Source organism: Budorcas taxicolor, chromosome 22 (genome assembly GCF_023091745.1).
Source record: "Budorcas taxicolor isolate Tak-1 chromosome 22, Takin1.1, whole genome shotgun sequence".
Taxonomy (NCBI): domain Eukaryota; kingdom Metazoa; phylum Chordata; class Mammalia; order Artiodactyla; family Bovidae; genus Budorcas; species Budorcas taxicolor.
The window spans coordinates 26580854-26646112 of NC_068931.1; the positions used below are offsets into that span (position 1 = coordinate 26580854).

At 38.1% G+C, this 65259-nt stretch overlaps 1 protein-coding gene across 1 annotated transcript; it reads left to right on the plus strand.

Annotated features, from left to right (window-relative positions):
- The first annotated feature begins 16907 nt into the window (after nt 1-16907).
- Nucleotides 16908-49670, plus strand: DSC1 (desmocollin 1). Its single transcript, XM_052660456.1, has 16 exons — nt 16908-16970; nt 20049-20133; nt 22011-22213; nt 23486-23602; nt 25290-25445; nt 27878-28022; nt 29768-29934; nt 30329-30463; nt 32467-32652; nt 34718-34980; nt 35388-35530; nt 43622-43837; nt 44166-44408; nt 45708-45829; nt 48355-48597; nt 49473-49670. The coding sequence occupies exons 1-16, from the start codon at nt 16908-16910 to the stop codon at nt 49668-49670; spliced, it is 2685 nt and encodes an 894-aa protein (XP_052516416.1).
- Nucleotides 49671-65259: the final 15589 nt, after the last annotated feature.

Consider the following 65259-nt stretch of genomic DNA (forward strand, 5'->3'; position numbering starts at 1 on the left):
CTAAACTGGAAATTTTAAAGAAATATTTTTTTTTTTAAAAGAAAGTTTTCTCCAATAATATTGATCTTAGCCATGAGCCACTTTTTATTTATTTTAATGTTCATTGGACCTTATTAAAATTAAAGAAGAAAATTTTATCTATAAGACCGAGTAATGAAAATAAAGAGAAAATTCTTAAATAGCAAGCAGATATTTGTATACATAGGGTAGCATGTGTGTGTGAATGGAGCTTCCTTCCCAACCCCAGTTAGTGATGAAAGTGTTAGTCGATTCCTCTGTGATTCCATGGACTGCAGCTTGCCAGGCTCCTCTGTCCATGGAATTTCCCAGGCAAGAATACTGGAGTGAGTTGCTATGTATGCTCTGGTTTAAATTGTTTGGGGAATGAGTGAGATGTCCTTAGAGATTTTAAATACTCAGAATATGCATGGAAGTAAATCCACTTTTTCTTCCTCTCTACCTTCCATTTCTCTATTTAAAAATTAATACATGAAATGACAAGAGGAAGAAATAGACTCATTTCTTTGTAGTCATCGAAACACTCAGAAGTGCCCCAAATTTGCAACCTTTTATTTTAAATTTCTAAAGATATCCACAAATTGGACAAAAGGCATTTCTTGTGAAAAGTTCGTTAGTTCTTGTTAGAGGAGGATTCTCTTAGCTTATTTAGATTGGCCAGTGGTCCTCACTCTTGGCAGCACATTAAAATCACCTGGAAGGATATCTTTGTTTTGTTTCTTTGTTTATTTAAGTATCTGAGCTCAAATCCCAGAGATTTGGATTTAATTGGCCTGGAGTGGGACCTAGACATCAGTAATTTTTTTTTTTTTTAATTTTATAACTGGTTGAAGTTGAGAACCCCTGACCTAAGCAGTGTTTCTCCTCCTTGGCTAGTTATCAGAATCACCAGGGGCAACTGTTAAAACTGTAGCTTCCTTGGTCACTCCCTCAAGAATCTGATTCCTTAAGTCTGAAGTGGACCAAAGGAATCTGTGCTTTTAACAAGCACCCTCGGTGTTTGATAATCAGCCAAGTTTGAGAAACACAGGAGACGTCCAATAAAAATGCTAAACAAGCTCAACTGGTCTGTTTTTTGTTTGATGACAAAATTCCCTCCAATCCATCCTACTGCTGCCTGTCATTGAAAAAAGAAAGTTTCTCTTTTAAAATTTTCTACCTTTTCCTTGCATAGGTGTTTGTGCACGTGTGTTTGGTTTAACTAACCATCCATCCCTTTCAGAGCATTCAAGGACCAATTCGCAATATTCACTTTATGCACACACAGTCACAGATGCCCACAATATAAATAAAACTAAATAGCGGCAAAATATTTGTGTATTTTTAATCACCCAAAACACTGGAAAGAGTTTTTTAAACGATATTTTTCTTTAGGGAAAATTGCTTTGCAATCAGATGCTACTTTCTTCACTGACTGAATCACCATGTTCTATCCACATGAATTTGGGATTCTTAAATGACATTCTCAGAGTCTGACATTGAATATAGAATGCATACGATCAAGCGCTTTCCTTCAAGTCCCCCCTGTCAGAACACCTAGTCCTCATCCTCCTTTGGGAGGTAATACCTGGTGTCTCATCTGGTAAAGAATCTGCCTGCAGTGCAGGAGACCTGGGTTCAATCCCTGGGTTGGGAAGATCCCCTGGAGAAGGGAATGGCAACCCACTCCAGTGTTCTGGCCTGGAGAATTCCATGAACAGAGGAGCCTGGCAAGCTGCAGTCCATGGAATCACAGAGAAATCGACTAACACTTTCATCACTAACTGGGGTTGGGAAGGAAGCTCCATTCTGCTGACTAGACTTTTCAAGTGACTCTGCCCAGTGAGATTCTGTAAAAGGTGTTTCTTGTTAGACAGGTGCCTTTCAGCCAGGACTCAAATTGCAACTAAGTTTCTGGGGTGGGGTGAGAAGGAAGGAATTCTGTCTATATTTTCATAGTTTAAATGTTATAAGCAGCATTCTAATTTATAGTATCTATTAAGCACATTTGTACTTCTTAAATCAGCATGGAGTTCTAGAAGTACGCATTTCACAGAGAAAGACTTCTTTGAAACTTGTATTCAGGAAATAAAGCTCAAGTTTATTGAGGTTTCAAGCTTGCTGCTTCAAGCATGCTAGGATTTCCAGATTTAACAGACAAACAAAAATGAATAGAACAGCATCATTACCAATGAAAATAATGACAAAATAAAGGGGCAAGAACCCACAGAGTTTCTTTCTCTATTTTCCTTTTTTGCTGAACTCTTTGCTTTTACCTGTGGCTGTTTTTCACTTGAATCTTCAAGCCCTCTGTAGTTAGATTTTTTACTTAGAAACCAAAATGTTTATTTTGTTTTAATTCTTTACAAGAAGGTGAAACATATTGATATATTTTCTTTCATTATTTTCCCCCCTCACAATCGAAAATAGAGTAAGACTATCCTAGTCTAAAAATAAAACAAATAAAATAAATAATCAATGTTATCCCTGTTGGTTGTTTAACAATAAATTCTCCAGAAAAATAAATTTTTGAAAAAATGTTCTGATTTAGAGCCTATGGTGTTTGCCATGGGGTAAATACTCCCACCATTGTTGATTTCAAGCTACCAACGTGATGTCTCTGAGAGCAGATTTTGGAAGAGATGTACATAGTTCGGTATAAAGAACCAGGACACATGCCTTCCATGCATCCCTGGCGGTAATGTTATGAGCATTTATTCATTTAATTTAATCCATTATAACCTAATAAAGTGGAAGAAGAAACTTAAAATCAGTTGAGTCTGGGTTTTGGTCTAGCTACTTACTAGCCATGTGAAAGGAACTTCATTCTCTCTGATCCTGAGTCCTTCTGACTAATGTATTTAAAGCTTTCTCTATAACCATCTCCTTTTGAATGTTATCTGTTTCTCAGCATGTTTCAAAACAAGTGTAAAGTATGTCATGTTGCTAGCGTGTACTTTGATATGGTGTAATGAAAATGGCACTTTTACTGCAATTTAATCATGGGAAAAACATCAGACAAATCCCGTAGGACACACAGTCTCTGACCAGTACTCTTGAAAACTGTCAAGGTCATCGAAAGCAAGGACAATGTAAGAGACTACTATAGTCAAGAAGAACGTAAGAAGATGCATTTACTGAATGTTGTATGATATGACATCTGCCTCCTGATGGGAGGCTAGAACAGGAAAAGGAATCAAAATAAAAGCTAAAGAAAAATCTGAATAAAGTATGGACTTTAGTTAATAATAATGTATCAATCTTGGCTCACCAATTATAAGAAATGTATCACAATAATGTAAGATAATAGTAGGAGAAAGTGAGTGCAGAGTGTCTAGGAAGTTTGTACTCTTCTTGAAAATTTTCTAGAAGATTGAAACTGTTCTAAAACATAACAACAAGAAAAACAACAAAAAAATTCAAGTGTAAGATTTTCCCTGTGGGATAAATATTTGGAAAAACTATTATATAGTATCACCACTGAATCCTCTCTTCTATAGGATGGAAATTCCCAGTTTCTTTAATGATCCTTTACGTGTTACATCTTCAAGTTCCTCCATCCTGGGAGTTTCTCATCATTTCCTGAATAAGCGTTGTTCTTCACACTGTTTTTGGTTTTGGTTATAAACTTCTCTGAAGATTGTTCTTCCTTCGGATCACTTTAGTTGCTTAACTTCACTTCATCTTTCAAGAGCCACTCAGACAGCGCCTCCTTCTTTATGACGCACCGAATCTAACGCGCTGCTTTCCTATCCACCGTGCCAAGTGACTTTCTCTTCTCTGTACTCTCATGACATTTGTTCATAGTTCCGATTACATCAGGCAGTGTGATAATTTTTCTCATCCGTCTCTTTTTTTCACACCTTAAGAAGAGGCCATGTCTGTAATCCTGGAAAACCTAGAAAAGCACCAGATACAAAGAAGGGGCGTGCTAATTATCAGTTGGTAAAGTTGGTCCTACCTGTACTAGCCAGTAACGCTAATCCATTTTGGTCAGTCCTCTGTTCAGATTTACAGTTGTCGCTGGGTATCCAAGGGGAACTGGTTCCAAGATGCCCGACTCACACCACTGAGGATACAAAAATCTGTGGATGTTCAAGTCGCTTATATAAAATGACATAGGACAATTGGGTCTTGATAGCCACAGGTTGGAATCCAAGGCAGGTAACTGCAACCCTGGGCAGGGGCACCGTGTCCACGTGCCTCTTTTAGATCAGATGTTCTGCATCCTCTTTTTGCTAATCTAATTCCTATCTTTCAATTCTCCATTTACAAGATACACTTTCTTTCTGAACCTCCGTTTCACTTACAGTTAGTGAGGCACCATTAACTAGTTTATCCTTGTTTTAATACACACTTACTTTGATTTCAGGACCATTTTCTTGGTCTGTGCTTGAAGTCCGTGGTCTAGGCTTGAAGAACATGCTGGTATCTATGCTTGGTCACCTAATACTGGCTAAGATGTTCTGGTTTTCTGATTATTCCACTCTTCTGTGAATGTCCTTCCTCTGAATGCTGGAAAACTGAAATCCTGACCAATATTTAGCATGTGCTCATGTATTTCATGGGGCTTCCCTGGTGGCTCAGACAGTAAAGAATTTGCCTGCAATGTGGGACACCCAGGTTTGATCCCTGGGTTGGGAAGATCCTCTGGAGAAGAGAATGGGACCCCACCGTAGTATTTTTGCCTGGAGAATTCCGTGAATAGAGGAGCTTCATGGGTTACAGTCCATGAGATTGCAAAGAGTCAAACATGACTGGGAACTAACACTTTCTTTCTTTCGTATATTTCTTGTTCTGTTCTCTCTTCGAAACACAGGCATTTTGTCTACTTCACAGCATTGTAAGCATTTTTTAGGGCATAATTGTTTTCCCCTACAAATTTTGTTTTTCTCACATTCCCAGGCAGTGTGAGACACATCACTTCAATTCAGTTCAGTTCAGTTGCTCAGTCGTGTCCGACTCTTTGCAGTCCCATGAACTGCAGCACGCCAGGCCTCCCTGTCCATCACCAACTCCCGGAGTCCAACCAAAGCCATGTCCATTAACTCGGTGATGCCATCCAACCATCTCATCCTCTGTCATCCCTTTCTCCTCCTGCCTTCAATCTTTCCCAGCATCGGGGTCTTTTCCAATGAGTCAGCTCTTCGCATCAGGTGGCCAAAGTATTGGAGTTTCAGCTTCAACATCAGTCCTTCCAATAGACACATAGCAAATCCTTATTGATAAATAGGGGTCTTATTCTAATTCACACTGTCTGACGACCTGACAAAATACTGGGCCCATTCCAATATGAATCCAAACTCTGGGAGTTAAGTCTGGGAGTTCCTACGGTCAGTGCTTTCTAGACTCACTTTCCCTAAATTATTCCAGGGCTGGAGAATTGTATGTTACCAATTGATTGCAGAAGCATCTACAATGCAACAGTAATTTGAGTCCAGTGGCTAATTGAGGCTATTTCATAAAGGGAGTATGCTTTAAAAGGTGTGGTTTCTTTCGTTTAATGTTAATCACTCTTAATCCGTTTATATAAAGGAATGTGTTTACACAGTTAATACAAACATAAAGTGTAGATGTGTATTTTTAATATAACTTAGTCCACAAATATTCATGGGGCACTATCTTCCCTTTCTCCATCAATCACTATTTTATGCATTATATATTCTATGAGTTAAAAATTCTTATATAAGAATTTTAATGTGTTAAAATTTTAAGGTGTTAATGAAAGTAACACCATCAGGGGTTCAGCAAAACAGACGACAGAATTCTTTTCTTTCTGAATAAAGGTAAAATAGCAAAAGAGTCAGCACAATAGTTGAGACCAAGTTGAGATAAAGCCGAGTTCTTTCACTGTACCTGAGACCTCTGATCAGTCTCAAGAGAAGCACAGTGGGCAGCCAGGCACATCTTCAAAGTACAAATATTTTCAGAAACAGTCTAGTTCAAATGTGTATAGGGAAACTTTTACTAAAACTTTTTACTAAAAACTTTTAATAAAACACTTAACAAAGTGTTTCTCTGTTCACGCGGGAGAACATGTTGTGTTTGATCATGCACAGCAGTTTCTGTTTCCCATTCTCATTATCTTCCTGTATATGACTCAGGATGTAAAGAATCCACCTGCCAATGCAGCAGAATTGGGTTTCATCCCTGGGTGAAGAAGATCCCTTACAGAAGGAAATGGCAACCCACCACTGTGTTCTTGCCTGGGAGATCCCACCATGGACAGAGGAGCCTACTGGGCAGCAGTCCATGCAGTTGCGAAGAGTTAGACACTGCTATGGCAATGGCACCCCACTCCAGTACGCTTGACTGGAAAATCCTGTGGACGGAGGAGCCTGGTAGGCTGCAGTCCATGGGGTTGCTGAGAGCTGGACACAAATCAGTGACTTCACTTTCACTTTCACTTTCATGCATTGGAGAAGGAAATGGCAACCCACTCCAGTGTTCTTGCCTGGAGAATCCCAGGGATGGCGGAGCCTGATGGGCTGCTGTCTATGGGGTTGCACAGAGTCGGACACGACTGAAGCGACTTAGCAGCAAGCAACTAAATAACACTACATATAAGAAATAGCCGCAGTTCATAGCAACCCTTAAGGACCAACAATTTAATCCCTCTTCTTTACTCTTTGAGCCTTAAGCAGCAGCAGGACCACTGATTTGATGATTTGACAGTCTGTTTGTTCAGTTAACCTTAGATAAGAACAAATTCTTACGGGCATTTCATGAAACACTGTACAAAATCTGATCAATAGAGATTTATTTTTATGACATCCAAAACAAGCTACAAGAACCTTAGGGAATGGGTTTTACTTTTAGTTCAAGAATGAAAGAAATTAGAAATGGTTCCATTGAGTATGAATCACATTTGCTATAGAAACGACAACACATATTTCAATCTAGCCAAAAATCAATTTATAAAGCTCTGAGTGAGTTCATGGTTGTTACTTCAGAAAATATCAGTAGTTTCTTAGGGAAGATTAGTGTTTCAATGGACTTATAAGGCAGAAATACTTTTGCAGTCAATGGGTTCTGTTGACTCAATCACAAAGTTACAAAAGGCTAGAAATTAAGTCTAAAAACTTTCTCATCTCAAGAAGCTCCATTGAAGAAAGTCTTTTAATTATTAACTTGTTTGGTATGTTCTATAGTTTCAAATATGTGCCAATACATAAAAAAGAACATAGGCATTATAAAAAAAAAAAAACTACAATGGCTTGGTAGTTGTGAAAAGTGCTATACATCATGATTAGGTAAATAATTCAAATTAAAATTAAAACTTTTTTTACTTAGTAACATAGAAAGATTTTTAGTGATATGATAACTTTGACCCTGGTGAGAGTGTTTACTGTTGCATTCACTGTCAGTAAGAATGTACATAGATAGCATCACTCATTATTAGAGAAATGCAAATCAAAACCACAATGAGGTATTATCTCATGCTGGTCAGAATGGCTGCCATCAAAAAGACTACAAAAAAATAAATGCTGGTGTGGAGAAAAGGGAACCCTTTTGCTCTGTTGGTGGGAATGCAAATTGTACAGCCACTGTGGAAAACAGTGTGGAGATTCCTTAAAAACCTGGAAATATAACTGCCATACAACCCAGCAATCTCACTGCTGGGGGATTGCTCCCACACATGGAGGAAACTAGAACTGAAAGACACGTGTACCCCAATGCTCATTGTAGCACTGTTTACAACAGCTAGGACTTGGAAGCAACCTAGATGTCCACTGGGAGGCGGATGGATAAGGGAATATTATTACTCAGCTATAAAAAAAGAACGCATTTCAGTCAGTTCTAAAGAGGTGGATGAAACTGGAGCCTATTATTCAGAGTGAAGTAAGTCAGAAAGAGAAACACCAATGCAGTATATTAACTCACATATATGGAATTTAGAAAGATGGTAATGACGATCCTATATGCAAGGCAGCAGAAGAGACACAGATGTAAAGAACAGACTTTTGGACTATGTGGGAGAAGGCAAGGGTGGGATGATTTGAGAGAATAGCATTTAAACATGTATATTACCATATGTAAAATAGACGACCAGTGCAAGTTCAATGCATGAAGCAGTGTTCTCAAAGCCAGTGCTCTGGGACAACCCAGACAGATGGGGTGGGGAGGGCGGTGGGAAGGGAGTTCAGGATGGGGGGACACATGTGCACCCATGGCCGATTCATATCAATGTATGGCAAAAATCAACACAGTATTGTAAAGTAATTATCCTCCAATTAAAATTAATTAATTAATTTTAAAAAAGAAAACCAGGTTGACAAAATTAGGAAAAAAAAAAAGAATGTACATGGGTACTCTGCTTTTGTGACACAAGTTGATCTTATATACTAAAAGCTATTAAGTCCCATTAAATTAAATATTTTTGATCTAGAACTTTGTAGGACTTTGTAGGACTTGTAGGACTCTATCTTGAAAAGATGCTCCTAAATCTAGAGAGAGCCATCCCAGATAGCACCAGTGGTAAAGAACCCGCTTGCCAATGCAGGAGATAAGAGATGCAGCTTTGATCCCTGGGTTGGGAAGATCCCCTGGAGGAGGAAATGGCAACCCACTCCAGTATTCTTGCCAGGAGAATCCCATGTACAGAGAAGCCTGGTGGGCTATAGTCCATAGGATTGTAAAGAGTCAGACACAACTGAAGCAACTTAGCAAACAAATCTAGAGAAGGGGTGCATCTGTCAAGATGGTCTTTATAACCATAAAAATAAAAAATTAAATGACAGATACCCAATATTAAGGAGTTGGGTAAATCAATCATAAATCATTTATTTGAAGAAGTTTAATACAGTCACTGATAAATCTATGTAGGACTTATGACATAGGACAAATGTTTGTTTTATTTTATTAAGTGGACAAAGCATGCTATGTAATTATATTTATAGCACAGTGTAACAATGTTAAAAAATTCTATATACAGAAACTGGACTGGAGTATATACCCTGGAAGATTCCCTTTAGATCATAGGTGAAGATTCCCTTCCTCATTTTCTATCTTAACAAAGTTTAGGTAGGGAATATATACTTTTATGTTTAAAAATCAACATTTAAAAACATGATTTTTAATATGTAATATGAATAACTGACAATAAAATTCCATCTGTTATTTTAAAATACTTTTTAAAAACTTAATTTTGAAAACTAGCACTGAAAGTAATAATTGGAGGAAATATCAGAAAGAGTATAAAAGTCTAAAATATTCATTGTGTTTCTTTCACCAGGATGAAGTACTTTAATTTTCAAAACTGATAGTAGACTGTAAGCTTCATGAGGGCAGAGATGGTGTTTTTTTCCAGCTTGCATTCAGCAGCACCATGAGTAGTGCTTAGGAAACAGAAGGTGTTAATAAATGATTGATGAATAATCCACTGACATGGTTGAAATGAGAATAAAGAAAAGGTCAGTTTACTGGGCATCATATAATTTGTTTTTCCAGGTACTTTTTTCTGTCAATAGCTGACAATTGTCTTGGAGCAAGATCTTCCTCACCACTTCTTGCCCATGTGCTCTGGCCTTCCCTTGAGTTTAGCCTTTGGGGCAAGATTCTCCAGTGGGATTGTGTTTACTCCAACTAGTAAAAATGAGACATGTTCTTTCAACTATGGATTACTGAACAACTGACTGTAGTCTGAGAGTTTCTGGTTACCATCTTTGGTTCTGCACTGAGAAAACTGAATGATAGTGAAACCAACAGAAAGTCAGAGCTAAGAGATGGAGAGAACCAATAGCTTTATTTATTCACTTATTTTTGGCTGCGCTGGGTCTTTACTGTGGTTCACAGGCTTTTCACTGTGGTGGCTTCTCTTGTTGAAGAACACAGACTTCAGGCCCATGGGCTTCAGTAGTTGTGATGTGCGAGCTCAGGTTCGGCATTTTACCCAGCTCACATTTTACCCAGATAAATGTGACACAAAGGCTTAGTTGCTGTGAAGCATGTGAAATCTTCCTGGACCAGGGATCAAACTGGTGTCCCCTGCATTGGCAGGCAGATTCTTAACCCCTGGGCCTCCAGGGAAGTCCGAGACAGCCAGTATCTTGGTGATATCATTTGATCGCTTGGGTTGAACTATGCTTGAATCCAGGACATCCCTGGACTCCCCAATTACATGACTTAACAAATGCCTTTATCCTCAATAATTTTGTTTTGTTTTGTTTCTCTTAAGCCAATTTAAGTTGGGTGTGTGTGCTGAATAGAGAGAGTTCTAAATTATGCAGATATTTATGCTGATGTTTCTTTTCATAAGTCTGCCAACAATTTTGATGATAATGGGAAGTGGTCATTTTTCATAAAATTAGTCAGTACTCTCTGCAAACAGCCTTAAGAAATCATTCCTTAGTAATTGTCAATAGCTATGAGTTACTTCTAATTTTTAGTAACATTTTACCCAGATAAAAGTCCATGAGTTCACTGGAATTGTAGGGACTTTCCATGGCACACTGGATCTCTGAGAACCAGATGGCTTCTACAGTTAACTTCTTTTTAACTCCTTTATACATTTCTAATCTTCCACATTAAGCCCACACACTCTGTGTTACTCCTGTAGTTTCTGTTTTCTTCAGTCCTATACACTTAACCTAAATATGCTTTGTGAGGGCATCATTAACATGTAAAGCATTCCTACCAGTCCAAAGTCTTTCAGAATAAACTGGGTAGCCTGATACAGATAATATTTTATGAGCAAGAGGCTATTTTGAGGCCTAGATTTTATTCATAAGCAGCACTTTCTGCAAGTGAGCTGTGAATAAATATCTTTTATGAAAACTGTCACGTGCTTCTATAAGACACATTCTTTGAAATTCATAGAAAGGCATGTATTCTTGACACTTCTTAAACTAAAAACTAAAGAACTGCAAAGGTCAGGTGGATCTTTAAACTTAAATCTTTCTCTGTGTGAGAAATAAATAAATCTAAACAAATAAATCTATGGTGGAAAGCAAAATATGCAATATATACATATTTTAAATTAATTCTTTTCTTTTACAGGAGTTTCTCTGTTAAGCATGTAATCCTTATCTTTCTTAATTTCTCTCTAAATCATTAAGATATTTAATATTTGTTAAAGTGCCTCTTTTTAACCTATGTGCTGTGCTATGATTTTGAACTAAAAGAGAATACATTTGTGTTCTGCTCCACAAAGTATGCCTTTTTGAATAGTAGGATTTCATCTTCTTTTCTTTCTGTATATGGTGCTAATCGTCTAGCAGGAATCAGAGCCCAGTATACAAACCTTTAAATATTTCTTCAATGAATCTATCTGCTTATATATCTTTAGATAGCATTTTCAAGGGACCTTGGATTTGCAATAATTTAGTGTGTATTTCATTTAAAATTTAGTCTCTGATTTTTTATTACACTCCTGGGCAATTATATGGTATAAAACATTAGTACTTGCTATGAACCAGACAGTGTTCAAAGTGTTCTATGTAATATCATATTTACCCTCATAATAGCCTAAATTAGCAGCTATTATTACCCCCATTTTACTATGAAGAGATTGAGGCACAAAAGGTTAAGTGACTTACCTAATGGCATATTGTGACTAAATAGCAAAGCCAGGAGTTGAAGCCAGAGTCTAAGCTCTTAACCACCGTACTACACTATCAGTCAGTTATGTTGTTAATTCAAACACAGATTAAAAGAAACAAAATACATCAAATGTACACATAAATATAAAATAGAGCTCTTTTTGAAAAACCTGATGGCAGGAAATTGAAAGGGATAAGTTTTGCTTTCATTTAACTTGATTTTAAGGTAATTGATTTATTATAATTTATTTTATTATAAAATAACTTGTTTTCATATAAAGTACTTAATTTTTTAAGGAAAATTTTGTGCATAAGTAGCAAATACAGGGAAAATATTGTTGATGTGGTAAATTTACAAACCAATGATTCAGAATTAGCCTTTTAAAAAGTTTTTAAAATTACTTTCAAGAAAGAGTTAATTGGAGGAAAAACAAAAACCATGTAGCAGGCAGGCTAAAAGAAGTAGAATTAAAAAAAAAAAAAGATTCCAGAACCATGGAGAAGATTCTGGATTAACTTGAATTTAGCGATAAATGCCTTGCATCTCTTCTACAGGTCATACATGCTAATTTTTTCAGTATCACCAATTTAATTTTTGCAATGCATGCTTCCCCATTTCAATGGAGAATGTCAAACATAGGAAGATGCAATTATGACTGCATTAATTGGAAAATATAACCCAACTTTCCAGGATTCAAGAGTTGAAGAACTTTAGTCGTTGAATTCAGGAATATATATGTAATTAAATATACGTTTATTATCTAAATCTATACTTAGATAATTATGCTTAAAATACACAGAATTTCAGTTGAATTTACACATATCAGTTCAGTTCAGTTCATTTCAGTCGCTCAGTCGTGTCCGACTCTTTGCGACCCCATGAATCGCAGCACGCCAGGCCTCCTTGTCCATCACCATCTCCCGGAGTTCACTCAGACTCATGTCCATCCAGTCCGTGATGCCATCCAGCCATCTCATCCTGGGTCGTCCCCTTCTCCTCCTGCCCCCAATCTCTCCCAGCATCAGAGTCTTTTCCACCTCTTCACATGAGGTGTCCAAAGTACTGGAGCTTCAGCTTTGGTAATTATTCTTGTTTCTACATTTTCATTCTTTTCTTCCAAAACATCAAATATAAAATTTGCCAATTGAAATGATTTTATTTTCTTAGTGAAAATCAATTGCAACACAGATTCAGAATATATATTTATTGGTGATTTTATCTTTGGCAATAACGGACTACAAAATATCATTCAGTTCTTTTTCCAGGACCTTTTATTTTCCAGTTATATTATTATTTCCATCTCTATATAGTCTGTCAGATTATCAAAAGAAAATCTTTAATTTTTCCTTTCTCTGAAGCATGGAGATTGAACTGTACCTTTTTTTTTCTTTTGAGGTAGAAATATAAGTAACAAGAGCAAGAAGACTAATTTCAAGTATATGTCTCTGTTAGTTGATCAGTCATGGTCAACTTGTGATCCCACAGTCACGACCCCATGGTCTATAACCCACCAGGCTCCTCTGTCCATGGGATTCTCCAGGCAAGCATACTGGAGTGGGTACCCATTCCCTTCTCCAGGGGATCCTCCCAAAACAGGGGTTGAATCTGGATCTCCTTCATTACAGGCAGATTCTTTACCATCTGAGCCACCAGGGAAGCTCAATTTCAGGTATAAACATTTATAAAGTAAGTAGTTGAATAGCCATTTTACTTTGCCTATAGAAAGACCCTCATAAAAGAGGCCAGATGCCCATAGTATTCTAGAATAATTGACTGCAATTAAGAGGTATAGCATATATCTGCTTCTGAATACATTTCACTGGTTTCAAACTGGCTTATCGTTCAACAAGACAGAATTCTCACATTCCTGATCATCACTTTCTGCCCATTTTCAGTATACTGATATACATTTATTATCAGAATAGCATGAAAGAGTGAAAGGAGTCGCACCTTGGTGACAGTCAGACCCGAGTTCACATGTTTACTTCTCCATTTTCTCTGGGTTAATGGGCGGAGGTTGGTTACTTCCTTTCTCACGGTTTCATTATCTAAAAGGAGCCCTCACCGGGCTGTTTGGGAGGATTTAGTGAAATGCCTGTTGGTGGTTTCTGATTCTTGCTGCTGCTGCTGCTAAGTCGCTTCAGTCACTTCCGACTCTGTGCAACCCCATAGACAGCCCCACCAGGCTCCTCTGTCCCTGGGATTCTCCAGGCAAGGATACTGGAGTGGGTTTGCCATTTTCTTCTCCCTCTGATTCTTAGTAGTGGCTAATTAAATATGAATTTAAGTTTCCTTTTGATGCTCCAAATTAAACAATTACCATATGAAAAGATTTACCCTCCTTTCCTAACTTCCATTGCTGCTGTGTGTGTGATACTGGTATTGAACTCATTGAGTTATGATGGGAGAACTGATGCTAAAGTTGCCATTGCCAGGGTCATTAGTGTTTAAAAAAACTAAGCTTGATGGGAAAATGTACTTTTAGGCAAGAACGTCCTGCATGTAATGTACAAGTAATTTGGATAAATGGAGTGATTTTTTAAAAGAGTTGGTCTTAGATTACAGGTGTTCTCAAATAAAGATATTCAAGGGAAAACATCTTTACATGAGTAATAAAAAGAATGCAATAAGAAGAGAATTGATATTTTATATTCCAATGGTATTTTTCACAGGAAGAGAAAAAGCAGTCCTAAAATTTGTATGGAACCACATAAGGCCCAAAAGAGCCAAAGCAGTCTTGAGAAACAATAAAATTGGAGACATTGTGGGACCTGATTTCAAACTCCATCACAAAGCTATCACAATCAAAATAGTGTGGTATTGCACTCAGAGAGTGGCTGCAGGAGCAGAGTAGAGCCGTTGCAGTACCAGCTGAGCTAAAGACCCAGCATGTCTGGCCAGCTGGATCTGGATCCAGTGGTGCAGTGAGCAAGGCTTGGCAGCTCGAGCAGTGCAGGTCCATGTACCCATGGAGTTGCCGGTAAAGGGGGCGTCTCCCCAGACCCACCTGCCAGGCTTGGAATGGCCAGAGGCCCAGGCACACAGGGGTGGGTGTCAGCCTCAGGGTTTCTCGAGTGAACCTTTAGGTAAGTGTGCCAAGGGAGGAGGATGTTGGCCAATGGGCGCTACCTCCTCAAGGAGGGAGAGGAGGACCCCAATCAGGAAGCACTCTATGAGAAGTACTGCCTAACATTATTTTTTAGAAAATAGTAGGATATTGGCATGAAAACAGACAGATCAATGGAACAGAATAGAGAGCCCAGAAATAAACCTACAGTTAATGTGGTCAATTGATTGACAACAAAGGAGCTAAGCATATACAATGGGGAAAAGAGTTTCCTCAATAAATGGTGCTAGAAAAACTGGACAGCTAAATGCAAAAAAAAAAAAAAAAGAGAGAGAGAGAGAGACAGGACCACAATCTTCCACCACACACAAAAACTCAGAATGACTAAGACTTGAAGATAGGATCTGGAAGCATGAAGCTCCTAAAAGAAAACAGAGGTGGTAAGCTCCTTGAACTAAATATTGGCCATGATTTTTTGAATCTAATCCAAAAGCAAAAACAACAAAATCAAATACTAATATAAGCAAGTGGGACTATATAAACTAAAAAGCTTCTTCACAGCAAGGGAAACTATCAACAGAATGAAATAATAATCTACTAAATGGGAGAAAATAATTGCAAATCATATATTTGATAATGAGCTAATATCAAAACATGTAATGAACTCATGCAACTCAATAGCAGAAAAGCAAATGATCCAGTATAAAAATGGACAGAAGATCTGAATAGACATTTCTCTAGAGGAGACATAGAGACTGGTCAGTAGGCACATTCAGAGATGCTTAATATCACTGATCAACAGTGAAATGCTAATCAAAACCACAATGAGATATCACCTCATTCCTGTTAGAGTGGCTATCATCAAAAAGATAAGAAATAATAAGTATTAGTGTGGATGTGGAGAAAAGGAACACTTCTGCACTGCTGATGGGAATGTAAATTGGTACCACCACTATGAAAAGCAGTATGGAGATTCCTCAAAAAATTAAAAATAGAACTACCATATCCAGTAATTCCACTTCTGGGTATTTATCCAAGGAAAATGAAAACACTACTTTGAAAAGATATACGCAACCCCATATTCTTTGAAGCATTGTTTACAATAGACAAGATATGGAATCAACCTGGATTCCATTGATCAAGTCTCCATCAATGAACGAGTGGATAAAGAAATTGTGGTGTGTATATATACAATGGAATATTAATTCATACGATGACATGAATGGACCTGAGGGCATTATGCTAAATGAAATAAATAGGACAGAGAAAGGTAAATGCCCATGATCTTACTTTCATGTGGAATCTAAGAAAAAAATAAATAGATGGAAAGCTAAGCTCGTAGATACAGAGAACAGACTGGTGGTTTAGAAGAGAAGGAGGAGGTGGGAAATGGTGGAAGAAATGGGTGAACTCAGGGTTTTTTTTTTTTTTTCCAGTTTAAATAAATGGAATTAAAAAAAATTGAAGACTGCAATAAGAAAATTATATCTCATTCACTTACTGTTACAACATCGATATACACTGTAGTAAATTCCTCTGACAGCTAGAGAATCAAACCAGTGTGCAGTGGATAATAAGGAGCAGACACAAGGCCATCTGCGAGGTTGCTACTGTGGACGGCGGCCCTCGATCTCTAGCAGAACGGCTTTGCTGTGTGTGACAGACTACACCTAAATGCTTAGATGGGGAGATAACTCCTGATGTATGTGATTGCACATGCCTGTGTATCCCTGATTTGCCAAGGGCAGTTGAAGAGGCATTGCTTCTTTGCATGGAGTTCATGCACAATCTATGTTTGTGCCCAGGGGCAAGACAGGGTTAATAAGGCTAGGAAGGAGGGGAGGACGTGGGAGTGGGTAATAACCGGGGAGGACTTCAGAGCATCGACCTGGGGGGAAGGGAGGAGGGCCGAGGATGGAGGGTGTTCCCTGTTGCTTCTGCCGATGTGTCAAGTGGCAGGAGAAATTTTGAAAGCTCTGAGGAGGAGCCAGTGGCTGCGTTTGGGGGTGTTTTGTACCCCACCCTCCCCAGTTGTAGGAAAACCTCTTTCCATTCCGAGGTAACTGAATTGAAGGACGAAGACTAACCCGGGAATAGGAGGAAAGCAATTGCCCCGTTGCTCCCTCCTGTCATTTCTCCCGTTTGCCTGCTGACTTTTCTCCAAACCAAGTTCATCCGCGCCAAGGTGACAACAGGTTACCCTGCGCAGGTGCCAGCCGTGGGGAACCTGCCGAAGCCGCCCCGTGTATTCCAAGCTGCCTTGTTATCCAGTCACCATCCCTGAGCATCAGGACCACTTCTGATGGCTGTGGCCTCTGCCGCCCCAGGGAGCATCTTCTGGAAGCAGCTCCTATTCTCTCTCCTGGTGAGTAACAAGCAAAGGATTAGGGAGTCTAAGCACGTTACTCGGTGCTGCCTTCCTTGTTACTCGGTGCTGCCTTCCTTCAGGTCGGGCTTGAAAGAGAGGAGGGCGGGAGTGGAAGGCAGAGAAGGGAGACTGGAAGAACAGGAGCAGAGCTGAGTAAAATTCAAGGAAGCACAGAGAGACTTGTGACCCAGGAGGCTGGTGTTTGGTTTGCTTTTCAAGTTTCCACCGCCAAGCTGTTCATTTTTCAAGGGAATCCCCTGTTCAGTCTTGCTAGGGTGTTTTTCTACGGAGCAATGGGATGAATTCACTCCTCAGGCATTTGGCCCAGAAAGTTCTGAGGTTTGCTTTTGCTACTAGTCACTAAATAAGCTGTACTTGTTTCACCTGCTTAGTTCCCCTGAGCTTCGAGAAGAGGAAAAGGAGTCTGCTTGAAGATGTGAACTATCCAGGACTCGCTTCATTTTAGCCAGAAAGGGCTGAGAGAAGGGCGGAGCTCTTAGTTCAAGGAAGGCGTTTAACTGGAAAAAAAAATAATAATAATAAAGAAAAATGTGACATTCATTGATAAAATACATGAACTTGACTTCCACTTATGTTTTTTGTAACTGTGTATTTAGGTGCTAATTTTTTCCTTGGCGGGGGTTAGGGAGAGAGTTGTCCCACATCTACATCTGGCATTTCTGAGCACTGAATTTCTTTCTTGTTTTCATTTTAATAAAATATTTTAGCTTCGGATTATATTTTCAGTATTTAAAGATTTTATTGTAAAAGGGTAAATATTTTCTCTGTATAAATAGTACACTAGGGGACTTCCCTGGTGGTCCAGTGGCTAAGGCTCGATGCTCCCAACGCAGGTTCAATTCCTATATCAGGGAACTAGATCCCACATGCCACAGCTAAGAGTTCTCATGTCTCAACTAAGATCCCGTGACTAAAATCCAGCACAGCCAAATAAATAAGTTAAAAAAAAAAATACACGAAGTGGGGTTAATGGTCATATGCTCATCCTATAATTGTCTGGGGGTATGTGTAGGGGGAGAACAGAGATCTTTAGTTAGTATTATGAGTTAGGTAAAATGAAGGGAAAGCTTTCCAAGATATTCACCCAGATTTCTTTTACTTTTGGTCTCTGCTTTGCACAGTACCCTTTGGTTCATCCACTGCCCATCCATTCCTTATGCCCATGATGCCTAAAAATGAGTCTGACCCCAGCTTCTTCCAAATAACTAAGCTGCTTGTTTAACTTGAAGACTGTGATATATTGTATGTCTTAGAGATCTGCTCTGTCTGTGAGGCAGAACCAGTGAAGTGGAGACCCTAGGGCAGGAAGGAAAAATGATGGAGGTATGAGAGGATATGTAGATGTATCCTCTGAGAATAATGTGTGACTAGATAGTATAGATGTGTAGGTCTATGAATCTACATGTGTATATACACATATCTGTTTCTAATTATAAAATGCTCTTCCACATGATATACTTAGACCATTATTAATATATAGTTTTTTATATACAGAAAGTTCTTTAGGTATATTTTTGTACATTCCGTGACATTAGAAATGAAAATATTAAGAAGTCAAGTAAGTAGTAAAAAGACCCATTTTTTAAAAAAAGGTTATTTAATTTAAAGCCAGAATACAAATACAACTTTTTAAATTCCAGTTTTTGGTGTTATCTAACAGAGTTATTGCAAAATTACAGACTTTAAATAGGCCTACATGATATAGCCAATAGACTTGGGTTGAGTTAGAAAAGAAATGTACATCCATAGTATAGCTGATGGTTTTCTCTCCTTCTCTCAAATAATGGGTCCCCGAACTCTAGAAGGGCTTGCCTTGTGGCTCAACTGGCAAAGAATCTGCCTGCAATTCGGGAGATGTGGGTTTGATTCCTGGGTTGGGAATATCCCCTGGAGAAGGGAAAGGCTACACTCCAGTATTCTGGCCTAGAGAAGTCCATGGACTGTATAGTCCATGTGGTCGCAAAGAGTGGGACACAACTGAGAGACTTTCCCTTAACTCTAGAAATACGTCCTCAGAGAAATATTGGTTATAAAAGTCACCTACCTGTTAAAGCTCTATTTTATATTTAAGTAATAACAAAACAGTCATTTTGAAAAAGAGTAGAGGAAGCAAATAAACAGAAAATGCCAAGAAAAATAGGTTCTGAATTTACAGACACTTCAGACGGTAAAGCGTCTGCCTGCAATGCGGGAGACCCGGGTTCGATTCCTGGGTCGGGAAGATCCCCTGGAGAAGGAAATGGCAACCCACTCCAGCACTCTTGCCTGGAAAATCCCATAGATGGAGGAGCCTGATAGGCTACAGTACATGGGGTCTCAAAGAGTCGGACACGACTGAGCGACTTCACTTTAAAACTGATACTGTTTCTTTAATTTTTCAGGTAGGCTTGGTTTTTTCTTGAGTTAGGTATATGGCTTTGTAAAGCAATATTTGTGTCTTGAATTGAACTAAAAATCTTTACCCTGTTGAAGTCTACTCTCCATATTTTGAAATATATTTCTTTTTTAGACTAATTTTGTGAATGAGATCATTTAGACTTTGAAGTTTATGAGCCAAGCCTTTTTGAGGAGTAATTTGAGATCAGGGAATACTGGTGGATGTTGAGCTTTAGGAGGTTAAAAACATCCTCAAGTACCTCAGTTTGCTTGGGGCTGTGAAAAGGATGATTTGTATACAAATACATAATTACTGAATTCCAAAGTTAAGTACTTTCTTCATGCTGAGAAATCAGAAAGACATTTATGAATGACCTCAGAGATGATAAACTCTACATATAAAGTCAATAGTTTGTAACTCATTTTCTTGAAATGATGCAATACAATCCAGGTTCTAAGAACTCTGTTCATTTTAATTTTTTCATTGCTACTAAATGACTGTTGTGTTCCTAAAGCCACTTTCTTTGCTATTTCCTTTTTAAATGAATATGAAAAATATTGAAAGATTAGAAGATTAATTTGTTATTGAAATTCACAATATTTTTTATCAGTAAGACAAAACTGTAATGTGAAAGCTTCTGATCAAATGTAAGTCCTGATTTTTTTCTTTCTTTTAAGGTTTTAATATTATTTTGCGATGCTTGTCAGAAAATTTCTCTTCAAGTTCCTTCTCATCTTCGGGCTGAAGCACTTGTAGGCAAAGGTGAGAAAGGATGTTAAGAATTTCATAGTTTTGACTGCTACATTTAGCTTTCGGCTGCTCAAGCCATACGGTAGTCATTTTGGCATTAAAATTTGACCTGAAATGAAAGATAAACAACTTGTTTTTTGGTTGTGGTTAGAAACAATTAAAGCACCAAGTTAACTGTGTTACTTTTCTTGGCAGGAAAATCAGCAAACATCAGAAGTCTAAATAATCTTAGTTTAGTACAAACAAAGCACCAAAATGAGAAACGTATTTTAATTTCCTGTGACTGATCTGCTGCCAAAATTGCCAAACCAACATTCTTTCATTGATTAGATAGAAAATAGACATGACAAAATTGAAGTGCCCAAAAGAAAATTTATGCTGGAGATTGATGACAAAGACCAGGTGCCCAGCAAGAATTTATGTGATCTATTTTACAGAAAAGCTTCTGAAAGTCAAATAAAATTTTAAGTAGTCTTCATTGTCGGAGAAGGCAATGGCAACCCACTCCAGTACTGTTGGCTGGCAAATCCCATGGACAAAGGAGCCTGGTGGGCTGCAGTCCATGGGGTCGCTAGGAGTCGGACACTACTGAGCGACTTCTCTTTCACTTTTCACTTTAATCATTGTAGAAGGAAATGGCAACCCACTCCAGTGTTCTTGCCTGGAGACTCCTAGGGACAGGGGAGCCTTGTGGGCTGCCGTCTCTGGGGTCGCACAGAGTCGGACACGACTGAAGCGACTTAGCAGCAGCAGCAGCAGCAGCGGTCTTACTGTCACAGCCAGGGTTCCCCAGTGGCTCAGCGGTAAAGAATCTGCCTGCCAATGCAGGAGATGCAAGAGAACGTGGATTCAGTCCCTGGGCTGGGACAATCTCCTCGAGAAGGAATTGACAACCCACTCCAGTATTCTTGCCTGGGAAATCCCATGGACAGAGGAGCCTGGTGGGCTACAATCATGGGGTTATAAAGAGTCAGACAAACTGAGTGCCTGAGGATGCATACACACACTGCTACAGCTATATCTGAGACATGAGTTGGTTGTTCTAAGTCCAGGAATAACATCCCTTTCATCAATATCTTTCACTAGCCTTAAGTTTACGACTAGAAAAACATATCTCATATACAGAAGTGGTATTCTTTCCAAGACAGACAATGCTTTGCCCAGTGTTTGGAGGTTTTAGATTAATTCCTTTTTCTTTCAAAGGTACTGAAAGGATACACAGCCTACACTCTAAAGACACATAGTAAATATGATAAATATTGGGTTAGCCACAGAGTTCATTGGGGTTTCTTCTGTAACAGCCTATGGAAAAATCTGAATGAACTTTTTAGCTAATCCAATATATTAAATATGAATCTGCAAAGGAAATATTTTGATACAACCACTAGGGATTATTAAGCATGGAGTTTATTAAGTTTCCAAAAGATTTTATAGAAGTAGTATGTGCAATATTACTGAGAAATATTATTCAAGTGTAGAACAGTTTTCTAATTTTTTTGCAAGACAGTTTTATTAATAGCTATCACCGATGATTTCAAAGAAGTTCAAAATCTGACATCATGCAGTTAGTTATACTACATGTAATAGAGAACAATGCATTTGTGCATAATAATGAGTTAAAGTGGAAACAATAAATCCAGTGACATTAAAAGTATTTTATATCTATCCATAAATTAATTGCTAATGAAATCAGTGGAGACAGCAACTCCATCAATTTAATTACTTAATTTTTATGGCCTATAAGTTTTAGAATAGTAAGTACTTCACACACCCCTAGCGTAACCTCCCTCTTTTTGCTTCTCCCACATTAACTAGAGGTTGTCATTCCTGTAAAACTTGTTCTATCCTTGTTTCACTTTACAAATTACTGTAAAATTTCTTCCCTGCAGTGAATCTGAAGGAGTGTCTCCAGTCCGCCAGCCTAATCCAGTCAAGTGATCCTGACTTCAGGATTCTAGAAGATGGCTCCATTTACACAACGCATGACCTTGTTTTGTCTTCTGAAAAGAAGAGTTTTTCCATTTTGCTCTCAGACAGTCAGGGACAGGGGCAGAAGGAGATAGAAATCATACTGGAAGCAGGAGGAAAGAAGGTATATTAGACAAGACTTAAGCACAATAATCTGCTCACCAGAGCCCTTCATCTCGTTTATTTCCATCCTTGTTAAAATTCTTGTTCTTGAATACTCAGTTTTTTTTGTATTCCGTTTATAACAAACATATGTAAAGACTAGACTGCTTTAATGAGTAATAGAGTGATTTATAAGTGGTGTAAAAATGAACAGCTCTGTAGCCAGGGAACAAAGGCAGAATATCAAAGGTTTCAAATGATGTTCTGAGGTGTGGCAACAAGAGTGACTTACCTGCAGAACAAGGCAGGGCAGGTCTAAGACTCATTGAAGATTGATTCTGGCTGGAGGCGTGACACTCCACCCTGAATGGCTTTCCCTCGAGTGACTGTGGCTTTGAGTCTCTCTTTAAAGAAAAGATGAGAAGGTCTCCAGTTTATTCCTATCTTAACAGAACATTTTACAAGGTCCTTTTCTTCAGAGAATGCTGTATGGCCAGTCCACAGGATTGGTTTGAATGTTCTGACTCTAAGCTAGTCTTCTTGCAGGGAGTGGTGATGCTTAGGAAGGGAGAAGGTTCCTGGAATTCATATAAATCTCACTTTAAACAAATTATGCACAATGAATTTGGTCTTACAAGATAATTTATTAATAAGTGATTTGATTTATAAGGAAGTTTTTCAGCTCAATTCCTTTTGACTGTGAGAATCTTCATCAAATTTAGAATATGCTTACATATTATATACATATCCTATACATTTGTTTAACATTTAGACTTAATGTTATATAATTACATAACATTAACGTAAGCCTTAATGTAACATAAGGCTTATACAATATTATTTTATATTCAAATTGTAAAGAGTCTCCATATGAAATAAAATATGCTGGAACACATACTATGTGTCTTTATATAGGTATACAAATGCTTTTCAAGTTAGCTAGTATTTTAGCAAATTTTGGTTGTACCACTCTTAGTGGAATAAAATCAATTCTTTATTTTTTGGATTATTTCTTTTTAGTGGGTCAGTATTTCTTCAGATAGTATCTTTTATCAAAACCCTATAAAGTTCTGGTGATGGTTAGGTGATAAGTGATTAAAACAGGAAATAGGTGAAACTGGTTGTGTGTGTGTGTGTGTGTGTGTTACTAACAAAAAAGCAGAAATTGGGCATTATCCATAAAATTGTTATGTGCAACTGTTACCTATTTTCTTCATGTTACTGTTTATCCGAAAAACCACTGGATCTAGAATGATAAGCAATGCTGTATTTTTTCACCTCTCATCCAATGCAGGTTCCTAAGAGACATATGAAAGACGCAGTCCTCAGGCGAAGCAAGAGGCGATGGGCGCCTATTCCATGTTCACTGATGGAGAACTCACTAGGTCCATTTCCACAGCACGTGCAGCAGGTACATGTCATCTCATTTGATGTTATATGTTAGCTTTGCTTCTTTGTTTTTAAAACTTTCCATTTGAGAAGCCCTTGGTACTAATAAGGACCATCTATTTACGAGAACTAGGGTCCTGTAGAAGAGTTTGAATTTTATCACTTCCCTCCAAAAGTCACATTTTAGCATTAGACACAAGTTGTATATTTTGAGTTTCTGATTCTTTTAGGTCTGCATCCAGATTCTCCCAAATATCTTGCCAGAATTTAGCATTCACATACAGAGGACATGCCTACAGATTTTGCATAATTCAGTTCTCCCTTTCATTAGCACTTACCCTCACAAAAAAAGGCCAATATATTTGTTTTCCAAAAAGTGGTATTACTGCCACTTAATTTAGGCCAGTTTTCAGTTCAGTTCAGTTCAGTTGCTCAGTTTTGTCCAACTCTTTGCGACCCCATGGACTGCAGCATGCCAGGCTTCCCTGTCCATCACCAACTTCTGGAGCTTGATCAAACTCATATCCATTGAGTCAGTGATGACATCCAACCATTTTGTCCTCTGTCGTCCCCTTCTCCGCCTGCCTTCAATCTTTCCTGGCATCAGGGTCTTTTCCAATGAGTCAGTTCTTTATCCAGGTGGTCAAAGTATTGGAGTTTCAGCTTCAGATCAGTCCTTCCAATGAAGATTCAGGACTGATTTCCTTTAGAATTGACTGGTTTGATCTCCTTGCATTCCAAGGAATTTTCAAGAGTCTTCTCCAACATCACAGTTCAAAGGCAACAGTTCTTCAGTACTCAGCTTTCTTTATAGTCCAATTCTCACATCCGTACATGACTACTGGAAAAACCATAGCTTTGACTAGATGGCAAAGTAGTGTCTCTGCCTTTTAATATGCTGCCTAGGTTGGTCATAGCTTTTCTTCCAAGGAGCAAGTGCCTTTTAATTTCATGGCTGTAGTCACCATCTGCAGTGATTTGGAGCCCAAGAAAATCAAGTCTGTCACTAATTCCATTGTTTCCCCATCTATTTGCCATGAAGTGATGGGACCGGATGCCATGGTCTTCAGTTGAAATTGTACAATTTATGATGCATTAACTATGGGAGGAAAGTTGTGTTATTTCCAGTTTTTTAGTCACAAAAATTTCCATTCCAAATAATTCAAAACCACTGAAATCATGGCTGTATACAGGAATAAGAATAAGTGAATAAGAATAGAAAAAGAATAATCAATGCCATGATTTTTCCATACATATGCAGATAACTTCAAAGAATTTAGTATTCAATAATAAGTGACAGAGTTTGTGGCTTCGCACAATGCAGGATATAATTGAGAATTTAAAAATATGGGAGACACTGGGAAAGAAAGAATAGATACATGGGAAAGAGAGCAAGAAATAAAAAATAAGGGCTTCCCTGGTGGCTCAGTAGTAAAGAGTCTGCCTGCCACTGCAGGAGACCTGGGTTTAATCCCTGGGTTGGGAAGATCCCTTGGAGAAGGAAAAGACAACCCACTCCAGTATTCTTGCCTGAGAAATTCCATGGACGGGGAAGCCTGTCTGGCTACAGTCTATGGGGTCACAAAAGAGTCGGACATGGCTTAGTGACTAAACAACAACAATAAAAAATAAACTATCACAAGAGATTAGGTGGAAAGATTTATCATGATATATTTGCTCTTTCCCTAAACTGTCAATTATTGTTACAGGTTCAGTCTGATGCTGCACAAAACTACACCATCTTTTACTCCATAAGTGGACCAGGGGTAGACAAAGAGCCCTTCAATCTGTTCTTCATAGAGAAAGATACAGGGGATATATTTTGTACAAGAAGCATAGACCGTGAGCAATATCAAGAGTTTCCGGTAAGATGATTGCATCATTAATTCAGATTTATGTTTTTTATCACTGGTTTAGTATTTTCAAGCTATTTATATATATCAGAAGAATCAATGATTTGTCTTAATATTTTAAATATTGTTCATGTGTCATACAAACTTTAAATTTCTATTGGTACAATAGATGAAAAAGGATGATTATTACAAGGGAAGAAAAGAGAGGGGGAAGGGAATATTTAATAACAATTTTAAAGGACAGGTTTTGATGTATATAATCCTGGGACAAGAGCAGTGAATTTTGTTGAATTTAAAGTTCTCAATAATAACTTAGCTCTGATCACATGATAATTTTAAAAAAATACTGATGATTGGGCCAATTCCCAGAAATTCTGATTTAATTGTTTCAGGATGAAAGTAAAAGTGTTAGCTGCTCGGTCTTGTCCGACTCATAGCGTCCCTATGGACTGTAGCCTACCAGGCTCCTCCATCCATGGGATTTTCCAGGCAAGAGTACTGGATCCCTTAGCATGGAATTTATTAAGATACAGGGATGAAAACCAAAGTATAAGTTTTATTACTGAAAAAGCCCAGCTGGAGGTTGTTTGGGGAAAAGTGAAAAAAGGAACATAGGGAACATGGACAGTTATTTCAAAAACTTCTCTCCTAGAGATTAGAAGTGGAAATGTCTTTCCCGTCAGGTGAGCATGCGAAGATGTAATATGGCCTTTCAACACAGCAATGAGGATTTTCTGTTACTTTGGTAGATAATGGTGAGATCACAGAAGAGTCTTATTCAGGAATATCATGATTAAAATTGTGCTTTATGGAAATGCATCTGACTCCTGAAAGCTACATAGTTTGGAGAAGGTCAGGACAATTATAGGAAAGTTTGTCGGATGTTGGTTGGCAAGTTGGTCGGCCAATACTTTGGCCATCTGATGCAAAGAACTGACTCCTTGGAAAAGACCCTGATGCTGGGAAAGATTGAAGGCAGGAGGAGAAGGGGACGACAGAGGATGAAATGGTTGGATGGTATCACCAACTCCATGGACATGAGTTTGAGCAAGCTCCGGGAGTTGGTGATAGATAGGGAAGCCTGGCGTGCTGCAGTCCATCAGGTTCCAAAGAGTTGGCTATGACTGAGCAACTGAACTGAACTGGTTGGACGTGTGTGTAGTATACAACAGGAAAGTTGATAGGATGCATTTGGGGTCACATGAGGATGGTGGCTTTGGAAATAGAAAAGAGGAGATGAATGATAAAGAGACACAGAAATGCTATAATCTCAAAAACCTAGTGCACAGAAATGCTTCACTCTCTAGGGTCTGGCAATTGACTAACATAAGGCTAAAGAGGGAGGGGTTAGATACCTGGGATTTTAATCTTTGTTCATTCTAGAAAATGGTTACAGTGGGGGAATCAAGAAAGTTAGCTACAGTGAAGAACTGAATTCAAACAGAGTTCACTCTGGGCAGCTTTAGTTGTTTCTGTTAGTGGAGAAAATCTGTTTAACTCAACAATCATTTACCAAAGACCAACTGTGTGTATACTGCATAAGAAGAGTTCAAAAATAATCTTATGGTATTTAAGAGAAAGGGCATTAAATCATTGCATTTGGGGCCAAGATATATCCTTTCGAGATAGAGTTTGGAATGCATATATAATTTTGCTAACACTTTTACTACACAAGAAATACATCTTTAAGGATAGAAAAATGAGAAAATACAGGTAAATAGAGAAAAGAGCATAAATGAATCACCCAGAAATAGTTGATATATATTATTTATTTCTTAAGTCATTAAATCGTGTCCAGCTCTTTGCAACCCTATGGACTGTAGCCCACCATGCTCCTCTGTCCATGTAATTTCCCAGGCAAGAATCCTGGAGTGGATTACTATTTCCTTCTCTATATATGTGTATCAGTTCAATTCAGTTGCTCAGTCATGTCTGACTCTTTGTGAACCCATGCACTGCAGCATGCCAGGTTTCCTTGTCCATCACCACCTTCTGGAGCTTGCTCAGACTCACGTCCATCGAGTTGGTGATACTGTCCAACCATCTCATCCTTTGTTGTCCATATATAAGTCTACAAATAACTAGAATCATATTTTGTACAAACTTTAGGAAAAAAAAACAATAACAACTTGTCATTAGCACAACCTGGGGAAGTCTACATGCATTCTAACAAGGAGAACAGTACGCAGTTAATTCAGGGACCAGAGAAGCCTCATTGAGCGGGAGTGTGTGATATTTGATGGGAAAACAATGAGAAAGGACTGAAGCTGGAGGGCGGGCATAGACTGTGCGGCTGTGTTGTCTCTCTGTTGCATACATTCTCAGATAGACCTTTGCCAATGATTTTTTTTTTTAAGTATTATGACTTTCCCCAACTGCTAAGTTCAATTTTGTGCCTAATTTGTTATTTAAGTATCAACTGATGGTGTTCATCTACCTTCCAGATCTATGCCTATGCAACCACTGCAGATGGTTATGCACCTGAGTACCCACTTCCCCTAGTATTCAAAGTGGAAGATGACAATGATAATGCCCCATATTTTGAAAACAAAGTGACTGTCTTTACTGTGCCTGAGAATTGCCGAACTGGTAAGTTCATGTTTTAGGAAAACATGAGATTTTTTGCTTCAGTTGAATTCTTTATTACTGTTTTAAGCATGGCTAGGCAAAATATTTTTAAATGTTTGACTTTCAAGGTATTTTACATACAGACCCTGGCAGTCCAATGGCTAAAACTACATGCTCCCATTGCAGAGGGTCCAGGTTCCATCCCTGGTCAGGGAGCTAGATCCCACATGCCACAACTAAAACCCAGTGTGGCCAAATGAATAAATATTTTAAAAAATATTCTACATAAAACTTTGTAGTCTTATAAGATCATAGGCTTTTCAAAGTCAAAGTCTTTGTATTAATTTTCTAGGCACATGTAGAAGGCTGCTAACTGATCCACAAAGTTTCTAACTTTGTTAGATTAATCCACAATGACAGACAAATGCTGTTTATATTTTCTATTTTGATCCATGTGCATAGGTGTCCATGATGTATTTATAAAGCAATAGATCTTTTGAATCTTTACAAAGTCACAATACCTTTTCAAGGACTCAAAAATACAGTATGGTATGGAAATGCTGATCAGGCTTATAACATATGTATTCCTTTACTTTGCTTATTTTCCAAACAAATTGGAAAAAACATTTTTTAAACTAGTCTGATGCTCTTAGCAGCCAAGATTGTGACCTCATCAAACCAAAGGGTGTAACAAGTCTAATTTATAAAATCACAAGATATGTTCTTAGTGTCTAAGCCTTCTCCATTCTGTTGTCACTGTGTGTGCATATTTAATGTTACTCTCCACAAGAAATGGTTTGCTAAGGTAACATTACCAATACTCTGATTTCTGAGCCATAAAGCTTGTCCAAATGACAGTCAGACTGTTGTGTAGTGTTTGTCTTGTATGTATTAGCAATTCAGCACATCTATTAAAGTATAATAGCATGAAACCTTTGTTATCATATGCAAAGCTAGTCTTTTCCTTTAACATTATCAAGTTGAATATAAAAGAAACAAGATACATAGAGAAGGTCTCATCTAGAAATGGTCATGGACTAGATTAGGAGGAAGAATTTGAGCACCCCTGTTCCCAAGGGTGGGGTGAATATTCTTACCTATGTAGAATACAAATCATATTATCAGTGGTAGCCACCTAATTGAAGTTTCCAGGTAAGGGGAGCTTAAAGCTGTGGGAGAGCATTTAGGCACTTCCCTGTTGGCTCAGTGATAAAAAAGATTTGCCTATCTGTGTATGAGCTGTAGGAGATGTGGATTCAATCCCTGGGTTGGGAAGATCCCCTGGAGGAAAAAATGGCAACCCACTCCAGTTCTCTTGCCTGAGAAATGGACAGAGGAGCCTGGAGGGCTACAGCCTATGGGGTCGCAGAGTCGGACAGGACTAAGCATGCATGCATGCTTCAGTTCAGTCACTCAGTCATGTCCAACTCTTTGTGACCCCAGGGACTGCAGCACACCAGGCTTTCCTCTCCATCACCAGCTCACGGAGCTTACTCAAACTCATGTCTGTCAAGTCAGTGATGCCATCCAACCATCTCATCCTCTGTCGTCCCCTTCTCCTCCCGCCTTCAATCTTTCCCAGCATCAGGGTCTTTTCTAATCAGTCAGTTCTTCTCATCAGGTGGCAGGCTTATTTATTGATAAATTAATCAACTGGGGGGTTTTAGGGGTGAATATGCCACAGCAATGCCTTGATTTTATTTTTGTTTGTAATTCAATTAGATCACTCCTTTAAGTTGTTGACAACATTGGATTTATCTAAACAGGAACCTCAGTGGGAAAAGTGACCGCAATAGACCTCGATGAACCTGACACTCTACATACTCGTCTGAAATACAAAATCTTGCAGCAAATTCCAAACAATCCAAGACATTTCACCGTACATCCAGACACAGGTGTCATCACCACAACCACGCCTTTACTGGATAGAGAAGTAATGAATTGCTTAATTTCTCAATCACTAAACTATATTTAAACTGATCATGAATTCCCAGAGAAGTTAAAGTCAAGTTCTTGGTGGCCACCTCTCCAAGAATGTTTCCATTATAGAGGTCTTCCTACAGAGATCGTGGGAAGATACAAGGTCTCAGAGATCGTTGACCTGGTTTGATGTGTGGATATTAAAATAACTTTACTTTTTAAAATATTAAAGCAGAAACACCAGCTTTTCATTGTACTGACTGAAATATCTTTTCTCTATTTGCATTTATGGTGGCTTCTTTTTTTTTAATCAAAAAAGAATGTTTGTGAAAGAATCAAAGCCTGAGAAATGGCTATGAGACTCACAAGTTATGTGTTCATCAGTGTATCTTTTTCCTTTCTTTCAGAAATGTGATACGTACAAGTTAATAATGGAAGTTCGAGACATGGGGGGCCAACCTTTTGGTTTATTTAATACAGGAACAATTACTATTTCTCTTGAGGATGAAAATGATAATGCACCATATTTTACACAAACTTCTGTGAGTATATATGTGTATTCATTTATCTAGCTTCACTTACATCTTCAAAAAACAGATCTAGAGTCTGGTAGCTCCATGAGATTATATATTTTGGTTTTAATAGATACCATTTACAAATAACATCCACATAAAAATATGATTTCTGTAAAAATAATCACAGTGCTAGGATGCAAGGAAAATAAGTACTCTTTTAGTCATCTACAAGTCTTTCAGTTCAGTTTAGTTGCTCAGTTGTGTCCAGTCTTTGCAATCCCATGGACTGCAGCACAACAGGCTTCCCTGTCCATCACCAACTCCTGGAGGTTGCTCAAACTCATGTCCATCAATTTGGTGATGCCATCCAACCATCTCATCCTCTGTCTTCCCTTTCTTCTCCTGTCTTCAATTTTTCCCAGCATCGGGGTTTTTTCTAACGAGTCAGTTCTTTGCATCAGGTTCTTAGCCCGAAATTCATTCATATAGGTGGTGTTTCTTGGATACCAAGCTTTGGAATCAAATTCTTTGGAGTTAAATTCCTTTTACAGGGTGAAGGAAAAGAGGGCATTTGTCTGTGTTCTTTACACCTCATCTTCATAAGAGAGCAAAGGGGCTAGTTTATATCTTCTGCTCCACTGAGAGCTCAATAGTATAGGTTGCCCACTGCCGTCTATACACAGGCTCTTTATATATGGGTTATATATGAGGAAACTTTCACTTAGGAAGTACACAATACAAGAAATATATATTGGATGATACTTCTAGAAAATGATTCTTCCTTGAACTTTTCGTGAGTAATCTTCACATTTTCATTAACCTATACCAGAATACAAGTCAAAGAAGAGAAAACCTGCAGTGAGAAGCACATTCATCTAATTGTTTACATCAATCCTTGTAATTTATAAGGATATGTTTTATCTCATATTTCATAGGAGGAAATGAAAGTTCAGTTAGGTAACTTACCCATGCTCTCATACCAAGAGATCATATACGAGAAAAATGTAGGATTAGAATCTATATCTATTATTTAAAAGAAAAAAAAAGAATCTAGACCTGTTATATTCCAAAGGCTATTAGGCTATCATCTTTCTAAAGTCCTTTTCTGTAACCATATTTCTTGAGGGGGTTAGGGGAGAGAAATTATGATTTCATTTCTCAAAGAAGGCAAATTTTTTTCCTTAAAGTGTTTGTCTGTGAATTAAAAGTTTAAAAAATACAATTTACAATTATCTTTAAATAACTGAAGGTTTAATATCTTAATAGAAAACATTTATGTATTTTAAAAAGAGGAGTAATAGACTATAAATATTGTAATGGTTCAGACTAAAGCTAGATCTGAGGGCTTGAATTAGAAATAGCACCTCAGTCAGTCAATTCAGTTACTCAGTTTTGTCTGACTCTTTGTGACTGCATGGCCTGCAGCACACCAGGCTTCCCTATCCATCACCAACTGCTGGAGCTTGCTCAAACTCATGTCCATCAAGTTGGTGGTGACATTCAACCATGTCATCCTCTGTCATCCCCTTCTCCTCCTGCCCTCAATCTTTCCCAGCATCAGGGTCTTTTCCAAGGAGTCAGCTCTTCTCATCAGGTGGCCAAAGTATTGGAGCTTCAGCTTCAGCATCAGTCCTTCCAAAGAATATTCAGGACTGATTTCCTTTAGGATGGACTGGTTGGATCTCCTTGCAGTCCAAGGGACTCTCAAGAGTCTTCTCCAACACCACAGTTCAAAAGCATCAATTCTTTGGTGCTCAGTTTCTTTATAGTCCAACTCTCATATCCATACATGACTACTGGAAAACCATAGCTTTGACTAGACAGGCCTTTGTTGGTCAGGAAGTTGAAAAGGTAAAGCATGAAGAATGGACAAGATTTGAAACAGCATTATGCGTTAAATGTGTACATCCTTCCCACTGTGTGTTTGCACATTTCCATATCACTTTGCTTTCTTTTCCTTTAAATAAAACTTTGAGTAGAAAATTACATTAAAACTATGAATTTATAATAACAATGGGCAATTGTTTCAGTATACTGTAGAAGTAGAAGAAAACAGAATTGATGTTGAAATTTTACGAATGGCGGTACATGACCATGATTTGCCAAACACACCTCACTCGAGAGCTGTGTACCAGATCCTAAAGGGAAATGAAAACGGAACCTTCCAAATCAGTACAGACCCAAATACAAATGAAGCAGTCTTGTGTGTTGTCAAGGTAAAAAATATTTATATATATGTGTGTGTGTGTGTGTGTGTGTGTGTATGTATATAGTAATTCCTGTATGTATATAACTAGAGTTGTTGCAATGCAATGCTGAAATGATTTATATTGTTTCATACATGAGCTTTATTATTATTATTTTATCCTCATTTTCTCTTAGACGAAAGAGGTGGTTGGTACAAAACTGATTGTTCTATATATGGGGAAAACCAAGGCAGAGAAATATTAAACTAATAAATAGATACTAACTTTAGAAGCGGTCTTAGACACCCACTTATCTAATTCCTTATGAAGTATAAGATGGAGAGAAATGGAAAAATCAATATTTGAAATTAACCTCTTGACTTTTCGATTCTCTTCACACTCATATTATAGTTTTAGCACTCTACAGTATATTTTATAAAACAGACTATTTACTAAACATTTAGCATCTATTCCCATTAATTCTCCAATATTTAAGGTAACAAGTATGTTGGGATTTTAAAAATTTAATTGCATTTGCTGTCTCAGAGAATGTTCACTTTAACTGAACTTGGTTTCTTTTTGAGACCTTCTACCTGCAACGTTCACTAACTTCTTACAACTTTCCATATTAATTTCTTAGAGGCAGTGTATTTTCTTAGAAGGGATATGCATAAATTTTGCCTTCCTCATTAAATTTTTAGAAAATGTCCTTTAATTATAATATTACCTATTCTCTCTTTTTTTCTCTATTTCTTTCTTTTTTAAATATTTGACCTTTTTTCCTAGGTTTAGTTCTCTCTTTTTTGTTATTTTGGTAGATTTAGTCCCTAATTGTTAATTGTTTGGAGATTCTTTCTAGTTATTCACTTCAGGAACAAACCCAAATATTATGTACTTTGAAAAGGTGCTGCTAGATAATACAATTATATCTTTTGATTTAGATACTCACAGTAACTGCTCCATTATAGCCAAATCTCATGTCCTAGTAGTCTTATTATGGAGCCAAGCTTGGGTCCACTCACTCCTACATGGTAAAGACAATCTACTGCCACTCAGTTGTGGTTAAGTGCAGCTTTCTTGTAAAAGTTCCAATACAAGGAGAGTGACTGACTTGTGCTTGAAAACCCCAGACTCCCCTATAGTGTGTGTGTGTTAGTTCCTCAGTCTTGTCCGACTCTTTGTGACCCCATGGACTGCAGCCCACCACGCTCCTCTGTTCATGGAATTCTCCAGGCAAAAATACTGGAGTGGGTTGCCATTCGCTTCTGCAGGGGATCTTCCCAACCCAGGAATCAAACCCAGGTCCGCATTGTGGGCAGATTCTTTACTGTCTGAGGCACCAGGGAAGCCCCTAAGGGTTTCAACAAGCCATTTACAAAGGGAAGGTGAGGAAGGGACATTCCAGGTCTGTGGCCAGCTACCACACAGGGCTCTGATTGGCTGATGGTGAGGTAACAGGAGTTAACAGTATAAATCTTTAGGTCTAAGGGCTATGTGCTCCTGGTCATCAAGGAGTTGACATTTTCCATTTGGTGGGTTTGGGGCAGGGTTTCACATCTTTAAAAGAACTCAACAAGTGTGCACCAGGTGTCATTATCTAGGTACTTCAGAAAGGAGCTAAAGCAGAGGATATGAGGGACAAGGCTGCCCTAGGAAGGCTCCATAGGGTCCTGCTTGATTACAGTCTATCTAATTATTTTATATACTTAGCTTAGAGGGACTTCTGCTGATTTAGTTATCACTGTTACCCTATTTGATAAATAATAAAATAACGAGAAATTGCCCATTGAAATTCATTCAAATATTCTGTATTTTTATTCATATTCAAACTTGTTTTAAAAAAGAATGGAGGCAGGAACTTCCTGAAGGAAAGCAAGAAGAAAAATTGGTTGAATCTTAAAAATAAACAATTTTGCACTTGGTAGTGTTTGTCGCTTATAGGAAGCTGATTATCCATTGTTAAAACATGAGCTGCAACTTCTGGTAACATTTCATACATAATGATTCTCCCTTTGGTGCTAAAACTTAGAATCATACTTTTGTCTTCTGTATATAGTGTTAAATATTGACTCATTCAAGTGTGCTTATTGAACAGCCACTGAACTATGAAGTCAATCGCCAAGTTGTTTTGCAAATTGGTGTCCTTAACGAAGCACAATTCGCTAAAGCAGTAAACTCGAAAACGACGACGACTATGTGTACTACGATTGTCACTGTTAAAGTTAAAGACCATGATGAGGGTCCTGAATGCCAACCACCAGTAAAAGTTATTCAGAGTGAAGACTGCCTCCCTGCAGGCACAGAACTCCTTGGATACAAAGCGGTGGACCCTGATAGGGGCACTGGCGAGGGCTTAAGGTAAGATATTTTCAAAATTTTCTTCTTTTTAATTGCGATGTTCATCCTCACGCTCAGTTGCTCAGTGGTGTCTGATTCTGTGACACCATGGACTGTGTAGACTCTGACTCTTTGTGACCCCATGGACGGTAGCCCACTAGGCTCCTTGGTCTATGGAATTTTTCAGACAGGAATACTGGATAAGGGTACCATTTCCTCCTCCAGGGGATCTTCCCACCCAGGGATGGAACTCACATCTCCTGCACTGGCAGGCAGATTCTTTACCATTGAGCCACCTGGGAAGCCCCAGTTGTGATTGATGATTAATTTCGAATTTGGGAACATTCTATGCGTTTTTCAGAGTGACAGATTTTGAGCTTGTGTCCACTCTTTGGTTTGAACTTTTACATTTGATTTCTGAAAACTAGGTATAAGAAGATACAAGATGAAGATAACTGGTTTGAAATTAATGAATACACTGGTGACTTGAAAACTGTAAAAGTGCTAGATAGAGAATCAACATTTGTAAAAAACAACCAATACAATGTTTCTGTGATTGCATTCGATGCAGGTGAGTGCAAGTTTCTGGAAATAAAATATAAATATAGGACATATTTTTAAGGAAATCTTGGAGTTAAATTTGTTTGTTTCCACATCAAAATTTAATACAAACAGTGATTGTTTAATTGCAAACAATGGTTGCATCATGATTGCTTAATTTCTTGGCAACCACACAGTTGAGGTCTCAGTGTATCACTAACTCAAAAGTTGCAGGTTTCAGTTTCAAGGTTCATATTATTTGATGTCTGCCATGGACCTGGTGGCATCATCAAGGATCTCTATTTTTTTCAGGATTTTTAGGTTTAGATTATTCTGATTTGAACTTGCTGGAGGGGTTCAACTCCCTAAAACAGATGGGTTCAGATAGGTTTGTTCTGAGTCTTTCTTACTGGGGAATAAAACATTTATCCTATTTCCTAAATAAATGTCCAAACAATGGTTTTTGAAGTCTTTTTTTACTGAGATTCGAAATCATTCTCCAAGGTTAATTCTAGAACCTATCTTGTGAAGAAAGGTCCTAAAATAGTGATCTCAAAACCCTTTTGAACATAACCCTCCAAGCAGTAAATCATTTTTTAATATGAACCTTTGCAGTGTAAGCTCTGTCAGTTGGTTTCTCTTTTTGCAATGCAAGTGCTTGACTTAAGCGTTGATTGCGATCTCAAATAAACACATTGTGAGCCACAGAGCTAGATCCAGAACCATGTCAACCCCCTATCCCATCTCCCCAGGCTCCTTTGTTTTGGAGATCTTGGTTGATTTCAATAACTCACTGTTTGAGCTGCTTGTTTTTCTCTTCCTGTGCTTTAAATTCTTGCTCTTGTGTTTTAAATTCATCAATAAAGAGTGAGCCTATGAAACCCAAGGCCCCAGCCTCCACCTCAATGCAAACAAAATCCCAGATGTCATTCCCCTTGTCCCACACTGCCCCCAACAAACTTACTCTGGCTGTGTGATGTATGATTTCCACGACTGGTAAATAATAAAACTTCCCCTGCCCCCAGAGCTTCCTGATGGTTTTTACTTAGGGCATCTTGCAATCATTATGATCACAAGGGTCAGTTCAGCTGCGACTTTGATTATTGATAGACTGAGACCTGCCAAACAACTACCCCAGGATATTTATGGGTGTGTTTATATATATATATATACACTAATATGCTAACATCATAACATACTATGTATACATTATGAAAATAGACTTTAAGAGAAGATTATAAAAGACATAAGTAAAAGTTACAATATGGCATTTCATCTCATCAGTTATACACTCACTCATTTGGGGTAAATTTCCATAAATGATAAAAGATGAGTGAACTTGGGTTTTTCTGATAGAGCCTATGTTTTTGACTATCTGTTTAATCCAAGATGGTTGTCATGGTCTATACCTGGGTTGGAAAAGAATTTCCAGACATGAGGCAGAATGAGAGATGAATAAAGTTTATTAGAGTGGGAGAAGCTGTCAGAACAGGCCGGCTCAAGGGAGAATCAACTCTTTTCTTGGGCTAGTAGCTGATTTTTATGGCCTCAAGACAGAGAAAATTCCTACTGAAAATGGTGGCATTAGGTGATTGGTTAGGGTGCTATAGGGTGGGTATTTTACCTAATATGGGGTCAAGGAACTGGCCAGTTTAGATCTAGAGGCTCATGGCAACAGTTGCTATGAGGCTTGGTCAGTTTCAGAGATTTTTGTCCTGTGACATTGGTGCAGGGTTCTACACCTGTGATCTTGGTATAGAGCTCTACAATGGTATGGTTAGGATATTTTTATACACTGGATATTCAAAACAAACAAGCTGGTACAACAATGCTGTGGTCTTTTTCTCTGTTTTTGGTCTTTTTCTATAGAACCATTGAATTTCTTTAGCAGGAATGGGCAAGTGCATGAATAAACAAGTCCAATCCCATGGAAATAAAAAAAAGCTGAAACGTTCCAAAGTCATGAAATGACTTGTTCATTTTATGAAAAATTACTTCTTCATGCATGTTCATTTTACCCTTTAACAGTTTGATAATAAGATAAAGACAAATATTTTCTCACATATTATACTTCTACTTTTTTCTATAGCTTTACAATAAAAGCCACATCTACTTTAAAAAAATTAGATTCTCTGTTGAGAGACAAAGGTTAAACTAATAAAGATGCTGCTGCTTATGATGTACATGACAAGGGCAAGTCAGTCCATTCACATCTGTCCCATTTAGGTTTTTTCTTTACTTTCTCTCTCAGCCTTGGTGTATTCTTGTTGCCTGGGAATGGGAATGGTCTGTTGCACATTGTAATCAATGAGAAAACCAAGCAGTCTGAAAAAAATCTGCCCACGAGTGGAAAATATTTCAGTTTCAAAGTCTGAAAGAAAACCACAATTTGAATATTGTTGCCTAATCATGTGATATGATCTTCCTTTAATTTTTTTTAAATTATTCGCTTATTATTTAGTTTCGGCTGTGTTGGGCCTTCATTGCTACATGGGCTGTTTTCTAGTTGCACTGAGTAGGGGCTACTCTCTAATGGCCATGTGAGGGCTTCTCATGGCGGGGGCTTCTTGTGTTGCAGAGCATGGGCTTTAGAGCTTGCAGGCTTCAGTAGCTGTGGCTCTGGGGGCTCTAGAGCGCTGGTTGAATAGTTGTGGTGTGCGGGGTTAACTGCATGTGCAATCTTCCCCGACCAGGGATCGAACCTGTATCTCCCGCACTGACAGGCAGATTCTTAACCACTGGACCACTAGACAAGTCCTTCCTCTCCTCTTCGCAGCTCTCACAGAATCTTTTATTAGAAATCTTTCAGTATAAGTAGGAAAAGAAAATACAGTAGTAAACCCTGGGGGAAACAAGAACTGAGAAATACACTTAAAACTGCCACTACTTTATAATCATGGTGATTTGCTGCTTATAAAAAAGCAAAGGTGAAATCTGATTGGTTTAGGAACACAATTATGATGTGAAACAAGGATTTATATTTACTCACTTACTGCACCAATGTTGATTGTCTTTTAAGTCCTAAGTTCTAAGCCATGAAAACTAGGATTCATAAGACAAAATCAAATTTTTCATATAATATCAATTGAAGGATGATTATATTCTTATAAAAGATTCTCTGGTATAAAAACTTTCCCCATCAAAGAATGTATGAATATCATAAGAAGTGGAAAGCAGTTAAAGTGTTACCAAGCTGAAAGGATAAAGGGAGGTGATTTCACAGAAATGGTGATAAAAAAGGAAATACTCTTCGGGGAGAAGGAAAATATGGAAAACAAAGATATAAGAAGTTAACTTTGTCTTTTGGTGATAAAAGAATGTCTGTAAGTATAGTGATCACAGTACAGACAAATGAAATGTCAGATCTATGTCTCAAGCTCATGGATAACCTGGCTGTGCTCAAGAAGGAAAGATAGGGTGTTAGAAATTTTAATGGAAGATTATATGGTGAAGGATTTTGGTTATTTAAACTTTAATCCATTTTAATATATGCTTCCAAGGGTCAAATATATAAGTAATTACTTATATTTCTACATGAATATTTAGTTTTGATGCTCATATATAGTTCATGATGATCATCTAGGTATCCAATTAATTTCCTTGTATCTTTTGTGTCAGTTCTTTTTTGTCAATCAGGTTGCTTGCTTCTCTGCTTTCATTCTAAAAGCACTGTTTTGTACCCTATCCACCTATAATAAGGCTGCCCCTTCTGTTTGAAATTCAGGTCCCTCTGCTTATTCAAATGGATGGCAGTGAGGACTTTTGTGATAACTCTCACTAATCTTTGTTTAGTTCCTCTCTGAATATGTTTTTAACCCTGCTTCCCTGGGAACAATACTGTAATTATCACAGTATAAGTATATATACTTGTATATACTTAAGTATAAGACACATATAGATGATGTGTCTTCTCTATAAAAATGGAGCTCTCTTTGTTTCTCATATACAGTCTTTCCCTCTAGCGAGGCTATGAACTCATGTTCATATAAAGACCCTTATCTTTGCTAAATATCTTTTTACCAAGCATCTAGCAGAGATCTTGGCATGTTTGCTTCGTGTAGGTACTGGTATTCACCATTCCTCTGCTGTTCTGTGAGTCTCCAGGTTCCAGGTTGTGAATTTTATTGCTTAGACCTTTGCAAATTCAGGTGCATAACAGGCACTTGGATCACTTAGTTTTAATGTAGAAACTTGAGTTCAAAAGTTTACAAATGCTGTGGTATGCTTGAGTGTAAAAAGAATTCTCTTAAAATGAGTATTTCAAGGTTGTCATGCGGAAGAGGTAAACTTTTTGCGTGTATAGTCCAAAAAAAGAAAAAAATTGGAAATGATTAGGAGATGTATTACAGCTTGGTAAGAAAGAATCTGAAAACTTTCCAATCGTTAATTAAAGAGTTCTATATATGTAGTGGGCTGATTTATAACCCAGTGAACTTTCTATTCCTGGAAACATTTAAATAACAATGGGGAACTCTTGCTTTTCAGAGTTCTTATTGTTGTAAATTTAGATTTTAGTTAACCCAAGATGTACTTTCTAGCCTGGAGATTATGACATCCCTTACTCACTGATTCTTGGCATTTGCTTATGTGTTTAACTTAAAATAAGGTTTGTTCTTATTTAGTTCCTTAGTTGTGTCTGGCTCTTTTGCGACCTCACAGACTGTTGCCCGCCAGACTCCTCTGTCCATGGGATTTCCCAAGAAAAAACTGAAATGGATTGCCATTTCCTTCTCCAGGGGATCTTCCTGACCCAGGGATTGAACTAGTGTCTCCTGAACTGTAGGCAGATTCTTTACCACTGAGCCACCTGGAAAGCCCAAAATAAGGTTTAGAAATGGGCAAACATACATACATAATTACCTTTTCACAGTCTTCAACTATTATCAGGAATTACTTTTTTTTTTTTTTTTTGCTGTTTCCCAGAAGGAAAAAAATTTCAATCAGGATTTTGTAGTTTTAGAAGACATCTAGGACTTATTTTTCAGCTGTGGCTTTGCCTACTATCCGTTTTAACAGTTTTGAGTTTTCCTTTTTTAACATGCTTAAAACAGAGACTGTGATGGAAAATAATCATTTATGTGATAAATGTTGGTTGAATACGGAATTAAATGAGTCTTTATTTGCTGCTGGATGGCTGCCGTATTTCTTTATTTCACTTTTTAAAGTGTGATTTCTATTGTACCTTAAAGAGAAATAGCTTTCTTCTTATATTTTAATAGTTAAAATCCTAACACACATGTTGATTCACACTAGTACCTGTAACTATTTTTTACATTAAAAAAAGCTTTTTTTTTCCCACTTCTCACTTCTTTTTTAGGTGTTGAAGTTGTCATTTGTACTCAAATTTATTTACAAATTTATAGCAATCTCAAAATGTTTATATGCTATTGTGAAAGTAAAATCTTTCAGTCCTGTACGACTTTTTGTGACCCCATGGACTGTGGCCTACCAGGCTTTTCTATCCATGGAATTTTCCAGGCAAGGGTACTGGATTGGGTTGCCATTTCCTTCCCCAGGGGCTCTTCCCAATTCAGGGATCAAACTCGAGTCTCCTGCATTGCAGGCAGATGCTTTACCATCTGAATCACCAGGGAGATATCTATGCTATTGTAGATTTTTTTTTAAACAAAACTTGTTATTTCTCTTCAATTTCTAGATGTTGTTAAATTTGTTTAGATTGAATAGTTTTTAAATAGGTATATACTGCTGTTACCTTGTAAATAACTAATTTAAAAGTCACTTTGAATAAATTCTTATTCACAGAAAAAAATTTCACTGAAATATGCTACTTGATATGGCTTAATTGTTATTTTAACCTGAAAAGAAAGAACATTAAATTTGCACATTATTTATGGTAGTCTATATGATAAATTCAATGTTTATGCACCAAAATTTAGACCAGCATTCAAAGCAACAAAAGAGAGGAATTTCATCAGTTATTTTTCTGTTTATTTCAATTTTGAAACCTTGCTATTTAGAGTAGTTTGTAATTTTATCACAAGCTTTAAAATCTGAACATGTTCTCTAAACTTCATTCTCTTTTAAGCACGCACGATGGGCATTATGCTAATTTAAGATATTTATTTAGATTTATGTGTTGAAGCATTAGGCCATTAATAGTGGAGTTCTGGAGGTAAGAGTTCTTATTCTCAAAAGCATATTAATTAGATTAGGGTGGGGGGGGGATACAACTTTTTTACAGTTTGTTCAATTGATTTTTTTAAGTATAAAAATTAATGCTATGACAAACCTAAGCAGTAAAAAGCAGAGACATCACTTTGCTGACAAAGGTCCAAATAGTCAAAGCTATGGTTTTTCCAGTAGTCATGTAAGGATGTGAGAGTTGAACCATAAAGAAGGCTAAGCACCAAAGAACTAATGCCTTCAAATTATGGAGAGCAAGGAGATCAAACCAGTTAATTCTAAAAGAAATCAACCCCAAATATTCAGTGGAAGGACTGATGCTGAAGCTGAAGTTCCCATAGTTTGGCCACCTGATGCGAAGAGTTGACTCATTGGAAAAGACCCTGATGCTGGTGTCACGCAAGTGTATGTTCCTCGGTTCTTTGTCTTGTCACAACAAAGATTTGGAGTGACGGACATTAAAGCCCCCTAGGCGTGTCACAGCTCTTAGGTCTTGGATAGACTGTGTTATAGCTCTCAGGTCTCGAATGGACCATGTTATAGCTCTTAGACAAATCAGGTCAGTGTTACAGCTCCATTTTACTTAGAAGATAGCAGGAAAATCGATCCAAAGACACGAGAAGAGCGCCCCAATGCATGGGGGAGAGAGAGAGCTAGCTTTGGCTCCTCTATTTATATGTTTCTTTCTCCCTGGGCCTGTCCTATGTAAATTGGGCCAGCCAGGAGTGTTGTTTCGTTTACCTGAGGTCCTCACTCCGGTCCTCAGACCTTCTCTTGTTCTGTTTTCGTGGGCTTTTCCCTTCCTTGTCTTTTAGCCACTGCCATTTTGGACTCCTTTTCCCTATTTTACCTACCTAACACTGGGAAAGATCAAAGGCAAAACCAGAAGAAGGTGATAGATGATGAGATGGTTGGATGGCATCACCAATTCAATGGACATGAGTTTGAGCAAACTGGGAAACAGTGAAGGACAGGGAAGTCTGGGGTGCTGCAGTTCATGGGGTTGCAAAGAGTTCAAAACAATTTAGCAACTGAACTACAAGTGTTCAGTTAGCCAGGAAATACTGGGCAGATCACTGAACTGTCAAGATGAAAACAAAGTAGCCCTTAGGATGAAAAGTTAAGTGCGTGAGCTAAAGATGAACAAGGGTTTTGAGAAACTGAAGGAGAATGTGGCAAGCATTGTCCATAGAAGTCATGGCAAGTTTCATGCAGAGGTGACATTTGAATGGATTCTTAAAGGATAATAAGGTTTTATCAGGCGAAGGGGAGGAGAAAAGTATTCCCAGGAGTGGCAATAGCACGTGCCAAAGCTGCACACAAGATGGAGCACAGTTTCTGGGTTTGATGATCAGTTTTACAAAGTTTGGGCTTCCCTGGTGGCTCAGATGGTAAAGAATCTGCCTGCAATGTGGGAGACCTGGGTTTGATCCCTGGGTTGGGAAGATCCCCTGGAGGAGGGCAAGACAACCCACTGCAATATTTTTGCATGGAGAATCCTCATGGAGAGAGAGGCCTGGCAGGCTACAGTCCATGGGGTCGCAAAGAGCTGGACATGACTGATTGACTAAGCACACACATGACAAAGTTTGAACAATGAGTATATGAGGAAAAGGTTCAGGAGAGAAAGTCAGGAAGTGATTGTGACCTAATGTAAAGTGTTCATATTTTAAACACCGAATGCACTTTCAAAGAAGGATGAAAGAAATCCATTATCTTCTAAATCGGTCATTCTGTAGTGACATTATTCATAATCTCATACCTTTTAATTTTAAAAACCACTTATCTGATACAGCTACCAATCTCCAGGGAAGAGTAATGTCACTATTTTGTACTGGTAGCAGTGGTATTTGTGGTTTGGAAAGTGTGAAATTCAAGTTCAGACAACTAGTAGAAAGCAGATGTCAACTGTACATCATAGAGATTGTTGAAAATAAGTGTTCAAGTGGAGAAAGATCCTATCTTTTATTTTTCTTAGACGGCAGATCTTGCACTGGAACGTTAGTAGTTCTTTTGGAAGATAAAAACGACCACCCACCGCAGATAAAAGAAGAAGAACTGACAATGTGCCGGCATGATAAGGATTATGTTGTCCTCGAAGCTACAGATCAAGATGGACCTGACAATGGGCCACCTTTTCAATTCATTCTCAATAATTCTGCCAACAAACTTTGGACAGTGGAGACAAGGGATGGTGTGTAATTATGCTAAACCTTCTAATCAATAGGACCTTAGAATGTTTGGTGGCCTAGACTTTTACCTTAGTTACTTATACTAAAGAAATCTTTATTTTAGTAAAATATTTTATTGATCCCAGATAAAGGATAATACCTTGTTTCTTAAGACAATGAGTAATATGTATAGATTCTTATTCTGAATATCTTTAAGAAAACAGACAAATCCATTTTAATAAAATATTTGAATAACATAGTAAATATAGAATAGTAAAGATGAGCATAAAGCAATATCCATTACTTTTCCTGTCTTTTCAAGAAATCAAAATCTCTTTTTTTTTCGCATAGGTAAAACTGCCATTCTTCGGGGGCGGCAAGATCTTGATTATAACTATTACACTGTTCCTATCCAAATAAAAGACAGACATGGCGCTTCTGCAACACACATGTTATCAGTGAGAGTATGTGATTGTACAATTCCATCCGAATGTAGAATGCCTGATAAACTTTCAAGAGAGGCGTCGCTAGCAAATGTATTCCTTGGAAAATGGGCAATTCTTGCCATGGTGTTGGGTTCTGTGTTGTTGTTATGTAAGTATAATTATATAGAATGTGTTATGTAATATTTTAATATTAGAAATGTTATCTAATATTTTAAAAAATATATGACAATTCTTTACATTAGTGACATTGATAGCCTTTGAGAAGTGTGTCCTTTTAAAAATCTTGTGCAAATTCAATGGCTTGGAGTTGTGAGTCATAGAAGAAAAGGAGTTTTCAGAACTATGGCCACAGTTCTTCCAATAATTAGCTGTGAGACACTGGATAAATCATTTCCTCTTCTTTAAGCTCTTTTAATGGTGCAATGAAGAGGTTGGGTAAAATTAATGTTTCCCTCCCATGCAAAGTATGATTATCTTTCAACCAGCCACATTCATGGAGTGGATGCATAAAAAGAGTTAGTGAAAAGAGTAGTTTAAAAATTTACTTAGATGTTTGTGGTCAATGATATTAATGAATATTAATGACATCATTTAGCACACATCTTAATTAGACTCCAGAGTGTGAGGGAAACGGGCATATGATGAGTCGCTGAGGAAAAGCAATGGAAGATTTTTGCATTCTGCAAACTGGCTTTTGGAGATGCAAAAGTGATGGAAATCTTTGCTCAGGCTTCTCCCCTCCCTTCCTCTCCCTTCTTTCCTTCCTTTGCTTCTTTTCCCTTCCCTCCTTCCTTCTTTCTTTTTCAAAAATCTGTTTGACTGCATGCAGTCTATTTGCATTTACAGACTTTTCCCATAGCCTTTGCTGTGTCTGTGTTCAGTGATTTGTGTTTCGGGTTAAACTGGATATTCCTCTTAGCACCTGATGGATGCTTTCAAAACCAAGCACTGGTTTTATGTAATGGCTTTTCCTGTTTGATTTATGTCTAATGTTCTTTGTTTTGTGATTCTAAGATCTTTGAGTTGTTCCTTATGGACTTTAATGCCAATAATACTAGCTTAAAGTCCAATCAAATGAAGTTACTATTTCAGTGTGGAGAAAAGAAGGAAAATGTTGAAATCTGAACCTGGGAAGAGAGCTATTCACAGACTATGTTCACTTCCTCTTTCTATTGATTTGGTTCTTGTTTAGCCTAATAACATAACCTCACTAAGACAGAGATAGTCTGTATATATTTGTTAATAATCTCTTTTAAATTGTATGACCCAAAGAAATCTCAATTTATGGAACCAATTTTTTAAAGTTCTGTGAAGAAACTTAAAAAAAATCTGATTCAAATGATTTACTATATAATTCAAGTGATTATAATAATTTACTATAAATCAAATGATCTACAGTGCCAGCATGAAAAATTGTGATTTTACTTATATATTTTTTATTTTTTAGGTATTTTGTTCACATGTTTCTGTGTTACTGTTAAGAAAACAGTAAAGAAATGTTTTCCAGAAGATGTAGCCCAGCAAAATTTAATTGTATCAAATACTGAAGGACCTGGAGAAGAAGTGATGGTAAATCAGATTTCACCGTTTTGGGTATGGTAGTTTAATGAGGCTGTGCTGTGCTTAGTCACTCAGTTAAGTCCAACTAACTCTTTGCAACCCCATGGACTGTAGCCCCACAGGATCCTCTGTCCGTGGGATTCTCCAGGCAAGAATACTGGAGTGGGTTGCCATTCTCTTATTCGTCAAACCCAGGTCTCCTGCATTATAGGCAGATTCTTTACCATCTGAGCCATCAGGGAAGCCCAAGTTCAATCATAACAGTTGATTATTATGTAAAATAGTAATAATGATAACCTGCATGCAAGCTAAGTTGCTGCACGTATCCAACTCTGTGCAGCCCTATCGACTGCAGCCTGCCAGGCTCCTCTGTCCATGAGATTCTCTAGGCAAAAATACTAAAGTGGGTTGCCTGTCCTCCTCCAGGGGATTTTCTTGATCCAGGGATCAAACCTGAGTCTCTTAAGCCTGCCTGCCTTGGAATTGGGTCCTTTAACACTAGCGCTACCTGGAAAGCCCAAATAATGATAACAGCTAATGCTCCTGAGAAATCTGTATGCAGGTCAAGAAGAACAGCTAGAACCAGACATGGAACAACAGCCTGGTTCCAAATTGGGAAAGGAGTACAAAAAGGCTGTATATTGCCACCCTGCTTATTTGACTTATATACAGAGTACATCATGAGAAACTCTGGGCTGGATGAAGCACAAGCTGAAATCAAGATTGCCAGGGAAAATATCAATAACCTCAGATATGCCAATGACATCACCCTTATGGTAGAAAGCGAAGAGGAACTAAAGAGTCTCTTGATAAAAATGAAAGATGAGAGTGAAAAGCTGGCTTAAAACAACATTCAAAAAACCAAGATCATGGCATCTGGTCCCATCACTTCATGGCAAATAAATGGAGAAACAATGGAAACAGTGACAGACTTTATTTTCTTAGGCTCCAAAATCACTGCAGATGGTGACTGCAGCCATGAAATTAAAAGATGCTCGCTCGTTGGAAATAAAGCTATGAAAAACCTAGACAGCATATTAAAGAGCAGAGACATTACTGACCAAGCTTTGTATAGTCAAAGCTATGGTTTTTCTAGCCATGTATGGGTGTAGTCATGTATGGATGTGAGAGCTGGACTATAAAGAAGACTGAGCGCTAAAGAATTGATGCCTTTGAACAGTGGTGTTGAAGAAGACTCTTGAGAGTCCCTTGGACTGAAAAGAGATCAAAGCAGTCAATCCTAAAGGAAATCAACCCCGAGTATTCATTGGAAGGACTCATGTTGAAGCTGAAGCTCCAATATTTTGGCCACCTGATGCAAAGAGCTGACTCATTGGAAAAGACCCTGATGCTGGGAAAGATTAAAGGCAGGAGGAGAAGGGGATGACAGAGGATGAGATGGTTGAATGGCATCACCAACTTGGTGGACATGAGTTTGAGCAAGCTCCAGGAGTTGGTGATGGACAGGAAAGCCTGGCATGCTGCAGTCCATGCGGTAACAAAGAGTTGGACATGACTAAGTGACTGAAATGAACTGAATACTTTTGAGCACTTACTAAACCAAACAGGGGCTTCCCTGGTAGCTCTGTTGGTAAAGAATCCACCTGCAATGCAGGAGACCTGGGTTTGATCCCTGGGTTAGGAAGATCCCCTGGAGGAGGGCATGGCAACACAATAACAAAGCATGACAAAATGAATGTAACTGACTTGAAATTTATTGTCTCACAGTTCAGAAGGCTAAACATTAGAGATTAGGTGTTGACAGAATCCTACTCCCTCTGAAGGTGCTAGGATTCTATTACACTTCTCCCTCCCAGCTTTTGGTAGTTCTTTGGCTTATGACATCATTGATTGAGTCTTCATATGGCTTTGTGTATGTGTGTGTGTGTCCAACTTTGCCCTTTTGGATTAGAGACCCATCTTATTTGATTAGGACCTTGTCTTAATTTAACTAATTTCAACTCAAAATGACTCTATCTTCAAATAAGATCATATTCTGAGACACTTGAGGGTTAGGACTTTAATGATTGAATTGGGGTGGGGGATGCGATTTGACCTATAACACCAATGATATGAGTATTATTATCATCTTGATTTTACGTATGGGGAATTAGAGAGCCACAGCAGTTAAGTGATTTGCCCTTGTGAAAGTGAAAGTTGCTCAGTCATGTCCTACTCTTTGCAACCCCATGAACTATGCAGTCCATGGGATTCTCCAAGCCAGAATACTGGAGTGGGTAGCCTTTCCCTTCTCCAGGGGATCTTCCCAACCCAGGGATCGAACCCAGGTCTCCCACATTGCTGGCGGATTCTTTACCAGCTGAGCCACAAGGGAAGCCCAAGAACACTGAAGTGGGTAGCCTATCCCTTCTTCAGGGAATCTTCCTGACCCAGGAATCGAACTGGGGTTTCCTGTATTGTAGGCAGATTCTGAGCTATCAGGGAAGCCCTCAGATTTACCCCTATGAGATTTGTCCATGATGGGAAATAAATGAAAGAAAACTGTTCGTTACAATTTGATTTATTTATTTTAGGATGCAAATATTAGACTCCCTACACAGACGTCCAACGTTTGTGACACAAGCATATCTGTTGGCACCCTTGGTGGCCAAGGAGTCAAAACACAGCAAAGTTTTGAGATGGTCAAAGGCGGCTACACTTTGGATACCAACAAAGGAGGTGGACATCAGACCCTGGAATCTGTTAAGGGAGTGATGGACACTGGCAGATACACATACAGTGACTGGCACAACTTCACCCAACCTCGGCTCGGCGAAGTAAGTGCCAGTGTCTTCATCTTCATTTCTTTACATGAAAGTTAAACTCTGTTTATAAATCAGGATTTCCCCAAAGTTTCACTCCTTATACATCTGGAGCTCACCACCTTTTTAGATACATGAATATTAGGTCCAAACCCAAAGAGAAAAATGACCTCGTATCAGTTTTTAAAATAAGGTTTCCAAAACTTGACCTAGGAGTGGCATATGTAGGCATTTCTCTACTTTAGTAAGTATAAAAAGACTCAGCAGCAGCAGCAGCATAACTTCTTTCCTAAAAATTGCCAGGAAAATCACCTAGAGTGAAATGTTACAGGGCACTATGTGGATCACAAATTATAAATATTCTTAGTATGCTGAATCTTCCATGTGATTATGAAATCTTAATGATTGCCATCAACCAGACAGATCATTAAGCTTTTATTTTGGGTTTTAGTTCCTCATTTTATGTTCAGATCAGTCAATGTAGATTAATATTAGCCAGTTATATATATTATTATAAGTATGTAATAATGTATAAACATAAGGGTCATAGCTTATATTTGTTTCCCCTAAATATGTAAAAAAAGTTGTAGACACATTTCAATGGTACAAATCTCATGTTTAAATGGGAAATTGTAAGCTAGTTGTGTGATGCATGTGGAGCTTTAGTTTTTATCAATGTGTTCAGTAGGAGCATTTATATATTTGCTATATTTTAAGAATGAATATAATACAGACCAATCATGTGCATTTTTTATATGTAGGAATCCATTAGAGGACACACTCTGGTTAAAAATTAAACAGTAAAAGGTAAATCAAAGCCATTATTTTTAAGCTAATACATTTAGGTGTTTTTTAAAAAAACTAATAAAATGTGCTCTTTCTCGACACAGAAGGTGTATCTGTGCGGACAAGACGAGGAACACAAGCTCTGCGAAGACTACGTTCGCTCCTATAACTATGAAGGGAAAGGGTCTGTGGCCGGCTCAGTGGGCTGTTGCAGCGATCGGCAGGAAGAAGAGGGGCTTGACTTCCTAGATCATCTGGAACCCAAATTTAGGACGCTAGCAAAAACATGTGTAAAGAAATAAAATGTGCCTTTTAATAGCGTAACATCTACCAGCGCATATGTAGGAGCTTATTGAATGTAAAACAATAGCAGCATCTGCTAAAGTATTTGTTTATGGAGGTAAACTTCCGGCTCCCCTAAATTCTCCTTGTCTGAGATAACTTTTGTCTTCTCTAGAAATCAGTGTTTCATTTGTTAATTTCCTTTTCTATGCATGTACATTTTCTTGCCCTTTCTGGGCCTGCACTGTGTGCTTCTCACACCTTCTGTTTGAAAACTTATGTTACTTGGTATGCTCTGGAAGAGTATGTGAGGGAGTCAGGGATTGTGGAGATTAAAGAAAAATACCTTGTTATTTTAGATGAAAATGAAACATTTTCTTCAGAATCTTGGGGACAATTATGCTTTTAGAAGTATTGTTTTTGGTGCTACAGAATTGCTTCCTTTACCTGAATGGCTTATGCTGAAGAATTTTTTATGCATTCTCTGATGCAGTCTTTGATTTGGTGAATAAGAGCTCATCTTTCATTGTGTTTTCACCCTGTGGAGGTGCTCCCAGCTTGATCCTGGGATCTCTGTTGATGTGGATGCGTTATCAGATTCCTACAGGTTCTAGAATTGTTGGAAAGATGTGGACCAGAAAAGGCTCACAGAAATTTGAGTCATTGAGATCTTTTTTAGAAAAGCATTTCCATGAATGACTTGCAGCCTTAATGCCCACGGGTTGACTGAAACACGCAAATCTGTTTTGTTGGTCCACTGTGATGCATTATTACTTTTTAAAAATGTAAATACCTTGGCAAGGACATATTCTCTCTAGTTTGACACCATCCCACCATCCTCAAGCATTTGAGTAACTAGACCAGTAGGCATTAGACTTACAACCCTGATAGCCTTTTGAATATGCTAAACACTGAATGGCTATCCATACTGAAATGGATACTCAGGTTACATTGGTAATCACTTTCAGAAAATGTTAAATAAGAAAAAGTGTCTGGCATATATATGTTAAAAAACTGAAATGTGTTAACTCAATTCTTACCAAACATTTGTTGAGTGATGCTGGATAAAAGAATGAAAACATGAGTTAATGAGCTATTTTGAATACATAGCATTTTAATAAGATATTCTATTTTATTAATTTAGAAAAAACCATATATTTAAATAATATTTTAATTTTTTGTGCCAAATGCTATAGATTCATAAAACATTAGCGGTATATATCACAAGGAAATTTTTCATTCAGACAAAAAATCTTTTTTCATCTTTTAGCTACTTAATCTTCAAAAATAATGAGTGACTAATTTTCTTAAATTTTGTGAATTATTCTCCTTCTTAGTCACAGGATCTAAATAAAGATGTTTCTTGAAATGAAATTGAATAGTAGAGCAGAATAAATAAGTAGCTTTAGCAAGTAAAATTTTTATTTTAAAAGGTGTCCTCTATGTATTATTTTTATGGGCATTGTCAGTAAAATAATTTTGGAGCATAATGCAGATTCTGAATATCTGTTATCTGGTGTACATGTTATTCTGACAATGATGCTAGTTTTGAAATTTTATAATATTAAAATTTTGGAAATATATCATAATAATGTTCTAAGTTATATTTTTGAACATAGGTGCAGAATGTTTGCTGAGCAATTAAAAATAATTAGTTGAAAATTAGCTTACATGTTTGTTTATGTCTTTGTATTTCTTAAATTTAAGTGTGAAAGAGAAAATTTGTATCTGAACATAAGGTACAAATAAAGGCCAAAGGCTGATTTCTCAAATCAACAAGAGAAGATACTTTAAAACTATGACCAGAATTGTTAGAAAGTGTAGGAAATGAATTCATATTAAGGAATTTTGACTATTTTAAGATGTTTCAAAATATTAAAATTCATCTCATAGAAGAACTATGATGTCTTTTGATTTAGGAATTTCAAAGTTATTCTCTAGTTACACTCAAAACCAAATGTTAATTATATGATTAATGAAATTTATGAAACTTTGCTAGACTGTTTATGAATTTAGTTAATAGAATATTGTATATTATGAATTATTTCATGTATGTTAATTTTCACTTAATTGTTGGTAAGTTAATCATTCTGAATTGTTTTCAATAATGAAATCTATAGTTATGGAAAACATACAATTAAAACTTTCTTATCTTATCAAGATCTCCAACTATTTCATGTGAAAAACTTGATGAAAACTCCATCAAGAAACTCCAAAATAGAAGAAAATTGGCATAATTGTTATAAATGAACTTTTGTTAAATACTTCCTTAACTTTATTGAGCTTTTAATTCCTCCTAGATTTTAAAAAAATATTTTGTATAACTTGATATCTATGCATGTGTTTACTTTTAGAGAACAGAATATGCTGTTATTTGGAAAATATTCACAATCGTTGTTCTAGAGTTGAGGACTTTCATTATCATAGAGAGGAAAAGCTAACTTTTTTTGTTGTGTTTAGTCATACAAGTCCTGTACTACTTGAAATTCCTTAATTAGATTAATGAAACAAACCGTATATTGCTGCATATTTTTGGTCTCTTTTATCTGCTTTTCTAATAAATCTGAAGGAACATTTTTCATTTGGCCAGACATTGCATTTGTCTCACTACATGGTTAGATTAAAGAAAAGAGGACTATTTATAGCAGCAGAAAGCATTACTAAGAATGGACAGACCTTTGCATACTTCATAGGGCCTAGTAAATCTGAGCGAGCATAGTTTCAAACAAATTCTTTGAAAGGATAGTGCTGCATGAGAAGTAAAAACCACACTTGATCTCAAATCCTTGCCACAAATGAAATGATAACCACTTTCTAATATATAAGTGGAATAATTGTTTAAGAAATGTTATGTGCCAAGTATATTTATAATATGCATTTCATGCAGGTAGATCAAATTATTTAAAAATCTTTACTTCTTAAAGTGTTTTGAACAATAGGAATAAAAAGCATTCTATAAAATCAATCTGTAGAGAAGATGTTTATTTACTAATGTTAGAGAAAAAACAATTAAGAAATAAGTGTGACTGTCCTCTGTATTTGGCCTGAGAATACATGAGATTTCAAAATGTTTAAAGTTTATTTGTCAGAGTGCAACGGTGAATACCTATAATCATGGAGTGTTTTTATTTGTTCATATTTAGGGACCATTAAATGCTAAAACATGGAATTATTATTAAAAAGAAACTTCAATGCTTCCTTTGAGATACCTGAGTTTTTACCTAGAATTCATACCAAAAATTCAAATAGAATTATTTTCTGCCAGGCATAGTTCAAGAAAAACTAAAAGGAACCCTTTGACCCAATGTGGAAATGAAAGAATTTTCTTGTTTTGATTTTGTCCTTCTTAAAATATTTAGAAAACTTAGAAATTAAGAGTGAAATGACATTTATATTTACATTTACGTATATACATTTACACAAAATTTAAAATCCAACTTCACAAAGACCTTTTGTTCATACTAGGCATTCCACAAGAGGGACAGATTATTCTACATTCACCATATTTCTCACCTCTTGGAGATCATAATGAAAACTCTAAACCAGTGGTTCTTGAAGTGTGATTCCTGAACTGGCAGCATCAGCATCACCTGGGAATGTGCCAGAGATGCTAATTCTTGGGTTCTTCCTCAGCTTCACTAAAAACTCCCAGGGGAGGCCCTCCAGGTGTTTGCACGGTACAAGTTCACAACTCTGCACTAGGTCTTTGCTACTCAGTGCTGTTCACAGCACCTGAGGGCAGGTGAAGAAGGTGGATTCAGGCCCCTCCCCAGACCTATTGAATCAGAATCTGCACTTCAGCAAGATCCTCCAGGAAATCCCTCTGTATGTGAAATTTTGACATGCACTGTGTAGACAATCCCATGATTGGAATCAGAAAAAACTAATAGAAGAACAACATGATTAGCCAGTTAAAGTGAGTGCACAGATAGTCTCAGACAGCAGGTCTATGGGGGCCAAAGGGTAGGGAAATTTGTTCCGGCTCACCTCGTGACCCCAGTTCAAGACCAGCTGTCTTCTGTCTTCTGTCCACCCACACAGCAGAACCCTCCACCCCACTCTGTGTTATTCTGTACTTGGATAATTGACTCCCTGTGAATTTTGTACCTTATGGTGCCATATGTCAGAGAATTTACAATGGTAGACTTTGACATTATTTCTGATTATGTCTAGGCAACAAATTTACCAAACTATGTTTAAAAACCAACTTGAATAACCTGGACAGTTTAAGCAATGCATGCAGTACCCTGAGATCATTTTAGCAAATAGGTGTCTTGACATATTCTTTTCTTACTAAGCCAGTTCATCACCACGTACCTTTTTAACCTTTTATTTTTCTGGGTGTAGCTGACTTAGAGTATCATAGGTGTGGCTAGGAAGCTGTCAGAACCAGTTGTGTTTTACTGAGTAAACATATTCTTTCATTATTATTTCTTTTAGTTTCAAACTGGAAAATCAAGCAGAAGAAAATGAAAACAAATTTTCAGAGTTACTTTCATTTTAATAATTTAATATTTATACATGATTGAAGTGAAGTGAAGTCGCTCAGTCGTGTCGACTCTTTGCAACCCCATGGATTGTAGCCTGCCAGGCTCCTCTGTCCATAGGATTCTCCAGGCAAGAATACTGGAGTGGGTTACCACTTCTTTCTCCAGGGTATCTTCCCGACCCAGGGATTGAACCCAGGTCTCCCACATTGGAGGCAGACGCTTTAACCTCTGAGCCACCAGGGAAGCCCCTTATACATGATATTAAATATATAACAAATGTACTTCCCTGGTGGCTCAGAGGTAAGGAATCCATCTGCCCGTGCAGGCAACATGGGTTCCATCCCTGGACTGTGAAGATCTTTTGGAGAAGGGAATGGCAACCCACTTCAGTATTAGTAACTGGGAAGTCCCATGGACCAAGGAGCCTGGAGGGATATAGTCCATTGGGTTGCAAAGAGTCGGATATGACTTATCTACTAAACAGCAACAAATATTACAAATACTTAGTAAAAATTAAATGTTAATTTAGTGTTGATGTTTTAATATTAAACCTATTTAAAGCTAAATATTAGTAACTTCCCTGGTGGTCTAGTGGTTAAGACTTGGCTCCCCAATGCAGGGAGTGTGGGTTTGACCCTTGAGCAGGAAGCTAAGATCCACACGCCTCACAGCCAGAGCACCAGAACCTAAACATCATAACAAATTCAATAAAGACTTCAAAAATGGTCCACATCAAAAAAAATCTTAAAGAAAATAAAGTTAAATATTAAGGAGACATTTGACACTGACAAACATATATCCCTTGATATCTCATGAGAGTCCACTGGCGGACCCTGCTGATTGTCTACCAGCTATCCCCTAACCTAGCTATCTCTTACAGATTGAGCTTAATTTCATTTGAGATTGCTATAGGAAACCATTATGTCCCAATCCCTCGAACTAAATTCTGGTCAGTGAGAAGTAAGTGTATTGCTGTGTCTGAAATTTTTGAGTAGGTGTTTTAAAGGAGCTGATTTAGCTGGAAGATGTCTTTAGTTTCTGTGTTTGTTTTGTTTCCCTCAGTTGCATTTCATGATTTCTGGAACATAGATGTGATACCTGGTGCTCAAGCAGCCATCTTGTGATGCTGCAAATTGGTAACCATGAGCCACTTGTTCAGAGTGGCAGAGCACAAAGACAGAAGGAGCCCGGATCCCTAGTGGCTTTGTGGAGCCTGGACTTCACGCCTCTAGACTTGTCCACTTGAGTGAATAAAGCTTTCTGTGTTTAAGCAAGGCAATTTTAGATTTTCTGTTAAAAGTAGCTAGTCTAATCTGATGTAGGGAGAATAGAGGTTGGATAGAAATAATTGTTTTACTTAAGTCATGATTCAATAAAATTAAAATTAATCTGCATTGGGAACTCATTTTATTTAGACTAAGATGTCAAAAATGGTTGATTTTGAAGATAGTTCAGTGTTCTCTGAACAGTCCCAAGACAAAATAAAGCATTAATTATTTGTTGTTGTTTTGTTGCTTAATTGTGTCAGGCTCTTTTGTGACTGAACTGTAGCTTGCCAGACTCCTCTATCAGTGGGGTTTCCCAGGCAAGAATACAGGACTGGGTTGCCATTTCCTCCTCCAGGGGATCTTCCTGTCCCAGGGATCAGATCCTGCTGGGCAGGTGGATTCGTTACCACTGAGCGTTACTTGGGAAGTTGGAAGTCCAGAAGGTGTACCTTTTCTGAGTCATTTGAACACACTTTTTTTTTTTTTTTTAAACTCTTGAAGCCTGACTTTGTCAGAAGCCATGTTTTTAGCAGTAAAGGATCTGGATTCTTCTATTAATCTGGTGTATGATCTTTAACAATTCATCGAATCTCATTTACTTCAACTCTTCAACTATAAAAAGGATTTTACTGTTGATTTTATCAGCCAGACAGATGTTCTTCAATGCAAGGATGATGTTTCAGCCATCATTGTGTTCTCCCTTATACCTGTGCTTGACAAGGGTTTTTATTTGTTTGCTTGTGTGTATGTTTATAGTATATATACATGACATTTAATATTTAATTGATGCATTAAGTAAAAATCTTTAATAAAAATATCTTCTCTAATTTTAAAACACACTTTTAAAGATTTAACATACTATTTCTACTGCTTCAGTCTCTGTCCCTGTAAATTGTGTGATCAAATGGATGTGCTCCCTTAAGTCTGAGGGATTCAATGTTTGGTTGCATTCTAATATCCCAAGGCATTGTTTTTCAGTTAATTACTATAGGTATATGCTAAGTCGCTTCAGTCATGTCTTTGTGACCCCATGGACTGTAGCCCACCAGGTTCTTCTGTCCACAGTATTCTCCAGACAAGAATACTGGAGTGGGTTGCCATGCCTTCCTCCAGGGGATCTTCTTGACCCAGGGATCGAACCTGCATCTCTTATGTCTCCTGCATTGGCAAGCGGGTTCTTCACTATTAGTGTCACCTGGAAAGCCCCAATTACTATACAGATAAATAAAAATAAATACAATTTATTTTCCTATTATTCAATCTAACGAATTACATCACAATCTAAAATGCTTCTTATGCCAACTCAACTAGACTTCACAATGAGTAAAGGTGAGTTCAACAAACACAGGAAGTTGAAGAGGTTTCAGCAGGTGACAAAGAAGACAACTTTATGGTTTTGCTGTATGACAAATGGTGATCCCAAATACTGATTGACTTAGATGGAATTCTATTCTTTCGTATTAGAGACTATACAAAAAGATATTTTTAAAATGACCTCAGTGAATTAGCTAGGACTTGCACTAGACTATTTGATGACAGAGATAAAGTGGTTTATTTATTTATTTATATTTAAGTCATGCACCATCTGATCCCGTCAGCTCAGGGCATAGTGTCTCCCAGTAGTCCAAGCCAGAACCATAGGCAACACCCTTGACTCCTTCCCCCACATCAGTATCCCACATAGAATTACAGCCAGTTCACTCTGCCTCCTAATTATCTCTTAATCAATTACTTATAAAGTGGTTTAAGAAAACCAATAGGTAAAAGTTGATTTTCACTAATGTAGAACAAGTTTAGAGAGTCTTGGACTTGTACGAAGGCTTCTTAATGTCATCTGTATTCCAGGAGCCTTCCCCTTTTCTGCTCAACCATCCTCTGCACAAGTTGCTTCACAATCACAAAATGGGTAATGCAATGCCAGCCATCACATCTGAGTCTGGAGTAGAAAAACAAGGAAGGAGGAAGACTTTCTTTTTAGGGAGCATTTCCAGAGACTTCCTCCAACAAATTCTGCCTACATACACTTTGTAGAACTTAGTCACTTGTCTATCCCTATCTTTAAGAGAGAGTGAGAAATGTGGTATTTCAGCTGACTAAAGTCAGGGCACTGTAACTAAGGAAGATGTTTAATAATGATAGGAGGTAATCTGTGGGTGAACACAATGGGAAAATATGGTTTCTTAGTCTTTTAAAAAAAAATCTCATTTTAATTTTTCTGGCTGTGCTGCACTGCATGTGGGACAGAGCTTGCAACCCCTGCAGTGGAAACATGGAGCCCTAACCATTGGACTACCAGGGAAGCCCATGGTTTCTTATTCTTAACCAGTATTATCCTGCTCCAGGCAAATAAGAGGCTTCCCTGGTGGCTTAGACAGTGAAGAACCTACTTGCAATGCAGGAGACCTGGAGTCGATCCCTGGGTGAGGAAGATCCCCTGGAGGAGGGCATTGCAACCCACTCCAGTATTCTTGCCTGGAGAACCCCATGGAGGAGTCTGGTGGGCTACAGTCCATGGGGTCGCAAAAAGTGGGACATGACTGAGTGACCAATACTTTCACTTTTTTTAGGCAAGTAAGATTCTTAACAAAATATTTATCACTTATATAATAGTTAAGGGCCTACAGAGTAGTTAGGCTGAAGGGTCATGCTCTTTCACTTGTCAAGTTTTAAAAAATATTGCAAAGCATAAGTTTTAAAAGTCACACAAATAAAACCTCAGTCTTTTCAGAGATTAAAACCTGTTTACATCCTTAAGCCAGATGTGACCTGCAAATTGTGTTGGGGGAGGGGAGGGAGGAGTTGAGGTTGAGGAGAAGAGAAGCTTTTACAGTTGAAAATATTACGAGTAAACTGCTATGTTAAAAAACTAGGACATTTCACTCCACGTGCAAATTTGTGACTTCCCTTGAAAAATTGGCAGGTGTGGCAACACTGAGTATATATTCCCAAAGGCTACCAATTGCTAAGAAGTGACAAGTGACTTCTTGAGGGCCCCTGCCAGCGCCAGTGCCCTCTGAGGCTTGCCATTTCTGTCTCAGATAAGAAGGCTGTCGACTGCCATTTATTATGACGTTTGTACTATTGTTCTCTGAAGGTAGATGTAGTGAAGACAAGAGACACATTTTCTGTGCTTTTATCTTCTCAAAAGCAGAGTAATGAAAAAGCACTGCTTTTTTAAAGCAACCTAATATGTTTAATTACTTTCCTGGACCCTGCAGGCATTAAAGGTTATGACTGCTTGCACTCCATGACTTTTCAATATAAAATGGATTATGTTGCCATTTTCTGCACAGTGTAATTTGCTTCTTCATTATGTTCGTTGTTATTGTCTTCACTCCCATCCTCACATTTGAGTGGAAGCTCTATGAGGGCAGAGATCTTTGTGTCTAGAACAGCGCCTCAAACATGGAAGGAACTCAGTAAATATTTGTTGAACACATTTATTGAGCCCCTACTATGTGAAAGCATTATAGGATACATATACAAATGTTATCTCATTGACAAAAATTATTAACATACTTCCAAGTTTAGATGTTTACTCTCCTTTGACCAATAAGAAAACTGAGGCTGGGAGAGGTTAACTCACTTAAGATCAGACTGCTAGGCTTCCATAGAGCAAAGATTTAAATCAAAGTCTGAGCAAAGATGACCCCGTGAGCATTGTTCCTGAAATGGCTCTCTCAGGTCCACAATACAGTGGGAAAAGCATGTTAAGCTTATCAATCCTGAAAGAAAATATGCTTCCTATGAATCTGTGTTAAATATTAATATTTTACATACAACCTTTTATAATATAAATTTTGATCTTCACTTGGGACATTTCTGTGGTAAAGAGGAAGGCACATCATCTTCCTCACATCAGACCCATTCTCTCCACATCAAAATCAATGGGTTAAATAGATGGCTTCCATGTGGAATTGCTCTTAACTCTTCATATCCTGATAGTATGCAAATTTGCATTTCCAAAGCAGATGTCTGTCTTGAATTCCATATCCATACTGCTTATTCCAGGCTTCCCTGGTGACTCAGATGGTAAAGAATCCACCTGCCAATGCAGGAGACCCAAGTTCGAACCCTGAGTTGGGAAGATTCCCTAAAGAAGGGAATGGCTACCCACTCCAGTATTCTTGCCTAGAGAATTCCATGGACAAAGGAGCCTGGTGGGCTACATTCCATGAGGAAGCAAAGAGTCGGACACAACTGAGTGACTTTCACTTCACTTCACCGCTTTTTCTGGTCTGATGGCTCCCAGAAATCTCAAATTCAGTACCTTCAAAAGCAGGTGATTTAACTCCTACATGCATGAACACTTTCCTGCCATCCCTAACTTTGTTAGTAACAAAACCATCGCCTCTTTGTCCAAACAAACATCAAACCCAGAATTCTGCAATTAGCAGAGCATAAAAAGAATAGCACATGAATGCATCCAAAAGAGATAGATTAATGAAGTGAATAATTACAACACTTTGGCCAGATAACAGATTACAGAGGCACACTATGAAAGCTAATGAGCACACAGAAAACTCACAATACTTCCCCTCCATGGGCAAGTAGAGAAAGCTCCATGAATAAAGTGGTAGAAGACATTCTAGGTGGAACGAAAGTAAGGATTCCAAAACCAAGCAAAGCCAAAAGCAAGTGACCCAAAGCAAAATGAAACAAGCAAAAACCAAGGTCTACTTGAGCTCCAAAAACCACAGTTTGAAAACCGCTTGGGGGCGGGGGCGGGGCTGGAGGGGTTGTAGAGCTGGAGGACCAGTGAAGATGGTCCAGTAAGGGCTGAGTGGTTAAACACAGCAATGAATCTGGAGACTGACAGTATGTGAGGGTGTGAGGACGAGGCCCTAGATACTTTCTTGAGTAAGTGGGAGGATCATGAAACCATTAATCACAAGGAGAGAAGCAAAGCTGTTTTGTTGTGGAGAGATAGTGGCTGCTGTTTGAAATATTCTGAGCTTGTGGTATTTACAGGAGTCTCAGGAAGGTACTTCCTGTTCAATGAACAGACTTGATGCTCCGCACACCCACTACCCATTCTTTATTACTTAATACCCATGTAATCCTTCCCCAAACACTAGATGCTCACTTAGGGCAGAGAGCACTTTTTATTAACATTTAGTTTTCTATCTAGTTAATAAATGGTATAACTACTTTTTCTTGCATGTATATTCAAAGCATTTTTTCCTTCCTCTGCTTGATGAGGACTGACTAGGCATTCCCCTTATACCTCTTTCATTCTCTGACCCCAGACTCTCCCCGCCAACTCCTCACCCCAACTCTAAGCTAGAGGGTTTTGTTATGAAAATCAAGTTGTCAATGGCATGTCAGTGAGGATTACTATTGGGTGAAATAAAATCAATGTGAGAAAGGATGTGGATTATATCTGGATGAAACTTTTATCAAAAAATGAAGGAAAAGGGATTCATGTCAATGTATGGCAAAACCAATACAGTATTGTGAAGTAAAAATATTTAAAAAAATTAAAAAATTTTAAAAAAATGAAGGAAAAAAAAAGGAAAAAAAAAAAAGACTTCAGAGAGTGAGGAGGGGGTTCATTTTATTTATGTGGTGATGATTGTTATTGCTGAGGTTGAGAAAGCAAAAAGTAGATAAAAGGTACATTTAAATTATCAGGAACCAGCAGCAAACTGTATAAAGGGCACTCAGAAGGTTAGCCACGGCAAGAAAATATTTTTTAAAAAATGTATTTATTTGGCTGTGTCAAGTCTTGGTTCCTGCTCATGGGAGCTTCGTTGCTTCATATGGGATCTTTCCTTGTGGCCCAAGGACTCTCCAGTTGTAGAGCAAGAGCTCAGTTGCTCCTCAGCACGTGGGATCTTAGTTCTACAACCAGGAATCAAATCCTGTACTGCAAGGCAGATTCTTAACCACTGGACCACCAGGAAAGTCCCTAAGAAGACAATTTAAAGGCGATTGCTGTGTATTGAGAATATTCCTGAAAAGGCTAGTTAGTGTCAGGGAAGAGGAAATTTCCCCTCTATCCTCTTGAGTTCTTGTGCCCAGACTAATAATAAAATCTACAGGAAACAGATTAATGGGAGAAAAAAAAGTATTTTAATTTGCAAGCACAGAAGTGTCATAGAAATGAATCTAAAGAGTGGCGAAAGCAGGCAACTTTTATACTTTTTTGACAAAGAAACAAGAAATTTGTGAGGAATTGACAGGACAAAGCAGCTTAGGTTTTGGTGCTTAATTGGTAAAGAATCTAAACAGAGTTTGGGCTTGGGGTAGTCAGTTAAAGAAGTAAAAGGTTTGTTTATACAGGTTTCTCAGCCCAAATTCCTTGTCTCTGTGATAAGGATGACCTTTTACCTCCAGATTCAGGAAGGCATGGAGAGATTTATTTCTCTGTCTCAGGGAGACAGAGAGGAGGGTCAGAGTGTCCTTCCTGTATTGGACATTTCTTAAATAACTTTAACTCAAAATAATCACTATGCCATGGAGGCATGTTTTGAGATGGCCGAAGGCAATGGCACCCCACTCCAGTACTCTTGCCTGGGAAATCCCATGGATAGAGGAGCCTGGTAGGCTGCGGTCCATGGGGTCGCGAAGAGTCAGACACAACTGAGCGACTTCATTTTCCCTTTTCACTTTCATTCATTGGAGAAGGAAACGGCAACCCACTCCAGTGTTCTTGCCTGGAGAATCCGGAGGACGGCGGAGCCTGGTGGGCTGCCGTCTATGGGGTCGCACAGAGTCAGACACCACTGAAGAGACTTAGCAGCCGCAGCAGCAGCCCTGAGCCCTAGCAATAAAAAATATCTGAAATACTTGAACAGCTTTTCAAAATTAAAAACAAACTTTAGATTAGTGACTATGTCTCCCAGAAAACCCACTCTGCTGGGACTGAGCTCCGTGTGGAGGTAGGCTAAAAATACTAACATGGTATCTGGCCAGGTAAATGCTTGGAGAATGATTGGATTGTTTTTGTTTTCAGTTTTATTGAGGTACAACTGACCAAACTGATATGCTTAAAGTGTACAATATGATGATTTCATATCTGTATACTTTATGACATGATTATTGGAATCAAGTTAACACATTCATCAACTCACATACTTTCATCTTGTATTGAAGACTTGCACCTGTTGACCAGCTTTCCCTATTTCCCTACATACCAAATGTCTATCTATCTATCTATCTATCTATAGCTCTATGTATATATCTACCTGTGTATCTCTCCACATTTTTAAGCTGGCTTCCCCAAAACTGATCAGAGGAAAAACATTTAACCTTGGTTTAGTAAATTAATCCCTCCTATCAGTTTCTTTGGAGGGAGTTACACAGAATTGTCTTTATGACAATTAAATTTCTATGCTTGTAATTACAAATCAATATTGTAACTAGAAGTTCATTTTGTTTATATATACACTGTTGTGGGACATAGTGTGTGCTAAGTTGCTTCAGTCTTGTCTGATTCTTTGTGATCCTATGGACTATAGCCCACCAGGCTTCTCTGTCCATGGGATTCTCCAGGCAAGAATCCTGGAGTGGGTTGCCATGTCTTCCTCCAGGGAATCTTCCTGACCCAGGGATAGAACCTGCATCTCTTGGGTCTCCTACATTGTAGGAGGGTTCTTTCACCTCTAGTGCCACCTGGGAAGCCCAGGGGAGATAGAGATGGAATAAATTGAAGACATAGGAAAGAAGAAGAATTACTAGAGCAATGTTCTTGAGTAGGTGAGAGGAGATGGGAATGGATGCCCAAATGGAAAAGGTGACCCTAGCCATGAGCAGAGAGCTCTTCCACATATAGAAGAACAGGCCATGTACACGGCACAGATGCAGACAGCTGGGTCAGTGTGGGGAAGCTTGATAGTTTTCCTCAATAATTTCTATTTTCTCTGTGAAATAGAAAGCTAAGTCAGTAACAGAAACTGAGGGTAAAGGAGGGTGTTTGGGAAGCTTGAGCAGAAGTAAGGAAATACAAAAATACTGCCAAGGAGAGTGAGGAAGCGAAAGGACTAGACATAGAGTAAGACTATTGGGCAGTTCTAAAGCCTACTTAAGATACTGCTCATGACCTTAAAGGGAAACTCCTGAACTTGGACATGAGTTTATCTCTAACTGAGGTTAAGCAGAGAATCAGTTTGGTTTTTCTCTACTAATGAATCAGTTTTCCTAACACGACCACTAAATAATTTTCTTTTCCGGTGGTGTATACTGTCCATACTTTCATCATATATAAGTTCCTGTTTCTGCACTGGTGTCTTTCTGAATTTTAATTTAAAAATAGGCTCTTTAGCCTATTTGTCTGTTTTTGTGCAAAAACCATGCTAGAAATTCTTGGTTGGCCCAGCTTACATTTTGACAAATATACCAATACTCCATCATGTTTGAGATCAGATGAGGAATGCCCACCCTGCTGAATTTGACTAAAGACACGATTTATTTTAATAGGCCAATAAGCATTAAAATTAGGAAAACAAAGAGCTTGTCAGGAATCATTCATTCATTTATTCATTTACTCACTCATTCAATAAATATTTATTAGGCATCTATTATGTGCCAGGACTCATGATGATTAATGCTGGTGAGATGGGCAGAATCAAAAAAACTCAACTGCAGTCATGAAAATGTAGTCTTTGGTGAATGTGTGTGCATGCTCAGTCACTCAGTTGTGTCCAACTCTTTGCAACTCTATGGACTGTAGCCCACCAGGCTCCTCTGTGCATGAGATTTCCCAGGCAAGAATACTGGAGTGGGTTGCCATTTTCTTCTCCAGGGGATCTTCCCAACCCTGGAATGGAAACCACATCTTTGGTGTCTCCCGGAAATATTAATCAAATAATGACTCAAATTTAACATTGTAATTGTGACAGGTGTTCTAAAGAAGAGGCAGCTGTTTGGTAAGAAAGATTTGACCCTATCAGAGAGGGTTTGACCTTGTGGGGAAGGAAATAAGGGTTCCTATTTATAGGATGAGTGGGAGGAGAGACAGGAGAGAGAGACAGAAGAGAGTTCCAGGAGGCGGGAAGAGCAGATGCAAAGCACCCAGCGATGGTAGGAGCCTCCTGAGTCCAAAGATATGAAAATATGTGTTTGTGTGCAGTCTTCAGAGATCAGATCATGCAGAGGAAGCCAGGCAATGAGAATGCAGAGACACAGCCAGCAGAGAAAGAAAACAGGAGACTTGGCTGTCAGAGAAGCCAAGAGCAAATAGGTTCTAGGTGAAGTGATCCCACAAAACAGTGAGCTTCCTGTCCCTAGGTCCACTTCAGAAGGTTGTTGTTTAGTCGCTAAGCCGTACCCAGCTCTTTGCAACTCCATGGACTGTAGCCCGCCAGATCTCTTTGTCCATGGGATTTCCAAGGCAAGAATATTGGAGTGGGTTGCCCTTTCCTTCTCCAAGGGATCTTCCCAACCAGGGATCAAACACGGGTCTCCTGCAATGGCAGGCAGATTCTTTACCACTGAGCCACCAGGGAGAGGCCCTCAGAAGGTGGTAACAGTTTGCGATTCATGAGCAGATTTAACAAATGATTTAAAAATGAATTTATTTTTAATTGGAGGATAATTGCTTTGCCATATTGTTGTGTTAGTTTCTGCCACACATTGACATGAATCAACCGTAGGTATACATATGTCTCCTCCTCCATCCTCTGTCCCACCTTCCACTCCATCCCACCCGTCTAGGTTGTCGCAGAGTACTGGGTTGAGCTCCTGCATCGTACAGCAAATTCCCACTGGTTGTCTATTTTTCAGGGCAGCAGTGGAGACCTAGACATAGATGACAAACTTATGGACACAGTGGGGGGGACGAGAGGCAAGTACAAATTGAGAGATTAACATCGCAACAAATGATTTTTATGCAAGGTGATTTTCCGTCC

What these genes read in the sequence shown, in the direction of transcription:
- DSC1 (XM_052660456.1), top strand. Translation starts at nt 16,908, where the DNA reads ATGGCTGTGGCCTCTGCCGCCCCAGGGAGCATCTTCTGGAAGCAGCTC. An exon ending in TTCCACAGCACGTGCAGCAG is followed by an intron (nt 23,603 to 25,289) that starts GTACATGTCATC and finishes TTATTGTTACAG; the next exon opens with GTTCAGTCTGATGCTGCACA. An exon ending in CATATTTTACACAAACTTCT is followed by an intron (nt 30,464 to 32,466) that starts GTGAGTATATAT and finishes CAATTGTTTCAG; the next exon opens with TATACTGTAGAAGTAGAAGA.